The sequence below is a fragment of the Motacilla alba genome, chromosome 3, assembly GCF_015832195.1.
Source record: "Motacilla alba alba isolate MOTALB_02 chromosome 3, Motacilla_alba_V1.0_pri, whole genome shotgun sequence".
Classification (NCBI taxonomy): Eukaryota; Metazoa; Chordata; class Aves; order Passeriformes; family Motacillidae; genus Motacilla; species Motacilla alba.
The window spans coordinates 72,728,926-72,801,014 of record NC_052018.1 but is presented as its reverse complement, the minus strand read 5'-3'; the positions used below and the strand labels follow the sequence as shown (position 1 = coordinate 72,801,014).

The 72,089-nt window shown below is 43.3% G+C and overlaps 1 long non-coding RNA gene across 1 annotated transcript; it reads left to right on the top strand.

The window, feature by feature from the left end:
* The first annotated feature begins 42,550 nt into the window (after positions 1-42,550).
* On the top strand, positions 42,551-59,277 carry LOC119699253. The gene is made up of 3 exons (XR_005256375.1): positions 42,551-43,002; positions 57,864-57,957; positions 59,005-59,277. It is a non-coding gene; the product is annotated as an uncharacterized LOC119699253 (long non-coding RNA).
* The last annotated feature ends 12,812 nt before the right edge of the window (positions 59,278-72,089 follow it).

The window sequence follows — 72,089 nt, the reverse complement described above, 5'->3', positions numbered from 1 at the left end:
TTCTGGAATCTCAGACTATTCCACAAACACCTACACTCTACTTCTATACCCATTCCAGTGGAGCAAGTGATGCTTACAATTCATCATGCTTCTAAGAGCTTTCCTAGATCATGGCCACATAATTTGACTCTTTGCAGAAATTATTTCTACAGGTATATGTTGGCACTGTTCCGGGCAGGAAGATATTTTCTGCAGAAATATGCATCAGAGAATGTGCTCTTTATCACACCCACTGAGTTGCCTGAGAGAATGGAAGGAAAGCAAGCAGCACCCTCCAAGGGGAAGGAAGGCCTGGTCAATCTGCCAACTCCTTGTTACCAAGCTGTGACTAGCTGGTGCAATCCTGCCCAACCATAATATTTCAGAACTGAGTCGTCCAACAACATCAGCTACACTTGTAATTGACATCTCAAATAACCACATATATTTATTATTTGCCAGCACATGCTTTATTGGTGCTCATTACAAGCCATTAATGAGGTGTCTGTTTTAATGGTAGTTGTGGAGCTAATAAGCAGGAGGCGGAAGAAGCCTGCCCTTTGCCAATACATCCATTTCTTTGCTGGCTTTTGTGCTGCCATATATCCCACCCACAAATGACAAATGCAGGACTGTGGGGTCTGCCCCAAACACACCTGCTGTTGTCTCATTTTTGCAGGGTGTGGGGAAACAGGAGGCTGCGTGTGGCTGAGGAGGAGGTAAAGAGGTGAAAGCTTTAACCCATAGAGAGGACCAAGAACAGTGAGAGGAGTGATGCTCACCCAGCAGGTCCCCCAGCCTGTGCAGGCACACTGTGCCCCCCCAGGAATGCGTGTGGCACGTCATCCCACACTGGCAGCCGTGGAGTTGTGTGGGGTTCAGCCAGCTGCTGGCAGCATGGCCGCCCCACACAGGCGGCACTCAGCTGTTTCGCATTTTGCAGCATTTTAGGAGAAACATGTGTCTCCCCCGTGGGCCCCGTCCCACACAGGCACAATCACAGGGGGTGTGGGACCCAGCTGCCTGGTGAGGGGCTGCTGCTGAGGAGCCCCTGTCCCCACGTCACCCTGTCTGGGCTGCCCACATATCGGGGGGGGGCCTCACTCATTGGTGTGATGCTTTTCCAGCTCAAACCGTCGGCTTGAAGCAAATCAAGAGAAATTCTTGGCCTTTAAACTCTCAGGTGAACCCAGATGCACAGGTTGCAGAGGCTGAGCCCGTGCTGTAAGTGCAGCCCTGCACACACCCTTGCCACCTGTGCCAGCAGTGCAGCTCCTCTTTCTGCCCATGGGGCAGGGTATGTGAGGTACCCTCTGGGTCTCAGCTCCCATCCCTCAACGATGCTTCCTTCACTGCCTTCCTGCCCAGGTTTGCCTCCCCAGGACAGGAGGAGACAGCAGTGCCAGTACTGCACAAGGGACGGTGCAGGATGGGACCACGCGTGGCGCAGGCTCTGCCACGCTCACTCAAGGAGACACAGCAACAGATGCAAGGCAGGCACGAAGAGTGGAGGCTCCCACTATTTTGGCCTTGGGCATTTTCAGAGCCTGGCGGTCTTGGGAGTCACCCAGCGTTTGGCCAGATCCCCAGTGGCTTTGCACATTCCTTTTCTTTCCATGAATGAATGGTCTAATCTGGCTGGAGGGCATTGCAAGACCCAATAGCCAGTTTGCTGCACCTGCTCATCAGGGATTGAAACACCTGCCGTGGCCGGGGCTTAGCATTTAAGTGCTGCTATTTGAAGACAAATCTAGTCTTTTGTCTCTGCCTGAGCCTTCTTGCAGCTCCCCCTCCCCTTAACAGAAAACAAAGAAAAAAAACTGGGAAAAAAAAAAAAAAGGCTGTGATGGGGGTTATTTTGGACAAGGCCTATTTTTCCTTCAATTTCCTCAAGAAGCCACCCTTGCTTACCACATTAGGTGCATTGCTGGGAAGTGTTATTCACACAGGGAGAGAGCACTTTTATTTTGCTCACAGCTGTTTAGAGGGCCTGTGCTGATGTTAGAATGTGGGAGCCTTGGGTGGTTTCACTCTGAAGCACTGCTGTATCGTCCTGGTACTGGCAATTAATGCTATGCAATAAACTGATGATAGTGAGAACAGATGTTCTTCCAGACAGCCTCCTACCTACCTTAAACCTTCTTTTCTTGTTTTGAGTTCCTTTCTTGTGATAACAAACAAATAATGTTGAATCAGTAGCTAATGTGATATTTACTTAATGGGGAATTAGAAGGCAGTTGTATGGTTTCTGCCAGCAAATTAGGAAGTAAGGAAATAGATTCTATCCAAGCAATATGATTTCTCTCTTCCTTTTAGTGAATTTACATATTTGGGTGATTGAGACACTTGGACTGTGGATGGAAGCCTTGGTCTTGCAAGATTTGTTAATGAAGAGGCTAGAAAGATGTAAAATACACTAGATGGATTGGACAGAAACCAACTGATACATCTCCAAAGTTAACAGAGAGCAGAAAATATCTTTCTAGTGACTCTCAACTGATGTCTTCTTGAACCAAGTTCACTAACACTTTTATCAGTGATCTGGAAGAAAAATAAAAGCCATGTTATATACAAAGATTGTCAGAGAGCAAAGTTTGCAAGGGAGAGCACGCTTCAGGGCAGGGAGCTGGACAGAGCTACTGTCTTGAGTGAAAAACAAGGAAATGTCTATCTCCAGTGCAGCAGCAAGGGCTGCTGCCCTGCCCAAGCACCTTCCCTGGGAAAGGAAATCTGGCGATGCAACAGCCTCAGTCTGCCAGAGGACAACAAAACCTAGAGCAAGGAATTGAAATTATGCAGATGCAAGCTAAAGGGTAGATTTGCAACAGAGGTCAATGAACCACTGAAATTACTTAGTGAGAGTTGTGAGGGATTCTCTATTACCCTAGACTTTCAAAGTACGTGCTTTTCTCATCTCTTCTCCAACCTCCCCACCCCCCCCCCCGAAAAAAAAAGAACAAAAAGAAAGAAAGAAAAAAAAAAGAGATCATTTACTTGATTCGGAGGACCTTTAGTTACTGTGTTACAGGGAAGATCAGGAAGGATGATCACAGTGGTGTTGGCTTTATAATCTGTGAATATATTTGATCAGAAAACAATTTTAAGAGAAGAGAAGCTCCTAAAAATCTTGAGCTCATTTCATTTTGATTTATCATAAAATAATTATTGGATACCTAAAAAATATGGAGAGAAAGCCAATTCATTCCTTTTAGGGATATTTCTTGGGCAATCATATCATGTTAAATAAATGAAGAGAAAAATTAGGTCCAATATAAGAAGAGGCTCATTAATAAACGGGTTATTAACTTGCAAAATTCCCTACATTGTGGGCAAAACAAGCAAATAGACAGTTAACTTTTTGGGAATAGATCATAATAAAAGAAGAGCAGAAGATCCTGTGTTCATCTGCACATTTAGCTGAACTTGCCTTAGGGCACAGATCAATTGCTAGAAGGTTTAAAAGAAATTTTTCCCGAAGGTATCTTAGGAAGAGAGATGTGTGCTCCATTAATTCCTTGAGAAGCAGGAGAAGCCCACTTTAGGTCACTGGAAGCTTAGCCTAAGTCTGCTTTTTGAAAGACATCAAGAGTTTTGTTAAGAATTTCAATCAGCTAAATCCTCATACAGTTTTATATAGTGGTGCCCTTGATTTCTTTGTGATCCTGGTGTTTTTGCAGCTAAAGGACAAGGGACTGCCCACGGGGAGCAAGGTTTGGTTTGGCACTTTCTGTTGTTGTCTTTGCCCGGAGCATCTAGTGGGAGGCCGCTGCTGGAGGTACGATGTCAGCTGTGATGTGATCTGGCACAGGTTTGACTGCTATGAATTCCCTTGGCTGTTGCCTCTCAGAGGCTATACCAGAAAAAAAACAAAAAACCATAAAACAAAGTAAAGATCAGACAACTCTACTTACATGTTCTTAGCAGTACAGAGAGAATATCTTAATTATCTTTCGCCTGTGAGATTAATCATACAGGACTGTTGTCCTTTCCAATTGCCTGTGAATTTAAAATAGTGCTGTCTCTTAGAAAATATTTCAAAGGAAAAGAAATTTTGCATAAATCTACCTAGATGGGCCTGTATCTTTGTCCTCCACATGGCATCACTCCTTCTTTTCCAGCAATGTGGCAGTAGAATGGGTTGGGTTCTAGTCACGCAGTTCACAAAGCCACCCACAGTGCCAAAAGGACACAAGCATGAATTTCCAGTGTGGCCCAGGTGTGAATTCAAGTTAGAATGTATTTTTCATAGTGTGAGTTTCAGGCTAATTTCTCAATTAACAGCTAAAAGCCAGCAAGAAATAGTGCCAGTAACTTTGAAGAAGATTATGTCCTTGTAACATATCACAGGGAGCTACTGGTTCCAGTGAGGTGGGTGGAAGTAAAGCCACTGCAGGTGTGTTCCCAGTGAGGCCAGAATCAGACAGGTGGAGATAAATAGAGGACAGAGGGCTCCCCTGTCTTTGGGAGTGAAAAGGGTTCTGTGCTGGGGAGGGCAGAGCTGCAGCTGAAAGAAAGATGTGCCTGCTTTTATCTGTGACATTATCTTCATTCAATCAGCAGAACAAGGTTCTTGGCTCCAGTAATAAGGAAAGAAGTCTGTGTGCTTGAGGACTATACTGCATAGTGAAGATTTAGGGAGGGCAGAGGCTGTAGAACCAGAGTTTGCAAGCTTGCCAAGGAACAGAAGGGAGTTATTTGCAGGGATCTTAAAAAAAAAAAAAAAAAAAAAAACCAGAAAAAAAGGGGTGAATCTTAAAAGTAGAGTTTGTTTGGGTTTTGGAAGATGTTTTGGGGGTTTGCAGCATGAGCTGTCTTGACAGAGATAGTTCTGAGCCCACCAAATTAACTGCTATTTCTCCCCTGAAATAGAAAAGTGCATAAGATAAAAGAAACCGTGGAAAAGAGGGTGTGCTTTGAAAATGGGAAAAGAGAGAACAGCAAGGGATATACTTCCTGAAACTTTCAAATAATATGTTCTCCCTTCTCCACAGCCAGTGAAGGTGAGACTGTTTAGCTTTTTAGTTCTTAGTGTTTCCCACTGCTTAGGGGTGAGAGCTATTGGCAAGATGAAATGAGTTGAGTGTGCTGTAATGCAGTCTATTTCTCTGGGTGCTCCAGGAGAGAGACCCATACAAACACCACCCAGTATAAAGCTTTTCTGTGCTGTCCATTGAAGCAATCCCTTTCCCATCCATTCTTCCTTGCTGGAAGTCTCACTGTGGTGGCTTTTTTTCCTATCTTAAGAAGCAATTTGTAATTAGCTTTCCTCTACCACGCTCCCTCTCTGCCAAAACAAACTTGTCAATAAAAGCCTGATGTTTAGATGCAAAAAAGATGTACATTTAATTAAATGCAAAGTTGTTTTGTGAGAATGGAACATGTGAAGAAGCCACTAAAGAGCATCACACAGAGTGCAGAGCTGGAAGCAAATGTTTGAAGAAAAGGAACAGTGTGGATATTATGATTTCAAGCCACAAACTTTGTAGCAGTGAAGCAAATTGTAAAGCAAGCAATTTCTGGATAGTTAAAAAAAAATAGCTGCTAGTTGCATCAAATTAAGCCCTGAGAAAAATCTTCATAAAACTTGAGAGCGCTGAGCTTGAGACGTATGTACAGTGAAGCAAACCCGGTGTGTGAGGTCCTGTGGGACTCCATGTGTGATGTGTGTTATGAGAAGGCTCAATTTCCAAGTCTTCATTAGCTTTGCTAAACAAACAGGCATTCTTGTTAAACATTTCTCCCAAGATGACAACTATTGACAATACATCTTCCTGAAGCATACGACAGTTATCAAACAAATAGTTGACACTTTGCAAAGTTTCCATTATTCTCTGGTTGCTGAAGAAGCTGGAGGGCAGAGCAGGACACTTGGCATTGGGAGCACTTTAGCAGTTAATGTTTTGTACAAAATTTGTTACGTACAGAAGCTGCACTCAAATGTCTAAAGTGCTGATTCTGTGGAAACATCAGTTTGGGGCTGCTGTTAAAATCTGGGGAGATACATGCTCTCTGGGAAAGCCATGCACATCAGCAGCAATTCAGTACCATAAAAGCTAATGTTAGGAGTCACGTTCATTTGAGCTTGCTGGGTCTTTCATGCACCTTTCATCTCATGGTTCTAAAGGCAGACAATGTGGACTGGGGATGGGGGGGAAACAAGATTGCTCATTTCTGTACCATCTTCAAATGTGCAAACAGAGGCTCCATCTGGATCTCTATACAGAGGAGGATGCTGTTGTGAAACTTGCACATAGTCTGAGCCTAGCTCTGACATGGTGTTTCATTAACCTGAAATCAGCACAGCATGTGCACAACCGTGAGGACAATAAAGCTGATTTTCTTACTTTGAGAGAATCATATAAAACATCTCAAAATTAAAGAAGCTTAAAATCCTCCTCAAAAATGCGATAAAACATAAAACAGTAAACAACAAAACCAAATTGTTAAGAGACGCTATTTGCAAAAAAAAAACCCAAAACCAAACTCCAAACCAACTAACAGGCACTATATTCAGGTGGAGCGACTTAGCAAAACCATAGTCAACAATGTTGCTGTGTGAGAATACATGTCCTTAATGTTGGGGAAAACTTGTTTTCCAAGGAAGGCAGAATGAGAAGAGAAACCCTGGAACAATTTCTCTTTAGTCATATCAGCTAAAAATTCTATTTATGGAGCAGAGAAACATGCTAAATCATTTAATTAACTTACAATCTTTTATACTCGATTGTCTAAGCTGATATAAAGCCATGGGAAGTCTTCCTTTTTTCCTTCCTTTTAGGCTGAAAATCACAGCTGAATATAAACAGCCTTCAATTTGCTTCTTGCTAAACACAAGCAATTACAGTAAGATAGACAAATAACAGTGTATGCATGAAAGTAGTTTAATTTAAAACACGATGGTATACATAGTCTATGGAATATGGCTGTCTCAGCATAATTTTCCATGACAATAAAAAACCTGAAAATGTTGTTGGTGCATTGTTATTTTTCATGGGTACTGTTGAAATGTTGGCTAGAAGGACCTCCAGAACCCCTGGAAGTCCCCTGAGGCTGTGGGTTTTCCTGACCCTGTGTTTAAATATTAGTGGGTGGGATTTTGGTCTCACAAACTACTCTGCTCCAACGATGTATGCAATGACTGCACCAAACAAGTCTATTATACCTTTTTAGTTATTATGTTTTTCTCTCTGCATTGCTTTTATCTCCTTTGTTGCCTCATAATGCAGTTAATCTTGTCACAGTGCCAGAGGTGATGAGGAATGGCTGATCTTACTCATTAACACACCAATCCCTTTATATACAGGGATGTTCTCCTTGTAGCACTTTTTACTCTCCCTCTTCCCTGAGAAGGCAAACCTATTTCTGTCAATCATTCCTTGAAGCCTTTTGTAGTGCCTCAATTTGTAATTTTGGCCTGCCTTCTTGTATCAGAGCCAGGCTCACTGCCCCAGTTGAGACCTCAGAAGCATTTGAAATAAACATTTTCAATTGCTGTCACAGGACAAAAGTGTTGTCCAGTCAAGGTTGTGGTTTTTCATTTTTTGCAGAAAAATTGTGAAAGGTGACATAGTGCTGCTTGCTCAGTTTGAGGCATGCTGTGATTACCAGGTGTTTTCAGCTATTGCTTACCCAGTCTGCACATTTGAATCGTTTTCTTCCCTGTTTCCAACAGACGACATGACAAGACTGTCATGGCAGGAGCTGACACGTGGCTCATATGACCTGAAGTGAGCTGGCTCTCACCTCCTCTTAACCTGTGCACTTTGCATCTTGGTGTACAATGACACCAGCAGCAATGACACGGTGCAGCAGCACTGGTGTCACAGGGAAATCAGAGCTGCCATGCAGGGAGGGCTGTGTGGGCTGCCTGGCCTGTGCTGTTGCTTCCAGCTCTTGCTTACACTCAGAAGAGCAGGAGCCATAAGATGCAGAAAGCCTCAGGTGCTCTGTAGCACTAGAGCAGGGTGTTGGCCCCCCTGCTTCCCCCTGCCCCCAGATTCTGTCCAGAAGCCCAAAGGCTGTGTGGGCACTGTGTGCAGCAGGTACTCAGCTGTACTGGCCCTGGAATGCTTGGCTTTCTCCTCGTTGTGTTGCTTTGTGCTGTTTGCCTCCATTCCGAGATGCTGCTAAGGACATCACCACTCTGTTTCCACTGTGGTGGCTGCATCGACGCGTGCAGGAAAGCCACATTTCTCTCTCATTCTGCACCACAGACATGACACAATGTGTTAAAAGGCAGATATAACCACAAGAGAAAATTTTTCCTGTGGTCCAGAGATTAAACCACAGCTGCCAGTGGTTTTGCTGCAAGTACAGCAATTGCCAGAGATTACACCACAATACTGGGCTTGTACCCCAGCCTCCACACTCAAGTTTTCTAGGAATATATTTCCAAGATTCCTTTAATGAGGCTCCCTCCCCAGTTCTGGACACCCTTGTGCCATGTCTGTCACTACTGCAGAAGTTTCAGAGCCAGCACTGTCCCAGCCAGTCAGTCCTGATGCAGCAATGGCTCAGTGTTTCAGGGCTGGGAGAAAACTCTGGCTGCAGTTTCAGCCTGGCCAGGAACCCCAGAGGCACCTTGTCAAGTGCAGCATCAGACATGATTGCTGCTGAGGAACAACCACTACCCTGTACACAGAGGCAAGGAGGTATAGGCTGGCTTGGGTTGGAAGGGACCCTGAAGACCACCTAGTTCCAAATCCCTTGCCATGGGCAGGGACACCTTCCGGGACACCAGGTTGCTCAAGACCTAATCCAGCCTGGTTTTGAACACTTCCAGGGGTGGGGTAACCACAGCTTCTCTGGGCAACTTGTTCCCATGCCACACCTTCCTCATAGTAAAGAATTTCTTCCTAATACATAATTGAAACTCCTTCTCCTTCAATTTAAAGCCACTCCCTCTTGTCCTATCTCTTCATGACCCTGGAAAAACTCCCTCTCCTCCTTTCTTGTAGACTTCCTTCAGGCACTGGAAGACTGCTGTAAGGTCTCCTGGGAGGCTTCACTTTGTTAGGTTGAAAAATCCCAATTCTCTCAGCCTGTCTTTATAAGAGATGTGCTCCAGCCCTCTGATCATCTTTGTGGACCTCCTCTGGACTTGCTCCAGCAGTTCCATGTCCTTCCTATGTTGGGGAACCCAGAGCTGGCCACAGTACTTGAGGTGAATATGAAAAACGGAGTAGAGGGGTGGAATCATCTCTTTCAACCTGCTGGTCACACCTCTTTTGATGCAGTCCATGACAGGGCTGGCTCTGCATTCTGCAGCTTCTCTTGACTCTTGCCATCATGCAATCCCCAGGACTGAATGTCCTCTTGCGGCCAGAGCAAATCAGGTTGGGCTCTTGCAGCATGTGTTTTAGTTTAGTTTTGCACAGAAAAAATCCAGTTTGGGATCTTTTGAACTGTTCTTTGGTGCAAGCTGAAGCACAGTATGTGAGGACTAGGAAGAAATTCAAAATTGCACTGCAGAATGGAAACACAAATGTGAACACCTTAGATTGGCTCTTTTGCATATTTGCTTTGCATGGGAGAAGCTGAGGCTCAGACAGAAGATGGGAAACCTGACTCATTACAGTTACCTTGGAGTGTTAGGAGTGTGCTTCAACACTGCCTGTTAGCAAATGCTCTTTAAAGAGCATGAACAGTAGCCAAAGAAACACAAAGTGAGGTGGAGTACTGGAGAAGGCCAGTGGAAAACCAAGCATCCTATCTGTGGGATAAGGGAGACATAGAAACTCCAATCTCACTGCCATTTTCAGTGAGAAACTAACTACAGGTAAAATCACATGTCCCAAAAAGTTTGTGATTTTTCACAACTGCTGATGTTTTTCTGAAACTTTCAAGATTCATTTAAATGAATCTTAAAATACATAATCTTGCTTGGAGTGTCGACATTAATCACCGGTTTTAGGTTCACCCAAGCACCAGTTTTGGATTCCTCACTTCCTTCAGGAGACTTGTCAGAAGCTTGTGCTCTCTTAAGGAGTTATTTATTTCCAGAAATAATGCAAGCATTTTATATACTTATCTTCAGGGGTCAGAATTAATGTGGACCTTGAAAACCTGTCTGTAATTAAAAGCTTCTAGCTCAGTTCCTTGGGAAATGTCAATGGCAAGTCTAAGATGTGGTGTTTATCCTCTCACAGATTGACTTGCACTCAAGCAGCTAGACAAACACTGCTTTCAAGTGGCTAAGTATTTGCAGCTATAATCAAATTATATTAAAAGAGACAGCATTTTACTGGCTACCAAGATAAAGCAGGTTAGATTTGGTGTATGTCATTTGCTACCAAAGATGCTGCTTCTGATCTTACTGCAATAGAAACAGAGAAAACAGAGAAAAAGTATTTTGCTCTCTGCACAATGATACATTAAATTATATTTCTTATTTCAAAGGCTGATTTCCAGCAATTTCAGACAGGCTACTTTCTCCATCCCTCCATTCCCTTTTCATTTCTTCCTAAACCAGCACAAGACATACTGCTTAACTCAAAGGGAACCACAGCATCACTACCAAACCAGAGCCCCCACAAGCAGGCCTGATGGCATCCAGGGCAGGATGCACAGAGCAGAAACAGGGTTTCATTTGCCAGTTGCTGAGGCAGTATCCAAGTCCCTCCCTGTCCTCTATGAGCCAAGTCTGCAGCCCTGAGAAGGTAGGAGATGCTGATGCTTGACAGCTTACGGTCTTTGACACCCAAAGCTTTTTTTGTAACCAATCTGCCATCTATTAGCACAAAGGGGGAAATAAAAAAGAAGGGATCTGCTCCTGCTGTTCTCTCAGGAAAGCACAGCAGATGAATAGGTGCCAGGTAGCATGAAGGGATGTCTCTATACTCACAAATTTATCCTGGGAAGCTCATCCTCAGGTCTCCACAGCACCCACCTGTTAGATAAACATCTGCTGTGTACCAGGTGTGCACCCTGCAAAAATCCCTGCCTGCTGCTGTGGGGGCTGTTGCCCCTCATTCTTCCTGAATGTCACTGATTCCACCACCTGAGAAACCACAAAATCTAAGTACAAAGCAGGGTGGCACTGTGCCGCGGGCTGGACCAACAGAGAACAAAAAGGCCACCTCTGTCCCCAGAAAACTAAAACTCCAACAGGGATTATCACAAAAGGGACAGACACAGAGGGGCCAAAGGTGGGCCCTGTCCCTCGCTCTGTCTCCCCCTCCTCTGCCCCCACCAAAACTTGCTGAATAATGTTCTAGTGAGAGTTTAGGGACCAGGGAGGGAATAGTTCCTCAGGGTCTTCAGCATCTCTCTGTATGGCAACTTTTATAAAGGAATGTTTTAATGCTAAAAAGCAGACAAAGAAGCCAAAAATATGTCTTGTTTTCAGCGTTTCATAATTGAAATCCTAAACATTATAAGCATGAGGTTTGCCAAACACAGGTCTCAGCTTGAGTAGATTTTTTCCTATTATACAAAGAAAAATGTCTGGAATCTGGTAATTTTGCATTGAGCTAATTTAAAAACAATATATTTGAAAATTTGTTTCAAATTCTTTTGTGCCATTTAAACTTATTAAATATAGGGGTGTTTTAAACATAAAATTAAGTAAAAATCAGCAGGAGATTTAGTCTGATGGCTGTGCATGTATAAAGAAAATGCTCTGTCTGTTTAAAGGAAAAACACAGGCACTGGGACATTCAGTTTTTAAGAAACCCAGTTTAATTATATTTTCCCTAATTAAGGATTTCATTATAGGGGATCACATGATTTAATTATATCAATACCCCAAAGACCTGATTGTGAACATAAAATGTGGATTAAAAGGATGCCTCATCACTTAATTACCTGCTAGATTGGAACAGATCCATGTTGTAGGTCAAAAGGGACATAAAATGCAGGCTTCTGCCTCCTTCTTTGTTGTGTGTGAAGAGCTCTGTGTATGGGGAGGGTAGGAGGGGAGAGCACTCACATCTATATTGGGAGTGATAATTATCTGTGAGCAGTTTTCCAAGCATATATTGAGGTAGATAGATAGATAGATAGATAGATAGATAGATAGATTTAAAATTATTGATATCTTTTAAATTTTCAGTAAGTCTATAATGGAGGTGAGCTGCATATTTCAGCTTACACCCTAACAGAAGCCTGTGTACATTGCACACTGTAGACTCAGCCTGTTGCAAACCCCCTACAACATAGCTCCCCACAGCTTTCTAAGGGCATTGAAAGGTTGCAGGATATTCACATAAGTTAAGGTTTTCTCCTCCAACTTGCCACAAAAAGGAGATTTCCCTGCAGTCCTGCCCCGACAGGTATCCTGTTTTTTCCCAGTACCCTCAGGGCCAGCAGACTCTGGTAGGTACAAATGGGGCAGCAGATCCATGGTTACATTGCTGCTTCAAACACTGCAGTGTCCCAAAAGCCAGCTTTGCCTGTATCCAATCCCCACTCTGATGAGGAGAATGACTCTTGAAAGAAATACTTCAAGGTCACCAGGAGGGCTGGTCTGGAAACGGACGGCAGTGTGCTCCTTTTCCTAGGAAAGGTATCTTAAGGCACATGGGAGCAGGCGATCCCTTAAGCAAGGGGACAGCCTTCAAATTGTCCCTTTGCTCCCTGGGGGCAGCCTGGTGGCTGAAGCACATTCTCAGATGACGTCCTGCAGGTGCTGCTGCAGTGGTGGTTTTACTGCCTGGTACAAGATAAGAAGCCAAATCCTGTGCCCAGTTTGGGTAGCAAGGCTAGGTAAGAAAAAGGTCTCTTGAAACTACTGCTAACAGCTGATGCTGATACATCCTAAGTCCTTTCTACGGCTTTTCCAAAGGCACCAGGGAGGATACAGACCTGGATGATCCAGCTGTTCCGGGCTATTCCAAACCAAGCAACTCTGACACCTCTTGACAGGAATGACAGAGATCTGCACCCCACAGCAAGGCCAGCAGCCTGGATACTGCTGGATACTGCCAGCTCCATAGATAGTGCCAGCCTGTCCTGCCACTGCTGGGCACAGCCACCCTGACCTGCCTGCCTCTGGGCAGATCCTGGAGGAGGCTTTGTGCATACATTGTGGCAATGTGCCTGGGCCCTGAGAAGCACATCCGACTGTTAAATTATCATCTGCAAGTGGTACAGTGCTAAGGGATGAAGATCCATTTCTTTTACTTTGATTTGATCTCATTTTCCTAGGCAGGGAAATGCCCCAGTGACAGTATCACTGCAGATGGCATCACAAAGCCCTGGCTGGCACCAACTGAGTTGGCACAGTCAGATTATCATGTTCGAGTTTGTGTCTGTCTTTTCTTTTTACCCTGCTTTGCTGTGCTAATAGCATTTCTATTACCATACAGGCTTCAGACAGCTCCTTCAAAAGGACAGAGACCAACAAAAAAAGTAAATTTCATTATCACTGGCAAAAAGGATGAGTTACAGAAAAAGCTAAATGATGCTAGTCTATCTTTATAATTCTTCCTTTTTTTCTCCCTCCCTCTCTCTCTTTCTCATCTTAAAGGGCTTAAAGGGAGACTGGAATTGAAGTTGCAGGGTCTCCAGGGCAGTATTGCAGAGCAGTGCTGCTTAATGGGGCAGCTGGTGGAGAGAGCTGAGCACATGTTTCCTTTGCAGTTTTCATCTTCATACTTCACAGGGCCCAGGGACTGATTGATGGAATTCTTTTTTTTTTTTTTTTTTTAACATAGCTTTCTTGAGGCCTAGAGGCTGCCACACTGAACATATGTCCACATATTCCCTTGGGCAGTATTTAAATGTGTGCATCCATGTGACTGTATTTGTTTAGTGTGTGCTCCCACTGATCTAATGGGACCTTTCCCATGACCCATTGCTTCCCTAAGTTTGCCACTTGCTGCTGTCAGGCGAGAGAGGCTTTAGCTTGGATGGCTGTAGCTGTAAATGAATGGGACTTTTTTTTCCCTTTTCAGTCCTTTCGACTGAACCCTCTTGCTGATGGATCATCTAATGCAGTTTAGTTGAGAACCCTTCCTTGTGCTGTTAAAAAAAAGCCAAACCTAAACAGACCCCATCTGTTGCAATCCTATGTCTATTTATGTGAATGCAAAATTTGTCGGGCTGCTTTCTGCTTGTTAATAAGCCATCCTCTGAGTACAAAATCCATTCTTGGAAAACTCCCAGTAAGATGTGCATTGCTTGCTACACTGGATACTTCTAATGCTAAAATATCTTGGGAACAAGAAAAGCAGTGGCTGCACTCTGCACTCACTTTCCTTTGAGGAAAATGTACAATTCTGCACGGTAGTTAGTGTCCCCCAGGCAGGCAACTCAGTGAGACACAAATTGGATTAAACTATCTGTAGAGGACTTTTCCAGCATGTACAACCTGCTTGAGTAACACCCAACACTGCCTAGAGGAGGAGACTAGAAGCAGACTATTTACATTTCCCACTCTTGCAGCTCTGTGCAAAAGCCTGATTGTACCCAACCTTTGGTCTATCTCTCTTTTTCAGCAAAAAGCCTGCAAACCCCACAGAATGACACAAGTACAGGAGGTGTTCGAATGGGTTCAGGAACCGTGGCTGACTAAAAGAGTTAAAAACTATATAAATATTCCACAAGCAGCATTTGCACATATTTAAGGCAGTGCCAGGAAATACCTTAATGTATGCAAAATATAGAGAGAATTTAAATCAAAACTAGGTGAATGATATTGTCTGCAAGAGCTCTTGTTCAAGAGTGGACTTTTCCTGCACAGCACCATCCCTGCCCTAAAGAGCTTAAGGAAAACTTTGGAGGGCTGAGAGCTGCAAGGGACTGCCCTCACCTCCCCGCCAAGCTGCACATGGAATATCCCCCCTCCAGTCTTCTGGCAAATGCCCACAGTGTCACACCACACCAAATCCTGCTCAAGGTGGGGCTGAGAGCAAACCCTGCATCTCTCTGCCATGGCATGGCATGGGCATGGGCTGGGCTAGATTTTCCAGTGCTTTCCACAGGAGGCGTACCAGGAAACAAGTACAGCATAAGGGAATTTATGCTGGACTTTCAAATGTCACTTGTGAATTTAAACTCAGCTATCTCTTTTATCTTGATGTAGGTTGGGGAAAAAAACAGCTGAAGCATAGTAGGAAATATACAAAATGTAGAGTGTTTGTTAAACATTGTATTTTCTCTTAAATAAAGAATAATTTTACCAGCAATATCAGTGGGAAATGTATCATGGACTGAGAAACAGCACCAGAGAACTCAGTCATCCTAAGCCTAAACTGACTTTCCATAGAAAAATTATTTACTAAAAAAAGTGCAGCCTTCAAGTTATCTCAGGGGCTGACAAATGACTACATGCAAATGACTACATGTTATTATAGGTATGGTAAGTGCTACTGTAAGAGATGCTGTTGTGTGAACTTGTGTTCAGTTATTAATCACTGGTGGTTTTGTCACTCTCAAAAGAAAGTGTAAGATGATGGATTAGCTTATTTACCCCTTCCAAGAAAATACTTATTTTCAAGTTGATTTTTAGCCTTGCTTTCCTTAATCTCCTGAGCCATGCTTCTGCTGGAAAATACTTTGGAAATGGGTTACTAATTTAGCATCCTGGTTTTGCTAACATTTTATGGTTTGTTTTGGTATTTTTAATTTTTTGTTTCTAGGATACTGACCCCAGGAGTTTAGCTGGCACTGTTGTATGCACAGGATACGTGTCACCACCTTCCCACACTGCTGTCTTCAAGGAGTCAGGGCTGGTTAGAGATGCCAGTGGTACATGTACTTTGGAAGCTTTTACCCAGAAAACCTCAAAGGTACATTCCAAATAGAGCTATAATGTTGTCATGAGGGAGGAAGAAAAGTTTGAGCATCTATTCCCCAGCTGGATTTTCCAGTCTACAATTCAGCCAAAGAAACAAAGCAGGGCCTCCTGCTGGTTGTAAAATAAGATGAGTTGGTAGCATGAAAAAGGAAACAGACTTAAACCCTTCAGTATGTTCTGCAGTGATTTTTTTCAGTCAAAATGACACCATAAAAAAGGAAATTAATCACTAATTTCATCAACACTTCAGCCCTTGTTGTTAAATCTGGATGACTGCTTAAAGTGTTGGCTACCTAAACTTTGACATCTAAAAGTTGATTAGTTAGGTAAAACTTCCTCTACGTTGATTGTGTCAATGACAGTAACAAAGTTTCAACTCTTGCTTGCATCTTATATGAACCACTCCATTATCTGGCACCAGGTTAGCCAATTTAGGCTTTTAATGCAGAAATAATGAAGAATAATGAAGAATTTCATAATGTAATTAAATTATTTCCCAATTCATCAGAGCATCACCTGTACATCAAGATTATTTTATAAAAGTCATGGTGAATGAAGTGATTTTGGGTCACTCCTTTGATAACCCTTGAACCTATCTGGGCTTCTTACTGTAGTATCTATTGCTGAGTAGCTTTCATAATCACTTTTGAAACCAAAAACAGTTCTGGTTTAGACATTCATGTATCATCTGACTTTTTGCCAAAGTAATCCACTTTTTTTATTTATATAAGACAATGAAAAATGTTGCAATTAAGGTCCTAAATTTTTACAAGGGACCTTCTCAATTGCTTGGATTGGGAAGGAGAAAATACTTTTTCAGTAGCTACAGAAGCAGCTACCTTTTTAATTTTAAATAATATTTACTTCCTCATCTTTGCACCAAATTATTTCTGGCGCTTTTTCATTTGTAAAACAAATATCACTTTTCAAACAAAGCAACACCATATGTACTGGGTGTGGAGAGGTACAGTACAGCTGTGGGAGCTGATTCTGAGATGAAGAACTGACCCACTTGTGAGTACCTACACCCTACACCCTGAGCCCCCCACTGCTCACCAGGGACACTCACCAGGGACAGTCCAGGTCTTATGGCCCCCCTGTTAGTTTTGCCTTTCAAGTGTATTTTTTTCACTGTCCCATGGCAATCATTTATTCACTTTTCTGATCCATTAAAAAAATATCATTCCATCCTGCTTTCTTTGACTGTACCTACATGTATTTCACTAATTTTAAACTCTTGTTAACCTGAAATCTACTCTGTGGAATTGAACACAACTGGGATGTGGGAGCACAAGGATCCATCAGGCTGCAGGAGTCTACATCACTCTCTGATGGGGTGTTCATGTAATTCTGCCATATTGATTTGTGAGATGACATCTGTGCAATGCAAGGTCAGCTAGATCAGAAACAACCCTTTCTTAGGCATTTGTTTTGAGGCCAAGTGAAATTTACCTTTCCTCAAGTCCATTTCTTTTGGGTCCATTTTCAGAAACTGGGTGTCCTTGGCTGGTAGCTGCTATGACCCCATTGTTCACTGCCCACAGCCATCTCCTTCCTCTCTGCTGAACTTGCCAGTCATTTTGGTAGCCTTGGTTTTACATGCCAGGTCTATCTAAACTGTGGGGGGATTTATAAACACTGCCTTGGTCACTGTGGAGCAGGATAAGACCCAACTGCAAACTCAAATCCCAGTTTCATCAGAAAGTGACTTGCTAAGAGTTGTGAAGTGCTCAGAACCGTGAACTGAACTACAGTTTAGTTCAGATGCAACTGGTGTGATCTTCCTTCAGCTTTCTGTGAGGAAATGGTTGTTTCTGACACAGAGAAAGCCTGCTTTCCCCTCAGTAGTGGATAACTTTGCTCTGTTTTTGTAAAGTGAAACACAAATTTTAATGGGAGTGCTGATCATAATAAGGCAAGAAAAGTAAATCCTCTGTGCTGAAGGTCTCAGCTGGAGTGCTGTATCCAGGCTGGGGCACCACACTTCAAGAGGGATGTGGACAAACTGGAATCAATCCAGGAACAGCGATGAGAGAGCTTAAAAATATAATCTATGAAAGAAGGCTGAAAGCACTGAGGTTGTTTAGAATAAAGCCTAGACTAAGAGGAGATGCAATAACATAAATGCAGTTATGTAAGTGGTTGCTGCAAAGAGGGAAACAAACTTTTCTCTCTTCTCTCGAATGTGGACTGGAAAAGAAAAAGGGGCTGTGGTGGAGAACTGTAGATGCATACAAACTTGACTTTCTGGTGGAGCATTGGGCTGAATTTGTGGGAGACTGTCTGAGCAGTGGGGAAAGGGGGAAATCCATGGCTCGGGCTGTCCCTCGCCAGTGTAGTCCACACCTGTAAATGTAACATGTTTGACGGAGAGCAGAGAAGGAGCCTGAGGCTGGAAGGAATGATGACAATCAGGCCAGCTGTGGGGAGAAACAAAATGTTTGTTTGGACAATTTGCATCTGTTGCTTTTTTTAACCGGATAAGAGAGTACACTATGTAATATACACACACCAGCCTCACTTACCGACAGAGACTTAAAATATTTATATCATGGACAAACAATGCCAAGGAACTCCCCTACAAATGCAGTGATTTAATAAACACAGTACTGTAATGTAGCATTTATCTTTATTATATATAATCAGCTGTTGCTTTTACTTGGGTAGAAATAACGTCAAACTGAGTCAAGGTAAGATGGGAAGGTTGGAAGGTTCCTACTTCCCCAGTCCCAGACATATGCACCTTTTTGGCTTTTGCAAGTACAGATGGGCTTTAAGACTGTGTGAGGCACAGCAAAGAACTTCCTACTGTGGCCCCACAAAGGACTGCGCATCTCACAGACCTCTTGAGGTCTCACATAGAAGATAGCTCCTCTTCTCTGTCTCCATCAATCTCATGGAATGCATATTCTCCGTAACACCATTGAATAAATGCCTATGTATATATCTAGGCAAAAGATGTGCATTGCTTCCCAAGCAAAGGTCAGCAAGATATCTATCTGACAACACAGATTACATTCTTCATAAAGATTTTTATACTGGGCAACAGGTACCAGATCCTAAAACCCAACCCAATGCTCAGGGTTCACTGCCATGCTCAATACAACATTAAAAAAAAAGTGAAGGTGATATGCTGTGACTTTTATTCACAGTTCCTAATCACATAATAATCCTAATCCCATGCTAATAGGATGTAAATCATTGATGGAATGGTTGGCTGAGTGAACTGTCTATCACAAGTGCTTTTTCTCCCTGAACAATATGCTATTAATACATGTACACAAGAAAAAACCCAAATGTAAGTGTTGGTGATATGGCCATTTTTCAAGGGTATTTACATTCTTCTTGATGGAGGCATTTTTTCACATGCTCATGAATGTGATCCAGTCTTAAACTTTATCTTTTTTCTGTAGTAATATTTCTGTGTTCTTCCACCTTCATGTAAAATATGCCCCAAAGAGCATATAATCAAGAAACCACAGTTTTAAGTGAAGCTTTGCTTCTGAAGAAAGAACTTCACAAATTGCTCAAAGGTCAGAGTAGGAGTTGGCCCATACTTTGCAGACTTGTGAAAACACGATGCCAGCAGGCTCTGAGAGCAGTATGAGCAGTGGTTGTGCACTTTGGAGATGCAAATGGATGTAAACACAAAAACATTACACATATGGAAAACTTTTTCCTTGGGCAAAGTAATGTCAGAGCTGGGGTCATTAGCAGATGTTGTTCCTGTGACTTTATCCAAGCTCACAGTCACCACAGTGAGGCTTCATCACCAAATCCCTGTCACCTCCATACCCAGCTAAGCCCCATATTAATACACACAAATTAGACTGCCCTGCGTGATCTTTAGTTCTTTAAAAGACAGGGTTGGGTTTTTCACTTCCCTTCTCAGTGAACGTTCACCTAGACAGCAACTATTTTCATGTCAAAGCAAGGATGCAGCTGCCAAAATGGACATCATCAGAGATGGCATCTGCTAAATAAGACTGAATGCTTCACAAGCATAGGCGCCAGTGTAATTTCATCACAAATTTTCTTAATTGAAAGCAGAATAGCCTCCTCCTGAGGAGTCAATTACTTGCTCTTACCTGATCTGTTGGGAAAGTACCTGGCTGTGGTGTCTCCCAGTGTTGGGACAATGAGACCTCTAGAGAGAAGGAAGGGATATTTTGGGCAGTACATAGGTTATCTGAATTTACAAACCATGCAGAAATAAGTGAGCTTCTTGAGGAGAGCACTAACAAGCACTGTCAAGGTTCCCAGACAAAGATCATAAGTTTCCACCAGTCTCTGCTGAGTTCCCATAAGAGTGTCTGTATGTCACCTGGGTCTGGAAGACATATGACCAAGAGGTGTGAAATATGTTCTAAGTAACACCTTTGGAGAAGTGTTGGAGTGGCTTTTCCAGGCTGGGCTGACAGCACAGGCCTAATGTGCTTTTTGGAACATAGCACGGGAGTGGTCCCTCAGATGTCAGGCGGGGGGGAGCATAGACCTAGGCTTCCTTACAGAGTAGATAAGAACATGCAGGCTTAGGGATGAGAGAACACTGCATGTGGCACCCCGGGGTGGGGGGACTGCAGAGTAACCTGCACCCTCTGCAGACATAGGTTTCCACTGTTCAGGACACATCCTCAATGCTCCTCAGTGAAGCTTCTGGCAGAAATGTCAAAGTGTTATCAGGGAGCTTAAGGAAAATAGCATTCTGTCAAAACTACAGTGCCAAGCCTTCTGCAAAGCCCAGGTGCTGTTCAGCAATGGAGGAGCTACAAGACAGCCTGTTTAAGGGTTTATTTTATTCTTTCCCAATGTCCTGGATACCTGAAAAATCCCTCCTTACTCCTGGCTTTTCTTGGAGGAGCCTTGGAATATCCCATATGGCAACAGGGAAGCCAACAAGGGGTGCCTTTCTCTGCAGAGTCTGAGAAAGAGACCAGAGCTGGAAACCTCACCCACAGCAAAGCAAGGGCACTGAACTAGAGGAAACGCATCCTGGCTCACCAGAGGGATGGCTAGGGATCATTTCCATAATCTTTATCCTTGGTCACAGGCAGGACAGAGGGAGTTGACAGGGCAACCGTGGGGAAGGTTCTTGCCGGAACAGGGCATTTGACCCCCACTGACAGCTATCAGTAAATATCTGGTTCCTCAGATACTGTGTGGTGAAAAGAGGCACAGCTTCTGCTTAACAGGGCAGTAACTCCATAGAAGGGGCTTCTTGAAGGCCAGGACACTGTGCAAGTGCTCTTGGGTGTTGGGTAGCTCCCGAAGACTAATGAATTAGTCATCTTCTCTTCTGTTTTGTGCCTACAGGCATTAAAGTCATAGTGCTGCAGTGGGATTGTAGCTCCTTAAATCTGTGTTGTGATCATAGGTGACAATGAAGGTGTAAGAATGGAGAGGAGAGTACTGTCAAGGAACTGCATGATAGAGGACGGGGATGTGGAGGCAGCCAGGAGTGCATCAGGAGCAGAGACAGCTGTCCAAAAGCTTGGAGCCCCCAAGGCAGATTCACACAGTGGCAGAGCACAAGCAGGCAATTACACTCCCCCAGAAAAACCTTCTGCTCTTTGGTGTTTTTACTAGAAGTCCATTGTCATGTCTCAGCAAATCGTGGGCTGTGCCTCATCAAGGCAAAAATGTGTTTCTTCCTCCTTTCTTATTTTGATGTATTTCACTTCCATATAATGTCCAGAGGGATAATTTAGCGTGTTCAAATGCCTTATTGAGGAAGGACTGCATTGTTCTTCCAGCTTTTGCATCGCATCGGAATGTGCCTCTTCCTGAGCGCTCCCGCGCGTGGCCAGCCCATGATAAAGCTGAGGCTGCTTTTCTCTCATTGTTTCTCCTTGCCTTTGCCTTTCTCTTCCCAGCTTCATTTGTCCGAATACTAATTTGTGTTTATAACAAGAAGTGGTTCCCGCACCTCCCCTTTGTTGCTTAATTGAAGGGAAACTGAGCAACAGGTGGATCTCAGGAAATATCATTAGTCTCTTTCAATTGTTTTTTGGCACTTCTTTGAAAGAAAAGTTCAGCTCAATGCAACTGGCTGTTCGCTGTTTCCAGGCTAATTAGGGCAGGGCCCAAATGAGGAACATATTTGAACAAGCCTAATTTAAAGAAGGTGAGCTGCACATCCAGCTTGGTATTATTTACAGGCTTAGAGTTGCACAAGTTAAGGACTTTGATGAAGCTGTGTCTTATAACCAAACCTCTAAAGGAAAATAAATCCCTTGAGTATTGCATAGCATAGAAGTACCATTGGTGCACAGAAACACAGCCAGCCACAACCCAGTGTGTTCATGTTTATGTAAGGGCTTCCTTTTAACCTATTATTTTGTTCATAGAGAATAGAAACAGTGTATTAGGACAAAAGTATTGTTGTATGTTTGATTTTGAGAGGTGCTTGTCAGTGGAGCCTGTAACCAGAAAAGAAAAGCTAACCAGGGAGACTTCTTCCTCACCTCCTTGGCTCACAAATCGAAAAAGTCACAGACAAGGGGGAAGGATGCTAAAGAAAACAAGCAGCATGATCCTTCAGCCTGTGGTTTTAGCCCAGCAATTCCCAGTAGGACAAAAGAGGCAAGATCTCACAGTGTGCTCCTTCTATCCCTTTGTAGACAGAGCTCCGATTTCTGCTATTTTTAAAACCAGAACCCTGGGGGAATATTTCACCATTGAAAATCAGCCAAATGCATTAACAAAGTGCTCCACCTGTTACAAGAATGCAGGCAAAGGGCTGGATGATGGCAGCTCTCACTTGATGGTCAGCAATCAGGATATTCCTCACATGTAATATGCCATGATTTTTGACCAGCTGAAAATCTTGCCATCTGCTTTGTATTTCGAGGCTTGAACAATTAGGCAAGTCAGAGGAAAAGAAGAGAGATGGTAACATATTCTTTAATTTCAAGGGTAACTAAAGGAGATGGTAGGCACACAGAACCTAAGAATGCAAAAAGTAATTTAAATGTAACTGGCTTAGTGATACTGAGCTCTCACCATTGTCTGAAATGTAGCTGCTTCATGTTTCTTTCCACTGAGAAGCTGGGAAGCTCAGCATAGGAATCTTTTGACATGTAATGTGTCATGGGCTGTTTGGAGCAGGAGTAATCAGCGGGTGTTGACAGCAGTAGGGCAAGAAGTGGTACAGCAAACACACACACACTCTCAACTACAAAAGCTGGGAAAGCCAAGGACAGTGAAATCATGATTAAACAAGCATTTCTCCCCCTGACACGGGAACAGGGATGCAAGTAGAAAAGCCCTGGCTTTTCAAGCAATGCCTCTATGGATTTATAACTGTAAATACCCCCTTTTATAAAGGATGTATTTAGGAAGCAAACCGGTTCCCTTTTCGTGAATGATCTATTTTACAGGGCTTAAAAATATGTCAAGGTTTGCTGCAGTAAATCCTCCTCATGCTGTAACTGAGTAATGTAAGCAACTTGGGTTGCCTTTTAAACAATTCCCAGTGTGTGGCATGGCCAGTGCAGTTTGAAATGCCTCTGTCTATCTAAACAGAAACAGATGTTTGAACAGCAGAGCTGCGCAGAAGTAATTCTTCAAACAGTAGATTAAAACATCTGTCAGGACCATTGGATGGGACCAGACAAGCAGCAGCAGTGTCAGCTGGGACTGCCAGTCACTTCTACCTTCCCCTGGAGGTGGAAGGCAAAGGATGGTGGAATTCTGTCTGGTCTTTGCATGTGACACCCTCTTATTTTGCCATGTTTCTCAAGCGATTCAAAAGATTCCAGGCCCAGCTGTGCAGAAAAGCTCACAACCTCTCTCAGCATTGCCTACTGTAACAGAGTTCTAGGTTTTCACTTTTCCCGTTAATGTCTTTTTCTGCCACTGCTGGCAGTCGGTATGAAAGCTGTGAAGTGCTGGTGACATGCCAGGTTACAGCATTTTACAGTTATTTCCATCTGTCCTTCATGTTTCAGCATTTGACCACTTTAGTGCCATTGCAAGCAAATTCCTCAGGCCTCATTGGGTCAAATAGATGACAGCCGACTAATCTCCTGCAACTTGCCTGCAGGAGCCGTGCCACAGGCAGTGTATTCATTTCCAGCTGAGCAAGAGGCCAAACCAAACCCTTGGATTAACACCTCTTTTGCACTCACCCCCACCCAAAAATCAGAGCCAAAAAAGTGATACAGAGTCAAGAAACTGTTCCAAAGTTTTTGGTGAATCAAGTCAAAGCTCTGAATCCTAACAGCCCCTGAAGGATACCATTTTTACAGTCTGGATCTGTAATCTTAGTCTTGAATCCACCCTCTGTTTCCAGCCTGGATTTTTTCTTACTTCTTGTTTTAGCATCCAGAGGAATAAGGACAGGGGACACCTCTACCCTCTAGACTGCTCATTTTGGGGTGGAGCTGCTATGGCTGCACTCCCAGCACCTTCCTCTTTCAAGCACACTCCTGCTGTGCACACCTGAATCGAGGCTGGGACCAGGTCTGCCACCCCAGCTCCTGGAGTGTTCACTGGGATGTCCCTCACCACCATGAGGTGCTAGTGCTGGGACAGGCAGCACGGGGTCCCCTGTGAAACTGGTGGAGCTCTCCCTTTCCCACCCACAAGTTGGTCTCCCATCTCATTTGTCCCCAGCAGCCATTAATTGTGGGCTATAGCGGCAGCAGATTACCTCACGACAGCCTGGCAGATGTGCTCTTGCTGAATAAATAAACTCATTTATACGGCTGTAATGACTGTTGCTTCTGTGCTCTCATCATGAAAACTCCAGCCTATCTACAGCAGTTTATAAACAAAGCTGCTTTGCCTTTATGGAAAAGCAATTTGTGGCTGAGGAGCCTCAGCAGTGACTCGTGCCAAAGAGAGCTGAGGCCATTTCTCAGGGAACAGGTGTCCGCATCATTAAAGCCACCACCCCCCCTGGCATTAATTGCCATCCCTGTTGGCACACTGAGAAAAGAAATTGGGGTTTGTCTGGGCCATGAAGATCAGCTTCCCGACTCCCTCCTTCAAGGTGGCTGCTCTGCCTGCGGCATCGCTGAGGCAGAGAGAAAGCTCAAGTGCTATGTGGTGGATGGACTCACTCTCTGGTGGTGGGGGCAGGGAGCACGGGGAAACTGGCACAGACTGGTGAAACAAAGCATTCATGGGGAGAGAGAAGGAAACTGTTTATTAGACAGAGCAAGTTCATTAACTTCCCCCTTCCCCTCTCTATTTAGTTTAACTCTCTCCTTGCTTCGTCTCTTCTCCTGTGTTTCTTCCCTTTCTTCCTTCCATGCTACATTATTATTACAGAAAGTAAAAGAAGCTTCACCCTGTAGTTTCTTAGGCTGCTTGCAGCTTTAGAGCAATAAACTGCAACTAAAAAACACACTGTGCCCCAAAACACAGCAAAGCACAGGCATGCACCCAGCAAAAATAGAGGGCTGCTGAGCAAAGTTCTCACTTAGGCGGGATTGTCTCTCATCCACCTGAATCACTGGAGGTGACCCTATCTGTTCCACTTGTCCCCCCACCTGGGTACTCTCCTCCACCTCTGTGGCCCAAGTAGCCATGTGAGCCATTAGCACAGAGAGAAGAGGGAGACTTGAATGAATGGCACATCTTCCCTGCAGACAGCCATGGTTAGCACCCCACACGTGGTGCCCGGGCAGGGGAGTCACGCCACAGAACCGCCGTGTGGTTGCAGTGACTTCACCCTGCTAATTATGGCGAGGCAGGAACATGCTGGCAGCATTTAGGGGTTTAGATTATAGCCACACTACAAAGCAAACATGCTGTGAGAGATGTTTTAGTCTATAACTGAAGACAGGATGACTGTCTTAGTTAAATGCACCGGTAGTCTTGAGTTAGGGGATTTTGGGCATGGATGGGAGCTGGGTTAAAGTAAACCAGGGTTTGTCCCGAAATATGCATCTCCAAGAGGATGCATTGCTCTCTAAGCAAGATTATTTTAAAATCCTCATTAAGCCACAAAAACAAATGTTTTCACAAGCAATCAGGACATTGCTGCTCCAGCAAACTTAGCCATGAGCACAAGGGCTGGGGAACATGACTGTGAAGACGAGGGAGCAGCAAGAAACATTTCCAGGGCTGGAGCTAAGACAGCCATCCTCAGCAGCTGCTGGCCATCCGTCTGCCTTATACTGCCCATGTCCCCACAGTCCCTGTGGGTCATCAGCAGGGCACTGGTGTTTGTCAGCCCAGCTCTGTGCAGTGGCTGCTCAGAGGAGGAGCAGCTCTGCTCACACACACCACTGTGGGGCTGCGGCTTGCTGCCTCTTCCCTGCTCTCGCCTGCAGCCATGGCTGGCACCTGCCATGCCTATCGTGGGCATTTGTGCAGCTGCCTAAAGCATGAGGGATAATTGCCTCCCTCTCTCCATGGATTATCTTTAGTGCCAGGCAGCAGTGACAGGGTGAACACTGCCATGGGCTTGCAGCAAGATGAACAGAACCAACATACACCCACCTGGGCAAGGCTCCCCCTAAGCCTCATTTCCAGCTCTTTGACACTGCTGAGGGGGACAGAGAAAAAGACAGTTAGGTACTGGAACAGTTTTTAGGGACAAACCCAGCAAGTGGCATTTTGCCTTCCATTAACTCTGCTGGTTTTACTCTCTGCAGAGTTAATTACAAATCAGTTTAATTGTTCTCTCGCTTGATAACTTTCTAATCTCTCAGAGACTTGCTGCACAGCAGGCTGTAAGGTTATATTTTATCACTTCTCTTTCCATTAACCCCACTGTGTCAGTCTGTGGTCCGCTTCCTCCCTCTCTCCCCAGAACATTAACCATTAAATTGATTAAAACCAACTTGGGCAATGGCTCTGTTGAGAATCTTCCCTCTGCTCCCTGCCAGCCAGAATGGCTGTCACACTGTCGGGTCACGAGCGGCGACTTCTCTGCCGCCCCTACATTCCCTCCCCATTACACCACCAAGCAAGGCAGAAGAATCGTGCAGTGATGCATGACTGTGCAGAGAAGTGAGGGAGAGGAACAAAAAAAATCACTCTGAGGAATGTGAATTAAAAAAACAAATTAAAAAAAGGAAACAAACCCTGGCAACCTGCAAGTCAATTATAAAAACACCCCAAGTCTGCCAGGAATTCAGTCTTGGATGCCTTCTTACAGTCAGCCCTGACCAGCTTCTTCCCATCACCTCTCCCTTTCTGATCAGACCACTCAGTGTAGTATTAACAGAAGCTGATCTTTTGCTGCTATTACATCTCTGGATGCTGGATGCAACACGGGTGGGAGAGAAAGTGGTTTGATCATTTTTTTATCTTTCCTGGGTTGCAACATGTAACAGCATGCAGGTCACACAGTCAGGATATAGAGGATCTGGAAGCCCTGCAAATGCTCCCAGGTATAGTTTGTCCTACCTCTGACAGCAAATGCTATTGGCTTGATGTAAGAAAGATTAATGTTTCTTTACAAAAGCAAATAATGCCAAGTTCTCCCACAATGCCCTCAAACAGGATAAATCCTGAAACACCTGAGAAATCAGGTACACTAAAAGTACAATGTTTCAGAAATTTTCTGGTTCAACTGTTTGAACAGAGTTTTTTTCTGGCTTATGCTTTTGTCTCTGATATGATGTGTTCTATATTCACTAGATATGGTTTGTTTTCTTTGTTTCACTGAGTATATCCATCTCTTTCTGCAGTCAGGGACATCCTAGAGTTAGAAATCTTATCACAAAAATACTCCAAAGAACTCATGGTTTCTATGTGTAATCTAACACTTGTCTGACATCGAGCTCAGAAGAAATCTTGCCATGCAGTGTCATTTCTATCTCAAGGAGAGATAAGGAGACAAGGAGAGTTGGTTTTAAGCCCATCAAGGCATTTCCAGGCAAGAGTAAAATCCAGAAACCCCTTGACCAGATAGATCATCTTGTAGGAGACCCAACCACCCTCAACCTTCCTCTGACCAACCAGCCTAAACCAGGCTGGCTGAACAGCTCCAGAATGGGGAATGCTGCACTGTCACCTGACCCGAGCTGCTCTGTCAGATGAGATCAATGGCTCCATTTATTAGCATTCAATAACATTAGTTAATACCAGACGTGAATTTGATTGTCTTTCACCCTCAGTAATTCACAGAAGAAGACTGCTATATGCTGCAGACAAGGCACGGGAAGGCGGACCCTGCTACATGGCATGTGGAAGGTGAGTGTGGGCAGTGCAAAGCAGTGAACCATAAAACCCTTGTCCACAAAGTCATTGGTATGGCCATAAAATCACTTAATGGCACACAGGCATCAGGAAACACAAGTACAACAGAAGCTGTGTGTCCAATGCAATAATCTGAAAACTTTTCACCCTGGAGAGCTCTCTAAAATTTCTTACTAAATGATCAGAAGAAATCCTTCAGACTGCCTTGTCAGTAAGTATGAAAACATTTTGCTGGCTGGCAATTGCTTATGTATGTAGGCTGCAGTAGCTTGCCAATGCCTTTTTCTTTAAAAGCTAGTATGTTATTTTAATCCATGCTTTTCAGTCAAGACAGTAATTTACACGGGCACTTGACCCTAGAATATGCCAAATCAGAACTGTCACATGCTTTCGGGAAATCTGGAAACAGATCCCAACCCCATAAGTCATCACAATAATTGTAAGGGATAAAAACCAGACCACCAGTGACTTAATCACTCCTGAAATTTGTAACTATGTTTGGATCTGAACTCTCACTGAGATTTTCAGCAGTGTTAGATGACTTGCTTTCCAAAGATGCATTTCTCAGCATTTCTGTAAATCAGGCCTGAAGTCAGACAACTAATCAGACAGCTAATTTAACACACAGACCCAATTCACCCCAAACCACCCATACTTTTTGAAAATATAAATTTCTACTTCATTATCAAAGCATCAAAGAAGCATTTGCCAACCTCCTCAGAAACAGAACTTTTCATAATAGCAAACATTTCTTTCTTACATATTAATTGTATTTTTAGAGTGAAACTTTCATTTCTTTGGTATTTCAAAGCTTTGGAGAAAATGCCTATGTAGTTAGTAAATCATGTGGGCATTCAAAAATCTGTGGAAGTCACTGAATTAACTTGAAAATCTTTTCTTCTGTCAAAAAATAGTGCAGTGAGATTGGTTTTCTATCAGCTTGCACTGAACTTCCATATCACATCAAGCAGTGTATACATTATATCCTAGACCACACCTGTGTTTTCATACCAGGGGACAGTGTCCCAGCCTCATTGCAGCACCAAGCCCACTCAATGACTCTTTCCTGGTTGAGATTTGGGCACTAGCTGTCCTCCTCTGACAGGTTTTTTTTGGCCACTGCATCCCTTGCACAGCTGGAGACGGCCAAGACACCGGGACATACTGTGCTGCATATTGAGCAGTGGATCTGAATGGGACAATATAGGTTAGTCCATTGTAAATTACTCATGTTACATTGTCTAGTCAATCTGATGGATTTATATTTCAGAGGCTTGTTCACAAAGAGGTTTGGGGGATTTTTTTGACACACTGAATTTTTGATTGGTCTCTGGCAACAGCTTCAGTGGCTATGAAAATGAAAACATCAACTTGAAGTTCTTGTGTCTGTTCCAGACCAGACCATGCTGTATGCCAATATCAGCAAAGTAATCCTGGGAGCAGTGTGAGCCATATTCTGTCTCTCTGAACTCAGCATCACTTCACCTTGTAAACCACAACTTCTAAGAAAAAATGAACCATGCTGCTGCGCTGTGTCCCTCTGCTCCCGACTGGGGGAGCAGGATCGACGGCGGCTAGCTCCGACACAGCCAGCACCGGGGGCCACCCTCTGGATGCACTGCGGTGTCCAGAGGGTGCCTAGCTGGAATATTTAGAGGCAGCGGTGGCAAAGTGAAGAAAAGAGGGTCTCTGTCCTGGGGCAAAAGTCCGGGTTTATTAAACTCCACGAGAACCAGCCAGACGAAGACCCCAGGGGAGGAAGTGCTTACACGGGTTTATAAAGGGGGAGGAGAACAGGGGCGGAGCTGGATCAAGCTCCAATCGGGAAACAGGAGGGTGGGGGGATACAAAGGAGTGACTGCTGGGGTAACAAATACATTTGAGCTGGGGGCGGGACCTCGGCTCCTAATCCAATCACTCGATAGGAACTGTAGAAGATTAGGGAACAAGGGGAGGGGCCGCTGAGTGATGGATAGGGGGTCTGGGGAGGGGTTACAGTAATGAATTAGCACAAATTAGGATAATTGGGGTGGAGATAAGGGGATTGGCATGAAGTGATGGGAGGGGGGAACCAGGGCAGAACCATATAACAGGGGTGAACAGAACATACCAACTTTAAATAAAATACAATAAAAATGACATACCACAACACCATGCCATGTCCAAAGTGATATTTAGAGTATCAGTTACCGTTCATGCACAATTAAAGTGTAGTAACACATTTATCTGCTAAAAGCTATATCTCTTTATTTCATGTTTAAAACTGCAGTTTCCATCCTAGCTTAGAGACCGATCTTTGTATCTCTGCTCTGACTGTAAAGGATTGTGTTATTCTTAAAATAATCTTGTTGCTATTTAAAGAATGGTTATGTGTGAAAAATCAAAACCCAGAGGAACTTCTGCAGTGAAGGACATGGAAGTGACGTGAAGAGTGCTTGGAAAGGGAAGGTAAGGATGCAGACAATTACAGGTACCAGGGAAGCTGACCATCAACAACAATTTCCTCGTGCAGTTTGGACTAAGAGATGATTACAGTTGTTCTGCATCCCAGAAGAGTACATTAATCATCTGCATGTGGCAGCACACAGCTGAAACTGCTGTCTGACATCCTGAACTGTTAAAATGAAAACTGTTAAATTCCTCAGCTGTTAAAATTTTCTGCATTGCCTATGTGCCATCCTGTGATTAAATAAAAGAGATTTCATTGCATGGCATTAGCAGCCATGGCAGCCCCTTCAGCCTTGGCAGCAATACTTAAGGGAAAGAATCTGAAAAAAATGTCCCTGAAAATGTACCTTCATGGAATTGTTTTCTGAGAAAATATATTTTGGGCTGACTGGCCAATTCAAATGTCAAGGAGTAAATATTTCTCATGGTTTATATCGAGAGAGAAGTATTTTTGTACTTTAACTATTTTTCTTTTTTTTTTCTGTCTACCTCTATTAAAAGATAATGGTAAAAGTCCAGAATAAATCCATGGATATCTACTGAGCTACGCTGATTTAAAACTTAAGTAGCAGAAATGGCATGGTACTGAGTAGCACAGCCCTGAGGTGGTGAGATCTCCCAGCCCCATCAGCTACCAGAGACAAAATCTTCATTCACACCAGCACTGTTGGTGTAAACAAGGCATTTCCATGCCTCTCATGTCTTTGAAGGGCAAACTCAGGCATGGCTCCCACTTTCACTACCAATCTCATGGCAAGACCTGAGAGAAACACTTGAGTTAATGCAAAGCTGTTCTTCAACTCTCTCCTTGGCTAGTTGCAGGGTGTTTAACTCTGCTCCCACAGCTTTGCTGTGCCATGTCCTCGTGTGTCCATCCAGAGGCATTTCTGTTTAAGTGACTGCCAAAATGATCCTCATCTACATTTCTTAGCCCATAAAAAATTTTGAGGGCAGAGGCTTTACATTAGCAACAGAGGAGAACAAGCTCAATTGGTACCTCTTCATTTTCCCAGATTGTCACTGTGGAGGGAGAGGACAAGACAGAAAAATATTGCCTTCCCTTGTCATTTGTCATGTTAAGTTTTACTTGTCTCTGAGGATTATGAACTGAGGGTTGCCTCCTCTCTTTGTGCTTCACATGTGCCTGCTTTTACACAGGTCAGGTTGTGAGTTCATTCCTTTGTAAGTATTCTGTGACGCACAAAAGCCAAAAGGGGAAAGAAAAAATCCCCACCCACTCTGAGACAGTCTATTGAACTTTGTTTTCCAATTACCTAACAAATTGCTGACTAAGGACAGGATAGGGCGGTGGAAATATAAGACCTAAAGGCACTGTACATTCCTCATCTGTAATGACCAGAAAAAGCGGGTGTTTGTTGGTGGTTTTAGCCAATTTGCAATTTATCTTGGTTTTAGCCCAAGCAGGCTTGAAACCAAGACAAACATTCTTTGATGTAATCTAATTGTGACTAAGACCGTTTGCATAAAGGTTTCACAGCTAGGATAGGAAGAGGAAAAAGACCTTGAAAGCATTCCAGTGGAAAAGTCATGTGCACCAGGCTTTCAGCTGCACCAATGGCGCCCAACAGCCCATTGTTTTAGTTGCGGCTTAAATTAATACCTGACAGCAAATGAATTAAGGCCCTGCTGAAGTCATGTATTCATTTATTCTTGTTTTGTTTCCAATCATGTTTGCACAATGATAGCTTCAGGTGAAGAAGTAATGGGGAAAATGCTCTTCCCCTGTTCCTATTCCCACTCTTCCAAAAATATATTTAATTATCTAACTTAAATTCTCTCCAAATGCATTCGCCTGACCAGGCTAGCTTCACAAATTAATGAAACTTCAGATTGTTGGTAAGGCTGGAAAGAGTTGGGAGAGGCCTGGTACAGGTCCTGAAGTTCTGCAATGCATTAGAAGCAGTGCCTAGTTTTTCTCACTACACAAATCTGTGGGTCTCACTCTCCTGAGGTTATCCCAAAAGCAGGATCAATGACCCCAGCTCGATTTACCAGCAAGCTGTGCATTTTAAAGATAATAGAGGTTCTTCTTCACCAGTTGCCCTTGGCCCAGTGTGTGGAGAGACTAGGTTCTAAGTTCAGTGGGGAAAATCAAACCTAAGAGATATTCTGCTCGGGAGAATACTGAAGACAGAGCAAAGTCATTACTCAGGCATAAGCAGGAAATACACAGGAGATGGAAGCAGTCAGACCACTTGGAATGAATATCGAGAGGTTGTCAGGGTAAGCAGAAATGTTCTTTCTCACACCGTGTTAATACCAACAGTCCTTGCCTATTACCAACAACCTTTGGCTGTTATTACCAACAGTTCTTGGTTGGCTTCACAGCAATCTGACTATCAGTGTTTGACACATACACATAAATACATTATTTTCTGGGCCTCTGCAGAGGAAAAGCTGAGACAGTTGGGCCTGTTCAGCCTCGAGAAGAGACGACTGAGAGGGAACCTCATAAATGTGAACAAATATCTAAAGGGTGGGTGTGAAGAGGATTCATCCAGGCTCATCTTGGTGGTGCCAAGTAATAGGACAAGAGGCAATGGGCAGAAACTGATACACAGGAAATTCCACCTGAATATGAGGAAGAAACTCTTCACTGTCCAGGCGACTGACCACTGGAACAGATTGTCCTGAAAGGTTGTGGAGTCTCCCTCACTGGAGACGTGGAAGAACCATCAAAGCAGGATGATCCTGCTTGAGCAGGGAGGTGGGACCAGATGACCCCCTGTGGTCTTTTTCAACCTGACCCATCCTGTGATTCTGTGAAAGGCAGTTTTGTGCATCTCTGTGATTCATAGCCTACTTCTAGAGGTGTCCATGTATGAGACAGGAAGGTCAGGTTTAATTTTGATTCTTCTTTCCCATAAAACCTGTCATCTCTTAATTACAGCAGCATAATTTAAAAAAAATGTTAGAGCAAAGGATTTTCTTTTTTGTGTCACAGGATTGAGGACATGGTAGCATATTACAATTGTGCTTGTTGCTGTAACATATTTGCTGTTAGCAATCCATTATGGTTTATTTCCCAGTGTCTACACACAGACACCTTCAAATTTTCACTAGGGACTGTGGCTAGTATGGTTCAATAAGCACTTTCTCAATTAAGCGTTGTAATTCAGCTTTCAAATTGGCCTGAAAATTTGCCAATCCAGGCATAAAATATGCTCTTCTGAGCTTTATGTTTAATGATAATGAAAAAAAATCCAGTGGTATTTTATACTCCTGTCAAAATACTTTTTCCTCCAAGTCTGTTTGAGGCATCATTTGCAAGACAGCAGCTATAATTTCCCTAGGAAAGCATCTATATGCACCTATTACTACATAATGCTTGAAAAAAATCAAATTAAGACCAAAATATTACAAGTTTAAAACACATTCACGCTATTTTGAGGTGGACAGCTCTGTAATGAACAGGTAGTATTCTGTCTACAGGACAGAAATATGTCTTAACTATGCTGCTAAATTTTACATTTCACTCTGCAGCAAGACATTTGAGTCTTGATGGTGCCTCCTTTTTTTTAAATTGTATTTCTTCCATGTCCTAGGTAACAACCTGCTTTTGAATTTCATTCAGAAATTCATTCTCTTTGCCTTCCTTATGGAGGCCTACAGACAGATGAATTATTTCCCTGGCAGTGGCTTGTTAACCAGATGGTAACGCAAGGAGGATGTGTAACAGGATATCGAGATCTCCTCATTCTCAGTTCTTAAGTCATTGTGAGATAAGCCCATAACAGGCTCAGTGATTAGTTCAGGAGAATTCCTCTGGGGACCAGGAGATCGATCGTATATACACGGGGTCCTCCCGGTCAATCAAAGTGATGACTGAGAGACAGTATCTTAACAGCACTGAACATTACAGCCCCAAAGAAATGCAACACTAATTAAATGCAAGGGATTTTCTATGTGTTACTGTTGTCGTAACATTCTCAGCAAATTCTGAAAAGCTGCTAGTTTTTGGAATAATGCCTTTATAGATTAATGCTGCTGATTAATAAGAGCTGTTATTTATGGTGAAAATCGCACAACTGCTGGGTCTAAAGGCTTCTTTGGGGCTGAAAGCTTTCTGTACAGAAAGTTGTTGTTGGGAAACAAGGGACTGGTGTGTTACTGTAAAGGATAGGTTGTAAAAGGGATGCTTAAAAGGGGCCCAATATGGTTTGGATGGCAGCCAAGGTCTTGCATAACAGGATGCCTCATAAAAGAAAGGCTTAGAGGGGTATGGTTAAAAGACAGACGTTTCTTTTGAGCAGAGATGTGCCAACGGGAGGATCACTGACAAATCTTTGTTCACTACGATGTGTGCATATAATTAAAAAATGTTGGGGTTTGCAGCCGTTCCCAGATGATGTTGACTGGTTTAGAGATTCACTATTTGGAAAAATTAAAAATAGACAAGGACACAACAAATGCAGCTCAGCCAGGGGTATCTTTTGTGGGTAAACAGGTCAGATTTTAATGCCCCTCAAGGAGCAGAAGCAGGAATGTCCCCAAACCTTGTGACCAGGTGTTCAGCATTTGCAGCTAGACATGACTGCAAATCTGGGTCAGCTGTTTTGCAAAGGCACGTGGCAGCATGATCCCCAACCTGGGTATCAGACAGGAGTTCAGGGGCAGCCATTTGCATCTAACAGGCAAGCCAGGAAGCTGCTAAGTTGGTAACAGAGGCTTCATTGAAAAATAGAGAAAATTATCTTTGCAATGACAGCAGGGGGAAACTTTTAACTCCAACCTAATTGCCTGGCAAGTATTTGCATTTTCCTGCAGATTTAGAGTCCACTAGTAGTGCCTTAGTGCAAGCCCTGTCAAGACACCATGTATGATGTCTTTTCTAGAGGAAATATTTGTTGCTGTCCTCTTGTTCTCCAGAAACCACCCAACACACCCGTGACACTAGTCCTAGCACCAGGACTCAGGAGCTGAGGGAAGGCTGCATCAGAGGAAAAATTAACACAATCTCTTTATTATTTCTTCCCACAACCATTATAATACTTTATCTTGAATCTACTGCTGGATTTAGTGGAATATATCCAGGCTTAGGGCAAGTTGTCCTGCCCATGGCAGGGGATTTAGAATGAGATGTTCTTAGAGGTCCTTTCCAACCCAAGCCAGTATATAGCACTGTGATTCTGTGTACAGAGCAAATGGTCTTTAGCACCAGCCAGCTGTGTCTGACAGTGCATTTGATGAAGTGCCTCTGGGATTCCTGACCTGGCTGAAACTGCCTTCAGCCTCAGTCTGGGATGTCTAATGACTTGTATCTTCCATGCCAGAGGAGTCTGCTGAACAAAGCAGACAATGGCATTGACATTTTCCATTGCATTTCTGGCTTAATACAGGTGGTGGGACAAATGACTGGGTAATGTGCCTTGCAGGTGGACAATTTGTTTCTTTCACTGGCCAGGTCAGAGCTCAAGGGAAACTCCATTGAAGGACCTGGGGAAGAGCAACATCTGCAGCAGATATACCCATGGTCAGCTCCTGTTTGCTGAGTTATTACAGAGAAGCAGGTAGGTTATTAAATTCTCATGTTCTCGTTTTGGTTCTGAGAGCAGCAAAGGTTCCTCTGTGCTGCAGGAAGCAGTGGCAACCCTTTGTGAATCAATACTTGATAAGTAACAAAACAGCATTGCTATATGCTGAGAATAGCATGAACCCAGTTCTTTAAAGAGTTTTCCTACTTAATACCAGCTTTTTTATTTAACTATGGGAATGTTTACAACTAAGCAATTATACCACAGAATGCAAAACATACTTTTTCTATGAATATTCTTCCAAAATCGTGTGCTCCCATGCTGTAGATTCTGGGATGATGTTTTTAACTGAAGAGCAAACCTGGTGTTAAAGTGCTTGATGAAAATACAATGTGTGATGGGGAAAGGGTTTATTGGGCACTGCAGTAGGAAGGAGAAAGCACAATATCTGAGTAGTCAGACCTGATAGAAAGACTGGAAGACAAACAGACACCAATAAACATTTTCAGACCTAGCAACGAGTCCTTTCCAGTTAGACATCTGAACACCAATCTAAATGAGGCCTGGATCCACACACTGTAATTCCACACCTTATGTAAAGTAATTGCACACTGCAATTACCCCACCTTTAATATATTGGGGCCTGAAGCTAATCTTACTGATGTGTCATTTCATTGCATGCAATAGGTTCAAATTCCAGATTAAAAGAAAACAAAACAAAACAAAAAACCAATCCAACAAAACAAAAAGTAAAAGTGGAACTTGTAAAGAGTATCAAGAGAAGAAGGAGATCCACTCAGGAGTTTATGTCAGTGGAATTAGAGACCAAATGTTATCACACAATATATCTGCCAATGTTTTGATGTAGGCATGCTATTGTATACCAGCAGTTTCATTCCACCAGGGAGATTAAAAGTAAAATAAACTCAGAACTTGCCCCAACACAAAATGTAACTAAAATTCTGGCATCACCATATGCTAGGTTTTTGCTTTTTCATGTATATATTTGTGTATCGTTTGGAAAGTAACCATAGCATATTCTAGCAGGAGTCAGACAGGTCAATCTCTGTGAATTCAAGATAAAGCTGCATGCCTTGGAAAAAAAAGTCAGGTCTGGAGACCAGGCTTGAGATAAACAGCCATCTGAAAGATAATAGATTTGCCTGACATTGTTGTATCCAGTAAATCATAACAAAACTTCAGAATACTGGAGAAAGGCCAGGAATCGGTGACTTACATTATTGTTTTATTGTCACATTTTGGAAAGGTAAAACTAATAGCCCTGTTTACTTTAACTAATATTAACTAATTCTTAACTCATGGCTGCCCAAAAGTATCCTGCTTGAGTTCACAATCTACTCACTTTCCAGCTGTGCTAAGAAAACAACCTTCCAGCTATGTCAAAGGAGAAGGGAATGGGAAAGAAGGAAACAGCATTTGGGAGGGCAACATGCACCTGCTTGGGCTGCATTTCAATCTCACTCTCTTCTTTGTCCTTTTCTTGTAATGGAGTGATTCTTGTAGAAGCTTTTTGCCATGTTAAAAACAAATATAAATTATGCTGGAAAGAAAACAAAAAAAGGCAACTGTTTCCATAGCTGTATTTCAGACCCTTTTCAATGACATAAAGCTGTGTTTCCCAGAGGCTTTTTCCCAGGAAGTGCCTGGTGAGCATGCAGAATCGGCAGTGGTTAATGTGAAGCAGTGAGTGCCTGTGCAGGAGTGAAGCACAAGCTGTGACACACGGTTCTTCTTTCTGGGGCAGAGGCAGACAGAGCCTACCTGTGGCTTCTGCTTTGCTTATTTGGTTTCTCTGAAGATATTGAGCAGCCTGGAGAGCAGGCAGCTGACAGCATTTGGTGCATACACAGATGACATGGAAAACAGAGCCTAGAACAAAGCAGGTTCCCCATGTAGAAGGCATTTTCCTGGTTTCTTGCTGTCAAACCACTCTCAATTTAGCCACCTTTGAGAAGTAACCCCATAAAAAGGGGACCAAAGCAACTTACTAGGGTGTGCGGATGTTCTGCCAAGGCCAGACACGATTGTTCACACAACACTGCCTCAGATGCTAGTGAGGTGGCACCTCCCTAGTGGGAACTCTGCATCTCTGGCCAAGCTGCCTCGTGGTTAAATACACCTTCCCCACAGCAAACATCACAGAAGAAAACTCTTCTCTTGAATTCATTGCATAATGGGAATAGGAAGAGTGACTAATTCTTGAGTGCTGATATTAGTGTATATCTAAACTCCTAACTAGCAAACCCTAAATAGCTCTAGTAGGTTTGTGTCTAAACTTCTAATGAGCAGACTGTAAATATTTACTTAGAGTTTCTTCTTTTTCAGGGGTAGACAAAACTCTCTGCTAACCACATAGTCATTAACCACACTTTTGTTCTGATATCTTGTTTTAAAACTTTTTTTATCAAGGAGATACTGGAAGGGTTGGAAGGAAGCTGCTGTGTTAGTTCACAGGGTCAAATTCAGAGGTGAGCTGTGAGTTAACTCTCTGAAGCTCAGACCTCACAGAGTTGTTAACAGCTGCTCTCCCCATGCAGAATGAGATTGCCTGTACAGTACCTCTGTAAAGAAGCAGGACTGAACCCTGCACACCATCCTCTCTGGTGGGATATGGACCAGCATGGACAGAGACCCAGATAGAACAGGGTTCTGAGAAAAACAAGCTATTCTGCCCATTTCATCAGCAAACTCACACCAAACCATACCTTTTAGAAAGTTCCCATTTGATTCCCATTTTGCTGGAATTCTCTCTCTCATTTTGAGCCCTCTGTGTTTCTACTTTTCACATGAAGCAAGAGCACCAAAATTCCAGGGGAGAAGGCTATTCTCACAAAATTCCAAACCTAAGAGCAGTATTTTGGAAATCTTACTGGGTAATATTCTTGTGAAATTCCTGGCTGGCAAAATTAGAGAAGCTCACAAGTTATGCTAATTCAATGAAATAAATGTGTTTCTGTCAGCATCATCCTTTTGAACCAAAAACAGAAGGTAGTGTGTGTTGGATTTTAAGGGTCTTTTCAATTCTAAATGATTCTACTATTTTAAGTGTTTCTCCTCATAAAAATTTAGAGTGATATTACTTGGCTTTGTAATGGGCAATGACTCAGTTCTCAGAGTTTCTCACTTTAGAAACTTGACCCTTTTTGACGCAACTCCTTTCCCTGCAGCACTTCACTGAGGGCAGACTTGACCTCTAAGAGCAGCAGAAATCTCTGACCACAACTGTGGTGAACTTACTTGTCTATCTGCAACCTTTTGACAGCCCCAGACTTCACACTCAAAGTACTTGCTTTGCCCACAACAATTACAATCAAGTGCGGACATGAATGCTGTCCAGCTTAGGGGATCACAGGACCCAGAGCCTGAACACAGCACTTCAGAGTCACTTCTGTACTCTCCTTGAACATCCCTGTAAGAAAGATCAGGACAAGCTTTTCAGCAGACTGTTGCAATGGAGCATGGGGTAGTGGTTTCAAACTAAAGGAGGGCAGATTTAGGTTAGATACAAGGAAGAAATTTTTGGCAATGTGGATGGCGAAACACTGGAACAGGTAGCCCAGAGAGGTGGTGGATACCCCATCCCTGGAGTTAATCAGTAAAACCAATGACTCAAAGGGAGCTAAAACTATTTACAGAGTGCTCACAACTGGTTTTACTGCAGTTTCCCTGAAACTTTTGGGTTAGTGGTTACTCAGACACACACACTGTTATTTGCATTGCTAATGGCAGTCAAAACTGATGATTTAGTCTATCTGTCTGTGTAAAAAAAACGAGCCCTGTGTAGCCCAGGAGTACTCCTTGAGCAGGTTTTCACTGAAGTGAATGATTTTCTAGCTCCTAAATGAGAAATCAAGCCTTTATCAAGCAGGGTAGGTGGTGTATTGAAATCCTTCTTTACAACTTTGGATAAATAGGGAAGCTGGGCTACACAGACAGTTAGTCCAAGAAGTTAATCTTTCAGAGATTTCATGTAGTTGAAAGATTTTCACTCTTCACCCTAAAATGTTCCTCTTGTAGTTTTGTCAGGAGTCAAACATGCATCACTTTTGAGAGACCCAGCCCTTTCAATTTCCAAATGAAGTGTTAACTCGCAATAGGTAGTTATTTACAAGATGATTGTGTGTGCTCTCTACAGCTCTGTTTCATGAGCTGAAAGTGAGATTTCCGCCTTCTTTGACTTGGCAGTGAAGGACAGAGGGCAAGTGGCTCTCAGGACAGTGAGTCTCAGGCTTGGCCTCTTTCTAGAGGTGTGCTGGTGTCAGGAGTAGCCTGTGATGATGGGAGGTCAGACACTGTCCTGGCCCTTCCTTTGCACCCCAAAGTCCTCAGGCCTCTGGCTACCATTGAGATTCTGGGCTGAGAAAAGAAACTTTCTTTTTTCAGGCAAAATGCAGAAGATTTTTCTAAAATTCTCGCTGTGTTTCCTGCTCCTTATGGTGCATATGTGTGTGCACACCTATGCACTTGCATGTGCTCATGTGTACAGCCACCTGCACAAGTTTCGTGCTTTTTTATAGACTATGGTTGATGATATTCACATGCTGAAGTTATTGATATCATCTGACCTGATGAAGCAATCTGGCCCTTGGCACATTTCTGCCCCAGTACAAGTAAGAATGGCTATTTTTTGACATGTTATTAGTAGATTAAAGTAAAACTGGAAAAGGAGGACATTCTAAGCAAATATTCAGTGTTTGGCATCCAGGCATTTCAGATGTCATCTTACAGATGGAGAATGAAGTGTGTAACCTGATGCAAATCAAAATTGTACAAATGAAACTTCCAGATTTATTGCAAGGAATCCTTCACAACACACTGATGAGATCTCAGAGTTTATTACTGAAAGGTTCATAGCAGTAATGATACAGCTAAAGTGAGGCTGTGACACAGCATTGGCCCAAAAGGACCCTCTAAACATTTCACTGAAAATGTAACTTTTTGGTAAACACCACACGCAAAAAAATAGATGCTACTGAGGCTCGCTGTTGTCTTTTTAAACAGTGAATTATCTTCCATGTGCTTGGCTGACCACAAGATAAACTCTTTCACTTCTATTCTCCAAATCTGTACTTCATGCAGATGATTTAAAATGAAAGTTTTCCTGTGAAGTGTTTAGAGTGATTCAGACCAATCTCCATTACTGTGAAGGAAAATTAGGAAATAAAGACAGAAATTTATTCCATTTAGAAAATTAACTACTTTAATATGCTGATGCAATAACATTTTGTTGGTAAGAAATACCAGGCACATAAGTACAGTAAGGAAAGCAACTCTGTAGCTTCTGCTTTCCTTTTCATTATGCTTTGTGATGTGGGATATGTGGTTGGGATTCACAACATCAGTGGGATGAGTTAAATGGTGTTTAGGTGGTCTCAGTCATGGTCATTGAGAAATGAGACCCAGGTATAGTCTAATGTCAAGGCCAGCATTCCTCACTGGGCCACATTTTGAACCACAGCCTGTTACAAAATCTCTGATTGCTCCAGAAGACCCGTGCTCATTGGAAAAGTGGCACATCAGAGTCAAGATCTTCCTTGCAGAACTGGGAGAAGAGTTTTAGTTCAAGGGATTTGCCTTCAAAGAAGGGAGTTACTGAAAGAAACAGTTCTAGTGAGGTTTAAAAGATGCACCTGTTTAACAGCAGGGCAGACCTTGGTGATCTTAATCAAAACTGGAGAGGCAATTGAAGACAGCTTGGCCTCATTTACTACTTCCATGCAAATATTGTCATTAAATGAACTAAAAGACTAACATAAAGCAACAGCAGGAGGGAAAGAGGCTCTTTTCAGACGAAGCTTAGAAAAAGATGACAAGTCAGCATGATCATGCAAAGGATACAAGGTGTGGCCCAGTGCTAAGTTTCACTACCAGCTGCATGGTTGCAAGAGGAGACATGGTGGAACAAGCTGAGCAGCAAGGCAAGGATGTTTCTGCAGCCCCCAACGTCAGACCATAAGAGCAACCATGCCAGATATGGTCAGAGGTCTATTTTCACAGCCTCTGCTAATCCACACCCTAGAGATTTACAGATGCAGATATATATTTTTGTGCTCAAACTCCAGGTATGAATATATTCCTACACAAAGGGGTCTTTCAAAAATATCTGACAAACTTAGGATGGATTTGGCCAGTCCTGTGTCCTAAACGGACAGATTGTGCTCTAACCCTCACTGCCTCCTCAGCTCCAAATGGGAGACAAAAGGTCTGCACACACTCTGCACCTTCTCATTTCCAGAGATGGTGAGGGTCCATTGAGTGGGGTATGACAACAATTCACTCCGCTGCACACACTAATTTTTCTTGTTGATGTAAGTCATTTTTGACACAGTTTTGGGTGTGAAAGTGATGCCCATTCTGGGCATTCCTGTTGGTGCCTGGGCGATGCTGGATTTGAGAATCAATTAGTCATCAAATCTGGTTTACAGTTATATTCAGTGACTAATTGTGTTTGCTTTGGTCATCCTTCCTCTCCATTAATGTGTTCCTGATAATTAAGGACCCTGAGAAGATCTCTTTGAGGATATTATATAGAGGCAGGTGGGAAGGAAGGTACTATGCAGAAGTGAAGGTAGAGGGAATTAAGGGAGTTTGTAGCATGGCTAATTTTTACCATTTGTTTAATCTGTTACTAAGGGTTATTTGTCAAACTGTGGCTGCTGTTCCTGCCCCTCCTTCCCTTGTTCACAGTAATGAACAGCCTGGGAAAAATTATCCCCTTTCCAAAGGATCAGCAAAGAGGAAGAGTTGATGATAATGGTCCTGAGAAGTGAGGCAATTGTGCATGGATGACTTCCCAGGACACAAAGGCTGTCTGCACACTCTGCACCCAGGAAATGAGGTTAATCAACACCTGCTCACAAGGACAGTGAAAAGATCTTCCTCATGATGATGGTGAGATCAGGATCTTTGCTTCTTGTTTCCTGAGGAAAGTGGCAGGGCAATACTGAGCAATATGTTGGGTCATGGCTCCACAAGACTTCATCAGGAATTGGTGGGAGAGTTGCTCCTCCAAGGAATGAAGACTTGTATTACTTCATACAAAACTGGCATGTCACTCAGCCAAGGGACAGAAGAAAAGGCAAACAAAGTGGCAGCATCTCATACAGCATTCTCAAGGTGGAATCTTCAAGTGATGGGCAGCATGCTTTAAGGGACATCTTTGTGAGAAAATTAATGAACTGTCCAGCTAGAAGTTTGATGGTTAAGTAAATGGTAGTGTATGAGATATTTGAAACTTTGCAGTCTGTCTGGCAGTTTTAGAAAAAGCTAGAAAATAGCTTTGTATATTTAGTTTGATCCACACATTTTAAATCTAATTATTTTATCAGTACAAGCAGGTGGGTCCATCATTTTGGAAAGAATGGAGGGACATTGTTACAGCTGAATAAGGAATGTGTCACATTAAATATGAATAGTCAAACTCTGTTTTTAAGAAGGTGTTTGATTTTTGCCTGGTACATTTTCACTTGACAGGCTAGAAGTTGTTGATGTCTTCTTTACATGTAAGAAAAGAGTATTTGGTGATTAAAGAGCCGTGACAGTGACAAAGTCAAGTCAGGAAATAGAACAAACACTTCAGCAATATTATGGAATCTGTTAAAGGGGAGTACTCTTCAAAGATGGAAAGTTAAGTTAGTATGCCAGTCAAAGGATCAGTGGTCCTGCAGACACTTGTAAGGCTTGCAGTCAGGTGTTCAGTTTAATAATCAACACTAGTTTAACTAAAGATTAGTTATTTAGGTGTTGGAATGATCATTTCTTTCCCAGAGTGTCTGGCTTTGTATGCTTGGGAGATCTCACCGTTTTTTCATATATGAAAAGTGGGGGTTTTTTTTCTTTAAACATCTTTTAAATATAGAAAACAGGAACGTATTAACTGGTAAAAACAAATGGCTGCCTCCTGATGTCAATCTTGGACATCACTCCTCCAGCATCTCAAGAGGGACATGAATGAGGGTTCACTCTGTATCATTCACCAAATTCTCAGCTTTCTGAATTTCCAGGAAAGCTACCTGAGTGAGTTGTGCTATGCCACCTCTTTGCTTTGCTTTCCACTACTGGACCTGCAGTCTTTGTTGATGTTAAATAGGCTGCAAAGAGACAGGAGAAAGAGATTATTCACTCCAATACCCTCCTGACATGGAAGTGATCTCAGGCCTTTCTGCTTAGCCATAGCAACAAGCTGAATCTCCTTATTCCCTTTCAGGAACTAGTTAAACTATGTCCTAAAAATACTTCACTATTGTGCTTGCATTTCTTCTTTTGGAAAGGTCTTTCCTCATTGTTTCGATCATTGGCAACCTGCTTCTGCTTTTGCTAATTTTATTCATGGCCACTTAGCATTTGTTTGTTCATGTGCCAAGTTACTTTTTAGCTTAAATATCTTTTTTCACCTGCCTCAGGTTTACTGCTCCTTGATGTATTTGCACTCAGCAGTCACATCCCCTCTCAGCCATTGTTTTGCCAAGTAAAAATAGATGGTTTCTTCAATTCTCTTGAAAAATGAAATTTTTTTGTATTTTTTTTTTATAAGGACACTAAGTTGTAGAGCAACAGTCATGGACAATTGCAGCCACAGCTAATGACAGAATCTCCCCGTGCTAAAAAAAAAGTAGGTATAACACAATTTGGCTCATGGCCAAGGCCAATATTTTGAAACACAGACACTAAAATCTTTATCTCTGGTGAGGCATGTCAGTAAATGCCCTCTTACACCAATGTGATGAGAACTTCATTTGTCCGTTGACTTCAATGTCTAAATAAATTTCTGTTTAACTAATGTCATGAAATGCTAAGCACCAGCACCAGTGTTTCTCTAATTATTGGTGTGTTCTATTCTGTTTCATTATGTCCACACACTCTGTTCAGAAGCCTCCTCATCTCACTGGAGTTATGGGTCCTGACACCTCTCTGGGGCAAGGAAATGTTATTTCTCTCTCCATATATACTAACTGAAATCAAAGAAGCCTTAGACCACCCTGCAATAAAACAGGGAAGGGCAGAGAGGCATTAAGAAGAGTAAAAAAAAAAAAAAAAAAAAGCAAATTAATAACAAAATTTTACAGAGGCAGGCGCAAATCTGCTAATTATTGTTACACTATCAGGCAATATGCCAGGGGCCAAGGTTCAATCCTGGTAGGTAATCCTAAAAAGACAGCCATTAGTACATGACACAGTCACGCCTTCTCCCATGGGCCAACTTAAGTAATACATATGTAATGTGATGATATATCCAGTGGGATGGAGACCCAAAGAGAAAAGAGAGGCTCAGAGCATCACAATGTCTGGGGAGACATTCAGATTTTATTTCAGACATTAACAACACTTCAAGGGACTGGCTTGTGATGAAAGAGAAAATTTAACCCTGCCTTGCACAGTGGGTTATTGCAGAACTGGTGGAAAAAAATATCCCACTTTCATAGTTTTAGACATTAGTGACAAAACATCTTTCTGCTTGCTGCCTGAAGGGTCTAAACTACATTTTACCCTTAAAGCCTGATTGGGCTGAATGATTGTTCTAGTTCTGCTTTAACTTTTGCCCAAATGACATGTATATGTGTGAATACAGCTCTACCCTCTCCTGCTCTCACAGCTACAAACACAGCCCAGGCATCCAGCACCACATTCTCATTTAAACCCTGACTCCAGTCACTTGTGCAAGGAGACCAAAGAGCTGGGGCAGATCAGTTGCCTTTTAGCCAGCTCTTAAGAAGTCAGAGAATTCGTAAAGACTTGTCTGTGTCTGGTTAGGTAACCAAGAGACCTTATGACAGTCTAAAGCGGTTTTATCTCCAGTACCAGGAGAGTTTTTTTTGGAGAAGAAAAGATAAAAAAAAAGTTTTCTGTAGGCATCTCTAGATAAAACACAAGTTGTTAATAGATTCAACCTAAATGGAAACAGGGAAAAAAAAATCTAATTCTTTCATGTATATTTATACCTATATCTACACCTGAACATTTATAATGCCACCAAAATAGACAGATAGAAAATGCTGAAGTGTTTACAGAGAACTTCCTGATTGGATTTTATACTCTGCCATGCTTACTTGATCCAAAATCCAGCAACTGACTAAAGCATGAGTAACTTAAAACATATATGTGATCTCTTTGGTATTCTTTGTTTGCTCTTCAGTTACTAAAGTGCTTAAAGTTCACTTTAAATTCAGAGGTGAATGGCCCAGCATGTTTTCAATCACAAGCATGGGACTCAGTTTCTGTGTAATATCATCAACTTTGCTGCCTATTGCTGCATGGTCAGCTTAAAAATTAAACCTCAGGCTACATTTCCCAATGAAGATGGGTTTAATTTTGCTAATATCAGATAACAACATAAACTTTAAACTGAGGACAGGTTCATTACATATTTCAGGAGTTTATTAACCCAGTTTGATCTAGGGTGAAAGTCTACAACAAACAAAACTTTATCCTTGTGGTAAAATTCTGCCCTGTTTGCTGTAAGAAATTAAAATTTCATTTTAGGAGGAGAAATTATATTCAAGTAATAGTTTTTAGAAGCCTTTATGAAAGGCTTTTAAATACTCCTGCATTTATAAACTTTTCTAAGTTGGATCTCCTATAATTTTATAAAGGTGCTTTCACTTCAGGGGTAGTTATATGTGAAGGAATTTAAACTTCACTTACCTGATAGAAGTTTAAGCCACAATAAGAGGCCTTTGCATGAGACAGGAGGATGTCCACAACAGTCCAAAAGTGCACAGTAAAAAGTGCACAGTATGTTTGAGGGTGCTCTGTCACAGAGTTTTGTGTTTTGAGGCCAGAAATTTTGCCAACTTCAGTTGTTCTGGTGTCTTATATGAATTCTAGACTAAGGAACCTGAATACAAATGCTCACCCAAATATTTCAATCTAGTCTTTCAGAGAACGTCTTTGCTTTTTACAGGGCAGTGGAAAGAATTAAAGGAGGATAAATATTTAAGAAATTAATTATAAGAAAGGAATTAGGTGTCCATAAGGTGTCTGTGGCACTCCAGACTTACAGGGATTTTGGGAAAATTTGTTTAGAAATATATCTGCTGCTAGTTTATCAGCCTAAACTCTTTCCCCATGTCCTACTTTTTGGAGACTCACGAGCGTTAACTTGTGTGGAAGAGGAGACACAGCTGCACATGGTTTTCAATCAGATTTTAATGTTTCATGTGCCGCTCTGAAGTTTACTTTTAAATGTATTTTGTCCCCATTTCTTTGCCCTCTGACCCACAGAGAGGCCTGGCTCATGAACCCTTGCTCCCTACAGGGCATTTCCCAGCAGAAGAAACAGAGTCGCAGGTCCTACAGGCCTGGCATTGCTCTGTTCAAATAAAACAAAAATCCAGCCATGAGATACAGAGGAAGCAGGTCAAGCTTTTAATCTTAACAGAGAGGAGAAGGCTGAGCAGAGCATCTACAAGTCATTAAATCTTCAATTTTCTGCCTTTCCTTGAGGCTCCCCTCATTTCCCTTGGGACTGTCAGGGAAATCAGACTCACCTCAAATGCTTCATACACTCAGAGCAGGAAAACTGCAGCAGAAAAGGCAGCAAAATCCTGGAATAAATCCTCCTCTCAGATAGCCAGGCAAAACTTGCTGAGAGTTGTAAGTCCTACAGCAAGCTGGCTTCTTGCAATGAAGAAGAGCAAGGCAAAGCTACCTGCTGTGCCAGTGACACAGCTGTGGTGGCCCAGGGTGCCAACACCTCCTGCAACAAGGCACTGCTTTTCCTTGGGACATCTGCCCATCACCTATGTGGTGCTGGCAGCTCCCAAAGACATTTCCTAGCAAACTTCAAGCCCCTTGAGCACTGCAGGGCAGCCACAGCAGGAGGCAGCTCCTCACCACTAAACTCCCCATCCACTGATGTTTGTTTGCAGCCTGCACTAGAACCTCTCCCACCACTGCTTTGGCTTGTTGAGCATGACAAACAAGAAGGCAGTCACGCATAAAGAGTAACCCACCTGCAACCTGGCCTCTGAGACTGCTGTTCTGCCCTGCCTGGTCAGACCAAGCATCTTTTCACTCCCAGCCAGCCTCTGCTGCTGCTCCTCAGCAGTCCTGTGCGGTCCAGTTCAGATAGGAGGAAAAGGACGTGAGACACCAGAGAAGGGGGGAGTGGGAAGACTGAAAGAAGCCCAAATGATAAAATAAGCTGGAAACCAGGCTGCTGGCATTGCAGGGATGGTGAGGGTGAACATGCTGAAACAAAACACTAACTCCTTCTGCTGTATCTGCCCTAACTGGGAATGTGCTGTAGCTGATCCTAATCAGAGAGGGTCCACAATAAGTCTCCTTACTTGATACTTGGTTAGACATATGCAAGTGGCTTACCATGGGCAGACAGATTCAAAAGCTAAAAGCTATCACACACATATCACAGAATTATGGAGTTGGAAGAGAGGCACAATGATCATTGATGAAGCTGGATAAAGCTCTGCTGTTTCTTAAGAGTGTCACATAATGAGAAGTATCACTGTGTTTTCTCAGTGTCTGCTTGGGCCACCTTTGCTTTTTTTTCTACCTGCCATGCTGTGATATCTGAGACTCCTTGTAAATATAACTGCCCTGCTGACAGAGGCTCTGCTCTTCCAGACAGGGATCAGGCACGCTCTTGCCTGCCTTTTCACACCCCGCAGGAGAAAAGCTGCAGTTTCCTCACACTGTGAAACTGAGCCATGCAAACCAGTTATTCTAAACTGAGTCCCAGACCAGAATTTTTCCATCAATTTCAACTTTTTTTTCCCCTGCAGTTAATGTTGGAGCAGCATACCAAGCGTCTGCCATTGAAACCAAGCCCCCTGGGTCTGGAGACTGTACATAGTGAGGGGAGACTGCTCTGCTATTGTGCAACAGATATGCCTGAAAGAAAGATTTTTTTTTTTGCCATTAATCTCAGTATTTCATTTTTTGACATCAGGGTTTCACCTCCTGGTCTCTTTATATTCTCTTGGATCACATCTTCTTTTTGCTGCTTCTTGACTGGCACCGTCTTTGCTTCTGCTTTTTGTGTTTATTTCAACTTGGCTTGTGATCCTATTTTATTTCCCTAGCTTCTGTAAAATGACTTCAATTACACCTTGAGGCGCAGCCCTTTGGTGTCCACCTTACTTCCCTATCAGGGTTTCTCATTCTGTATTGAACTCAACATTTCTGGCTGTTCCTTTGCCTGTCACTTGAGCCATGCACAGCCAGAATGACAGGCACTGACTGCTCTCCACCGTAATGCTCCCCTTGCCTGTCTCACTGATGTTAACTTCCCTGCCACTTCCTTTTGCATCTCCACTGTCAGATGTTATTCCTCCCTTTTCATCACCCTGCCTTGCTACTGGAAACTGTTGGGTATTTTCTTCCTTTCCAACTCTTTATTTGCTTTCCTTCCTGTGCTTACTGTGATGTCCCTTGCTCAGAAATCCATTAACTCTTGCTTTGCTCTTCACCAATTTTTTCCTATCTGCATTGGAAGTACTTCACACAGATTGTCTCTACCAGCATCAACTTTTCCTCAGACATCACTCTCCATGTGAACCTCCCAGACTCTCACTGGCACCATGGGGTTAGATTGAGTCTCTTCTGTCTTTCTCCTTGAAGCTCCATGTAGCTTCCATGCAGGCAACTTCCTTGGTTTTGCTTCAACTTATTCCTCGTCCTTTTTGAATATCTCAGGACTTCCCATGGGTGTCCTCGTGTACAGTGCACTCTTCTACACTTGATATCTTAAAAAAGCTTCAAGATTCGTGCATTCAAATTTCTTTTTGGTCTTACAGCTTGGAAGCTTACCTTCAAAAAGAAGGTGTCTCTGCTTCAGGAAACGCATCCTTAGGGAACATGAACCTTTTAGAAAAATACATTATATGGTATGACTTTCACTGTAAATGCCAAACATTCAAACTACAGCATTGCTGTATTGAAGGTCCCCACTGTTTTCGTTAGGTCTTAGACACTGGGTAAACACATGGTTCAATCTCCATTGTATCCCTGCTTTGTGCTGCTAATAATTCATAAAAGAAAGATAGCTGTGCCTCCCATCCCTTCACTCCAGATGCTAGCCCAGTCATATCCATTGCTCTCCCAGGGAGAGGGGCCCCATTCTCCTACACCTAACAATTGCTGTTTATTACTGGCAAATACCATTCAGCTAAACCAGGAGCCTGAGGAAAAGCAATTTTAGGTTCACTTCCTAGATAAGAAAGAAAATTCCTTCCTGTTACTGATTCCATAAAAGAGAAGGAGGTAACCTGCAGAGTCTGATAAAGTCAGCCCTGTATTTCAGCTCTGGCTGTGGGCTATGTTAGCTCAGAAGACAGGCAGCTCACGAAAGTTTAATGCAAGAGACACAGAAGAAAGAAAATTATTTGGCTTTCCACTCCCCTGAGGGGAACTGTCTTTGTTTTCCAGAACTGAAACTGCAGTGATACCCTTGACGATACCCCTGCAGTAGCTGTAATTTGTAACTTGCTGGTTAAGTCAATTGGGAGCAAAAGCATTTAAGATTTCAGATTCTCCTGGCCAGTTCTTAGATCTTTTTTTGTCCCTCACCAGCGTTTCTACAACCACATGTGTTTGCTCAGGGAAGGAGGCAAAGACCCTGTTTGCCTCCACAAGGTGCTCCTCCAGGGACAGGCACACAAACCAGGGTGGCTCCTGGCTCTTGGACTGCCCAGCTGTGCTGGGATGCACAGGTTGAAGGTTTGGATGTATGTGCCATCTGACAGTGTAAATAAATTCAACATTAACTCATTTACATGCAAGGACATGGACATAAATGCTACCCTCTAAGAATCATCCTGGAACCCTACGGGTCTCACATCATAAATCTTTTGGGAAAGCATGTACTCTGCTTCCTTGCTGACACTGATGCTTGTATCATTGTTTGTTTTACTTTGCTTTGAGCTTAATAATTGGCAAATCCTGGAGAGGCAGCTGGGCCAACTTGCTGTGCGCCCAGGCAGCGAGGGGGATGCTGCTGAACAGAGATACATTTCTGTCAGGGTGATGGCTTGCTTGAGAGGCGGTGACAAGTGGTACAAGAGTGGGAAATGTGTTTTCCAGATACCCAGATTTAACCACTTTCCCTCCTTTCTTTATCATGTTTTCCTTCCATCTGGCTCATAGGTGGAGCCGTGTACATCAATACACATAATACAGCAAGCGTGTTCATTTACCAGCCTTTGCACAGGCAAACCTTCAGACCATTTGTTTTAATTTTTTCTTTTCTTTGTTCAACAAGATGAAGGGAAAATGTTCCCATGTATGGATTTTGCAGGAAATGGGAAGTGGGTGACAGTGACCGGGGCTGTGACCTGGCAGACCTCTCTGTCTAATGTAACGCAATCTCATGGTGCTTGGGAGAAAAAAGGGAAGAGAAGTCTAGCCCTGGGACTGCAAATCACAGGCTGTGATGACAAGAGGGGGCCTAATAAAACTCAGCACCCTTCACTTTTAAATGAAATGAGTGGGGAGGGGGAGTGGGAAGAGGATAATTTATTGCCTAGAGATATCCTGGGGTATTGCATTCCTAGAAATGCCTTTCACTGCCCCACAGCATTTCAGTGATGGAAAATGTGAATACACCTTTGAGCAGTTAAGGTCTTTATTTGAGTTAATTAGAATGAATTAATTAGAACAGCTGTAACAACAGGATTTAAGCAGTGGAGGATGGAGAAAAGAAAACCTTGCATTGTTCACGATGTCACGTCATCCTCCAACAGACACCTTCCTGAAGGACATCAGTACTGCCAGAAAATAAAGGCTGGAATGTCCAAGTGACTGGGATGGGATAAATGACACAGGTACATGATGCTGAGAAAACATGGCATGGCTCTACCTCTCCTCTGACCACTGATTTCTGACTTTGTGTTGAGGATGCTACAGGAGCAAGTGAATTTTGAAGGTCTTATTTTGCAATGATGGTGATGAAGATAAATTTGCTTTCATACATTTTATGGGGCAAGGATGGAGACTTGCTAAACAAACTTATTGGACAGGAATGGGTGCACAATTTAACAACAGCTTGGCATGCAGGACATTCTAGGACTCAGGGGTCTCCTGCATCCCTTTTTGGAGCAATGGCTCTGCCACTTCTGTTTTTATTGTTTCATTTCATTAGGTTTGGGGGGGGGGGGGGGGGGGGGTGGGGTGGGGTGAAACAAAAACAAACCCACAGGAATAGACAAACTTTGGGAACTTCAGAAATTCTGCTGATTCAAGCACTTGCGGTACCAAGATACTGACACTTCTTTGTAACTGCAAAAACAGGTTGCAAGCAACAAAAACATGAGTCCCCACACAGGACTGCAAAGTTCTTTCTAGTTGAGCTGGAAATGCACATCTTTTCCAAAGGATTTTGATAGCTCTACTTCTGGACCTAGAATATTTTTAATTAAATTAAATAGAAGAGAAGACAGAAAGGAAAATTAATTTAGAGGCTTTTTTGTTTGTTTGATCTTAGTGGATGGTTAAGCTCAATTTTTATTGAAACTTTAGGCAGAGGCTCTTGTTTGTTTAATCTATCTTTCTGATTATTATTATATTTCTGGTAGGATGAACACCAAAGAATAAATTAAAGACAATGAAATAAACAGAGCTAAGTGTGGCTGTGCCCTAGAGCCGTCCCATCTCAATATACGAGCATGTGTTTCATCTCTCCAAAGCAGTGATTTCAGGACTCAGCTGGCACCAATAAAGAGGTATCACACTGGGAGAGAGAGCTGTCACTCCCCTGGGCTGCTGTCTGCCTCCAGCCCCCTGCGCAGGGCTGAGGCAGAAGCTGCATCTCTGTGGAGCACTCACCTCCTGGACACATTCAGGGTATGCCCACTCCCCTCATCCTGTTTTGTTGAAGCTGCAGAGCTCTTTGCATGTCTCAGGCACAGAAGCTGTGCAGTTTCAGGGCTGTGCTTGGTACAGCAGGCAGAGCAGCTGTTGAAAGCACAACTGGTTTCTGAATCCCCTGTTACAATCTGCCCTCAGCAGAGCTGCCACCACTGCAGCTTCCCCTCCCGCTTGGTCACAGCTCTTATTAGCCTTTTTGCTCCCCTTAGCAATCTTCCACGAGCCATCGTGGTAGGAAATACCTATCTATATATACATCTACCACTCACAGGAAGTGGGAAAGTTGCTCTTCCCCTCCTCCATCCTATTGTGACAAGGACTTCGTCAGGTTGCTTCTGCTTTCTACACTTGGGAAAGCCCAGGTGTCTCAAATAGGGAGGGAATAAAGAGATTCATATTCTCAGAGGATGAGCACCCAGGTGCAGTGGACCAAACATTACTGAATTATTCAAATATGCTTAAATCTGTAAGATTGCACCAGAAATCACAGCAGCCAACCTCATGATCTTGTGCATCTTGCTTGAAGTCGGGACTTAAAAAATACCTAGAGAACAGCCTCTCACACAAGCTTATTTGGGTTCCACTACTGTCTGAAATCCAGGTTAGTAGCCACTGTGTGGTTGAACACTGAAAATACTGAAGTAGAAGTCCCTGCCAGGTTGGGTTGGTCAGCCCAGCTGACCTGGGCTTAGTGCTGACCAGCTGGGCTGGTGCTGTTGGTGAGCAGGGCAGTATTTCTGAAAGAGAAGCTTCTATTGTAATCTATATTGGTGTGAAACGTCTTTGAAAACTAGCAGGATTCTTCCTGTAGGGGATACTATTACATTTTTAGTGTTGAAAGTGCACTTTGGTGTTATTATTAAATTTTTTTAAGCATTTAATCCTGTGCCTTGCACAGGTGAGTGTATTCCCTTCTCCTCCTGGATATTCATGCACTACTGTGGGAATTCAAGAGCTGTTCAGAAATTCTGGGCACCTGCAAATCTGTTCAAGAGGTATATCCAAATGCTGCCAGGGTGGAGTTAACATCTGGTTAAACATTAACATGGGGCTTGGTTCCATCATTTTACAATATGTAATCTGTGGCAAGTAAATGATAAACTGTTCTGGGTGCAGCCCTGGTTGCCAAGTACTTCTATACACATTGTTACTCCCCAAATAACTCCCCAGAGGACAAGCAAATAACTGTCATTTGGGAGCTGGTAGGCAGAAAAAGATGCTGCATATTGATTTCTTACTCTCCTAAAAGAGGCACAAAGGTAACAATCGCATTGGAAAATATATTACCCAGTTTAGAGTTTTCTATATATATTTTAAGACAACAGCACAAGGTGCTGAACCAGAAACAGGAGAAAGCTACCTGCCACTGTAGGGCAGAGCTTAAAAGGCACTGCTTCTTACTTCATGAATCATACTGATCTTTCACCTTCTTCTTCTCTTCTCTGCTTGCTCCTCAACCAATACAACATGTTAAAAGATTGATCACAGAGACTAGAGCTGCCCACAGCTTGGGCTGGCAGACCCAAAGTGCCAAGCTCCCAACACAGCCACCCCTCTCTCCTGCCCACATTGCAGCCAGGCCCTCCAGGTGCAGCTGGCACTGCGCTTGAGGGGAACCCACGTGTCTTTGGGCACTGGCCCATCAAATGTGCTCTGGTGGGATGCACTGTGGTAACTCTGACACCTTATATCCTTGCTGAGACCCTGACGTGGTGGAGGCAGGGAGCAAAGAGAGCCTGCCTTCTGTTTGTGCTCATGAGATAATAATTGTGATGAGATTCAGGAAAAGGTTAAATATTCATGCAATAAAAAGGCACTTTCCAGTTATGCTGACTGGGACAGATACTGCAACATCCATTAATCTTCCATGTTCCAGGCTGGAAGCTCATCATGGGCTGAAGTCACTGTCTGCCCCCTCTTCCCCTAAGTAGGATTGTGCAATCATCATCCGTGTTCATCATCCGAGGTGAGAGGGGAGGGCGTCACCTTCCTCTGAAGCATCCGGCACCAGCTCCAGTCACTGGCAGGATGCTGCCCGAGGGGGACATGGCCGTGCTCCAGGATGGCAAGAGTTACTCACCCTCCTCCGAGTTACAACAGCTGATGCAGCCAGATGTCACCTCTGGCCAGGTTTACCAATACATATCACCTTCCCCAGCCCTCGAGGAGTCAAATCTTCAGGTGATTTCTTCCCAGTGTGGTGCCCTGCTTCTTACAGGCATTGGAGTGAAGCCGTTGCTATCACATCCCAAGAGTTTGTGATCCTCAGTATTCAGAGACTTCATGACACAAGTACTGACAGACAGGCAAGAGGATGTGGCTGCAAAGCTGCATAAAATAATACACACTTCAGCACTGCTGACAGGTGCTTGCTTTCTGACCTAAATTTGAAATTACGTCATCCTTCTTTAATATGAAGATGTCTTACGCACTTCATTATCAGGGCTCTTCCTTTTTCTCCCATTTGTGTGTGTGTGTGCGTGCACATTTCTCTTGTCCTCTCTCACTCCTCTTTCTCCCTCCACCTCACATCAGTGTATACTGCAGACTTCCTCTCTCACTTTTATAAGCTGCCAGAAATGAAGTGACCTGGTTACACATCCAAAGCTGCCTCAGCAATGTTTTTCCTCCCTTTCTGCAGCAGTCCTGGGCAAGCACACTCTCCTCTGTCTGGCAGTGCATTTGAAGCAGGGGGGTTATGTCTGCACCACACTTCACCACAACTCACAGAGCTGACATCTGCAGCCGCTGACTTGTGACAATTTCATTAGGAAGACTGTAGTCACTGACTGGAGGCAGAAGCCATGGAAAAAGGAGATTATATTATTGTTGTTGTTATTGTTGTTATTAATATTATTATTACTGTAATCAGTGTGAGCTGCTGACAGAATATGCCTCTCCGGAAATAACTCATTAATTCTGAGAGCTGCCAATGGGAGGAGCAGCCCAGAGTCCTGATCCAGCAGTGCTTACGCAGCAGGATGCCCGTGTTATCAGTGAGGAAATCCACAGCTTGACTCTACGTGTGCAAGTGTCCTCACTAATTCCTGAAGGCAGCAAAAAGAGAAAGTCCTACCCATCCTCATTCAGTGCTCTTAGGAGTGTTTGCTACAGTAAGATGTTCCTGTTTGTTTCTGCTGTTCTAAATAGTGAGGGAGTCAATTTGCCTTCTCTGACAATCAAACTGACACTCCAGCAGTCCATCACAAAACTATATTTTCTTTATTTTATCTCTTTTTTTTCTCTATATTTGTCTCTTTTATATACCAATATCTTGGATGTAAAACCTCTAATAAACTATACTCCTGGATCCTTGTGGTTGCAAATGAAACCCAAGACTTTAATGTAACAGTTTACATTCTACGACATTTCTTCACACCAGACTATTATCATGGATGTTAGAAAACTAAAAGCTTACCATCCAGTCTATTCCTTTGGCTGGAGTACATTTATATTTCCATACTAGTCTAGGTCCATCTGGAAGTTAGTAAGAATATAATTTGGTAGAACTGTCTGATAAAGTAAAAATGCAATGATTGTTCTTTCTGGATTTGTACTAAATTTTTCCACTGTTCAACTTTATTTCCATGACTTCCTATATTTTTTCAGATTTACAGATTTATAGCACGGAGCTAGGCAAGGAGATAGCCAACTTGAGAATGCAGAAATAAAATAGAGAAAGCTTTATCATTACCCTATTTTTATGAAGTTCCTTGTTCCGTGTCAAAAGAAAGGCAGTTCAAAACATGCTTGCTGGTTTATGAGATGCTTGCAGACTCACTTTCAGCCACTACAAAGGGTAAAATAGCTCCTAAGTGCTACCAAATCTAGCAGGCTTTAGGGACTGCATCCCAGCTGGGAGTCATCAGCACTGTACCACCAGTGGACACAAAGGAACTTCATATGGCCTCAGGATTCTGCTCTTCACTGAAGAGGCATATGAAGCTCAATAGAGATGGCAAAGTATAAAGCAACCTCTCTTCCTCAGGCAAAAGAAATGCTAATGAAAATTATCTGCTTGTGACAAAGAACTAGTTAAGAAAGGATTTTCGTCTGGAAGTACATTAAATACTCCACTCTCAAGTGCAGGAATATGAGCAGACACATGTGTATGAAATCAAGTCTAGAAGTTTTATGTTAAAGACATGGAAGACTTCAAATATTCAAGATAGAACCCAAACCTGAATGTGGTAAAATGGGAAAGTTTAACTTAATAGGCTTTGCAGGCAATTTCTTGGCAGGGGGTGCTGGAATGCCATGGTCTTCCCTGAATGCTGGTGTGGCTTTTTTGGGCTTTTGGGCTCACCTCTATCTGTCCATGCACCCACAGAGATGCCCTCACACCTGGGCAGAATATTCCATGCCAGTCCCAGGCTCTGCTGAGATAACACCTCACATTCCCTCTCCCAAGTGTGAGGTCTGAACCAAAAATTGCCATAAAAATCACAAAACCATAGATTTGTTAAGGTTGAAAAAAGAACTCTAGGATTATTGAGTCCAACTATTAAATAAACCTGACTGGTAAAAGCACCTGGTGAGCTATTAAATTTTCAGATTATTTTCACCCCAGAACCCAACACCTCTATGTTCCATACTACAGTGTGGCTAAACATTTGCATTTTTGTTTTTAAATTTGCTTGTCTCCCATCTTTAGTGTGATTTTGTTCCTTTCTGCCCATAGTTTCAGCTTTCTGAATTCTTGTCGTGAATTCCCTGGTGCCGTCAGGATTTTTTATACCGTCCAGTTAGGCATCATCTGTACATTTGGTAACATGCAATTAATTAATTCCATGGGTCATTAATACATGCTTTGAATAAAGATCAGAAGTACACTCAAACTAAAGTCTCTCACTGATTTTTGTGTATTCCAGACCTAACCTCAAAGCTTGCCCTCACACCCATCTCTCCAATTACACTGTCCTGACAGATACCTCCCCACAGCTGGCTATACGGGGACTGTACCATTCATGGATGTTTTCCTTAATCCCAGCTGGTAATATGTAGTCACTCATTTCTGTCTGAGCAAAGCCTGTCTGGACTGCTCTTTATGTGAAATGTTGCATGATGAGACAGTGGCATCAAAGGACATAGTAAATCCAAATAATTTCGTACCCTGTATTTGTCTGCTGTGACTTGTTCTTTTGACTACGTGTTTACAGAATGACTTTGAAAAATCTAAGAGCTTTCTCTTTCCCTGGCAGGAGCAAAGCCCACCTGCTGTTCTGCCTCTACCAGCTTTGAAGCTGAAAGCAGGAGAAGGAGCAGGGAGACCATCAAGGCGAGGCACCAGGGCTGGTAAGTGCCCCTCTTGGGCTGTGGGGCTGGTCACAGCACACAGCAGCCACCCCATCCATGACCTCCCACCCCTCCTGCCAGCCCAGAACCCCTTACCTTGTCCCACAAAATTGTTTTGTCCCAGCTTATTTACAATCTTTGAGGACAGAGGCTTTGTCCTGCGGTCTGTAATAAAGCTGGGTTTATTGTTCATCTCGACTCTGAATTACAATTTTCTCTGAACCCTTGGCAGCCATACTCAATTCCCTGGAGGTCTTTGCACATCATATTGGAAGTATACAACCCAGCATAATTTTTCTTTCAACCAAGATAGATGCAATCTACTAACTTCAGTGTGTGCTATAGTCCTCAGTAAATACCACCAAGCCATTATTTCCAGCAGTATTGCACATCTAGCTAATCCACATTGATACTGATTTTTCAGTGTAAAGATTATCTTGCGCAGTAAGCATAGTAAATATTGTTGTTGCCTTTGATGATTAAATCCACATGTTGTTCAACTCAGCTCTTCCTTTCTGAGGTTGGATTTTCCATGGCCAGATTTCCCATTTCTTGGCATTTACATCCTACCACTGATCAAGCTCAGTGGGAATGGAAGGTGCTAGCTGACCCGCAGAGCAAAATCCTCACTTAAGGTTGCAAGTTGTTTCTCATAATTGAAATTACTACAGCTGTCCTTTCTAAGTTTCTCAGTTCACTATGCTCTGTGATTTCTTTGACTTGAACATGCAAAGTATATGATTCCTCAAACCAGACTGTACTAAAAAATGGACAAGATGTATATTTTTATTCACATTAGACCCTTTAATTTACATAGACTATTTCAGGATAAGGAATAAGGAGACTGATGAGCAAATAGAATTTTTGAGATTATGAAGACCATCATTTAGGGACTTGAATTTCTCCCAGCAGGGTTCTTTCAGATTGGATGTAGGAACAGTGCCATGGCACTACAGAGAACTTACCTTTGCTGTGACACATACTGGTTTCCTTTGGAAGACAAGAAGAGCAGACTGCAGAATGTGACTTGCTTTTATTCTCCTGCAGGCTGGGGCTGAAGTCAGGAACAGAAGAGGATGTGGGATCCTGGGTCTGTCTGGCAGCAGGATTTTTGGGGAACGAAGAGGACTAGGTCAGTGTTGACAAGTCCTTGTAGACTTTTATGAATCTTGTTAACTTTTAAGTTTTTAGAAGTCTTTTAAAAGTTTCTTTATTTCTTCTTTCTATAATGCTCTTTAAAAAGTTGAAGATGACTGGTCTATATGCTCTTTTTTTTCCTCCTGTTTTTATTATCAGAAAAACCTTTGCCCAGTTTTTTTGATATCTCAGCTATCTTTTTCAGGTGCTCCTAAATCAGAAGTGGCTCTCAGTTTAATACAGAAAATACTTCCAAAGTTTTAGAATAAAGCACAGCAGCCTTGGCCAAATAGAAAGTCAAAGTAATTTACCAAAGTATTATCTCATCCATCCCTTCACCAGTTCAAGCTTGTAGTTGTGTTTACTGCATGGAAGTTGATTTTTCTGTGTTAGTGCATACAAAAGATGCCTAAATGCGCCACCTTTCTTGACACTATTTGCCAGTAATTAATCCTTCTATGGAATAATTTATCTGGTCTCCCTTTTAAAATTAATATGGTCCTTATTAAGCTTTATCCACTAAATTTGGACTAGGTCCCCTGTTCTCTTTATCACAACTTTCTGAATAAGAAATGGCCATCAACTACTTCCAAAAGCTTTTAGGCTGCCCCACATTGATTCCCAAGAAAATTCTAAAAAATTAAAATCCCCCACAACAGCAATGTCTGGTACTATGGATAGTTTTGTCAGTTCCTAAGTTCATCTACATGATTTTCCTTGCTTGGCAGCAACATCAGCCTTCTCCTGTGATCCTTCCTTTTCACCAAACTTTGGTCAAATGTTTCACCATCAGCTGCTGGTAAGATTCTTCCCTCCCCAAGCTGAGCACACAGCTCCATAGACAATGCTACGAGTGAAGCCTGGTTTCACAGGGCCACAGAGTGATTTAGGTGAGAAGAGACTTTTGGAGGTCTCTATGTAACACCCAGGGCCAAGCAGGACTTGGAGACTAGACCAAGCCCACATGGCCTGTTCTAGCTGAGGTTTGAAGTCCTCTGTGGATGGAGAATGCACAGAATCTATGCTTGCCTATTCCCACCATGAAAATATTTTCCTACAGATCTATTTCTCACAGGTGTTTAAAACTGGTGAATAGGAATATATGAGCTAGCTTTTCCTGGTGTCTGAAAAAAAAAAAAAGGATGAGGCCTTCCTCCCCCTCCCTCACATGGCTTCTCTGAAGTCCGCTGGGGACTGAGCTCATGCTATGGCTTTTCTTGCTATCAAATCCATTATGGGCTTTTTATACTGGGTCTCCCTTGGACTGCACACAGTTGTCCTGAAGTGCAGATAAAATTTATCATCACAGTCACCTTTGTTCTCTTCCTCTCTCCACAAAGTTTTATACCAGTACAGCAGCAGCTTCACAGACTTCCAAGGGATATGCACACATCTGTACACACACACAAACACGTTCACAAACACCTATGTGCAAAGAAATATCTGCAGAAAACAACCGGGTTCTTATTTTCAATGCAATACAATTTCTGGCTAAAAATCACAAACAATACACAATTTTTAAGCACACTCATGTGCTTATTTATTAGCTGGTTTTGTTCATTATGTTTGTTTTATTATGCCTCATTATTTTTTACTTGGAGACAGGATGATCCCTGGCAGGCAGAAGATTGCTGGTGACATATGCGGACAGACCCACTTGCAGCAGCACAGTCCTGTCACCAGGAGAGCTCACTTCAGTCAGAGCAGTGCAGTGTGGAGAGGGTTTGATGCCTGAAGGCACAGGCAGGAGCCAGTGACAATCATAAGCCCAGGAGGAGCCCAGCAGGAGACACCCCTTGGGGCACTGCCTGGCCCCTGCTGAGACCAGCAGCAGCACCATTTTTCTGCAGCTCCTAGCTTGACCCTAAAAGTGAGGATAGCAAAACAACATCTTTGCCCTCACTTTGCTCACCTGTACAGGGAAAACACCTGGGTGGAGGGGTCTGCCCTTCTCACCAAACCCAAAATAACATGAAGGCGGAGCATTTCTGAGGAAAGGAGAATTATTTTTCTGCTCAGCAGAGCAAAAGCAGGGCACAAATAGCTCTCTGCAAGCAGAGACAGGCGCTGTATTCATTGGATAATCTACTGCAAATTATTTGCCCAGCTCTATTAATTAATGCTGCAAAGCACTTGGAGGGTTAAATGCCCTTGAGCCATGGTTCACCTAAGCTTTGCCCCTGAACTGACATCAATGAAAAATCCTTAATGGTGGTGGTAGCAGCAGCAGCAGAAGCACTGAATTTTCAAACCCTCCTGAGGCAAGAAAACATGATTTTTCCCTTCATTTTATGGTCTGTTGAATCTTCTGGTTTTCTTGTTATATAGCAGGAATAATGTTCATGGCCTTGGAGTATTCTTGTGGTTTTCCAAATGCCTCAGATTTAATTTGGCATCTTCCACATGCACAAAAATTTACTGCCTCATATACTCTTTCACTGTGAATGCTGTCCCTTCCCCAGTTCCGTGGAGGGGTCCTGGAGATGAACAATGATCCTGTGGAGCTGTTTCTCAGCTGGTGAGAAGCCCTGCCTGGTGCCTCTCAGACAGTGATCACACAAGAAGGCAGCTCCTGATGGGGAGGAGAGGTCAGCCCAGACCTTTAGCATTGGCCCGAGCCCCAAACACTCATCTCAGAAAATAAATAAGTAAACATAATAAGATGCACACACAGGCCCTTTGTTACCAAGTCCAAACCCCAACAAGCAAGAATAAGCTTTGTGAGCAGGGCGGTCTCCACAGTGAAAGGCGCCCAAGGGCAGGCGGTGGGGATGGGAATTTTCTCGCTGGTGGTGCCTACTCTCTGTCTGGGGCTCAGCAGCATGGCCTGGGGTCAGGTCTTCGTGTCTGAACCTCTCTAAGGGCTGGTGTTTGGTTTACCAGTTCTCCAGAAAGAACGTGCTTCTATTGCAAAGAAAAGAAATGCACCCAGGCCTCTTCAGATGTGGGGGCTCCTGCCTGCGACCCTCATGGACCAAGATTCAGATCCAGATGTGAGGGCTCCTGTCCATTACTCTAATGAATCAAGATTCAGACTCCTGAGTTCAATTTTCCTCCTTAGAAATTATATATGGTCAGAGAAACACATGAACTGCAGCTTCAGGCTACTCTGAAGCCAAAAAGAAAGACAGGGCAGAGCTCTGTCAGTCCTTTCTCCTTGCATAGCTGCTGCAAAAGGACTGCAGGTCATCTTACTGCCATTGCTATTTCTTGCACAGAAGTATATGAAGGCTGTGGCTGTTTGGCTACCCTACATCATGCCAGTGCTTCCAACTTGGAGTAAAAATACTTGAAACAAACAACGTGAAAAGAACCTCTGTGAGACCAAAGAGGACCTGTCCAGTGCACTGCCATGGGATGGCAGCAAATCTGCTGCCCTGAAAACCCAGGCCGTGTTCACAGGAACACCTTGAAGGTCCATACTCCTAATGGAGCCCATGACATTCTTCTGTGCATGAAGCCCATGTTTCAGAGCCCTTTTGGATGCTCAAAAATCCATAGGGCTCTCCATAGCATCATACAACTCTTCATGTAAGGCCATTGCCCAGGTTGCATTGACACACTCCAGAGAAGATCTGGTCTGCAGCATCTTCAAGGCAGTGAAATTATGGCCCTGAGCTAAATGGTAGGCTGAGTCAAAGACTAAATCTATAGGCAGACAATGTAAAGCTGCCAGCAGCTTTCTGCCATAGACCACGATAGTGTATGCGATAGTGTATGATAGGTCACTGACATAGCTATATCAGATCAGATAAATACCTAAAAATCTCCTTTTTGTGTATATTTTTAGCTTTTTGTTTTTCTTACTAAACATCTGAAATTAAGGGAGATCCACAACCCAGCTAGTGCTTTGCATTAGACCTATCCCATTTGGGCAGATTGCAAAGAGGAATAAACCAGATGATTCAATTTCCAGATTGGAATCAGGTCAGATAACTATCACCTCCCTTCCTTTGCCTGACCTCCATTAACTCCCAGCTCCACCGTCAGCTCCTGCAGTGACAAGCAGTGTCCTTCACATGTTGCTGAGACATGTGAAACGGCAGGGAAAGGCTTCCTGCCATGGCCTCAATTCCCATTTCCAGGTGCAGTACCCAGTGAGGATGTAGGAAGGCACACCGCGCCTCGCCTTTCCTAAGCTCCCCACCCAAGGTCGCTGCTGCCAAGCCCTGCGCTCTCATCGGATGCGTGGAGGGAAAACTGGCCTCTCCCTGACCTTCAGCCACGTGGAAAGTAACTGGGGCAGTCTAGAGCTGTACCTGGAGGTGCAACTGCGCATCCAACAAGGAAGCAAAGCCCTGCATTGGTGCTGACCAGGCTGGGACCAAAGAGGCCGATCAGGCTTGTCGGGAATGAACAGAGAAGTACCAAATTTTGTGTGTGGTGGCTGTGGGTGCAGTCACCCTGGATTCACTGGGAAACCGAGGGCACACAGAGGCTGTGGGAGGGATGAGGGATGCTTGCAGAGACCATCCATCTCAGTTAATCAGGCCATCTACTGCTACTCATGTTCACATCTCAGCTGGCTCCCTGAGGAGCACAGGGTGCACCTGGGTGGCAGCCACGTTAATCAAGATGTTCTGTCTTGGAGCCAAATCACCTGTGTGGAGGTAGGGAAAAGACAACAGTAGCTGTGGAGAGTGCTAAAGGGGAGGGGAGAGGAGAGGAGAGGAGAGGAGAGGAGAGGAGAGGAGAGGAGAGGAGAGGAGAGGAGAGGAGAGGAGAGGAGAGGAGAGGAGAGGAGAGGAGAGGAGAGGAGAGGAGAGGAGAGGAGAGGAGAGGAGAGGAGAGATGGATGGATGGATAAGAAAAAAGTGAGAAAGTAAGAAAGAAAAATACATGTGAATTTTTTGTGACAAAAAAGCAGCTCTCACTGATGCATGTCACTTACACATGTAGAGTATGCAGCATCTACTAGGCCAATAAATATTAAGTATGTTATAGCTGACAACATGGATGAGAAAACAGGAATATTTTTCTCTCTGGAGAAATCTGGACTAAGTTCCCATGGTGGTGGAAAAGAGCATTGGGATTTTCTTTCTCTGTGCAGAGTCTATGCTTTACAGAAGGCTCATTTGATCCTTTTCCTGCCTCAAGGATGCCAAGTTCATCCTGGCACCAGGGGCTGCTCCGAGCCTGGGCCCAGGTCTAAGCCAGGAGGTGCAGGGATTCGTGCCATGGGTGTGTCCACATTTGCTCCCTGCTGTGACTCAGGGCATTTAGCAGAAGCAGCTGTTGCCTGATGGCTCATGTTACCGCTGTGTATCACTGCAGAGAGTGATTTCCCTGTGCCCTACTCTCCACACAAATGTCCACAGCAGACGCCCATTCTGGGCATGGACCTCTCCAGCATGCACAGGCTGCCAGTGTGTCCTCACAGACCTCTGATAGGGGTGTCACTGAGGACACAGCAGAATCAGCATCTCAGAAGCTGATGTAACCACACAGCTTCATGGACCTTCATTTCTGTTGCAGGAAAAGTGCCTCTCCCCCTAACCACCTCTTATGGAGGTTCATCTTCCAGTCTCTTTATTTTGCAGCCCTCTGTGTTTTCCCAACGCTTCTGCCTTTTTCCTTTGCTCTGCCAAGCCAGCATGGCCAGCGTTGACTGCCATGCAGAGGTGAAAGGTGGCTGGTGTACAGGGGCTTGGCCTGAGCTCTCTTGGTCTCAGCAGCAGCAGTGCCAGAGCTGCAGCCCCACTCCAACCCAGCAATGTTCTCACCTGGGCACCCTGAGCCCTCAGAGCCTGGCCAGCAACTCTAGCCCAACCAGGAGAGAAGGAGAGCCATCTGAATCTCCTCAAGTTGCTCTCATTTGCACACAAGGCTGGCGAGTATGTGTGTGTTCATTCTAGGAGGGGATCGATTAATTAGGTGATGATGGGAGCAAGAAAGCTCTCATGGCTCTGGGTCTGCCCCCTACCAGATTTTACTGGCATTTTCTGAATGCTTCTTTTAGCTCAGTGGGCACAGCTTATATGCAAACAAAATCAGTTAAGCTTAGTCATTGTTTGCTGTGATGGGAGCCTGGGATTGTTGGGGTTTTTTGGTTTTGCTTTTGTTTTCTTAAAAGTATTGTTTCTATTTGTCATTAAGGCTCACTTTCTAATCTATCTTTGCAGGAGTTTATTCTTTTTTGACATTTGCCAGTTGCATGTAGCCAGAGCTCTCTTCTCTGGCCTGAAAAGGCATCTAAGGCCAACTGGGGTTTTTTGTATGTTCTTTTTGTTTTTCTTTTCAGAGAAGACAACCAGAAAAGATGGGGGGGGGGGGGGGGAAGGGAAGAAGGGGGGGATTGCTTGTAAAGAAAGACAAACATGTAATTAGCAAAAATAAATACATCATTATTTGATGGTTTTCATGCATGTCACTGTTTCGACTGCTCATGAATTGGTTCATCCAGATTGTAAAATATTCATATTTATATGTTACTCTGAAAGAGATGTGATGCCCTGGAGAGGCTAATTCTTGGTTTGCAGATTGTTTACAAGCTGTCAATTGCAATTTGAATATATTTGCAATTCATAGGGTTGATAAATAACGTAAGTCACATGGCATGGTTTCTGCTTTTGAGCTGCAGTACATCCCTGAGTAAGTAACACTAAGGTAGGCGAGCATTTGTCTCCCCATCTGCCTCTCAAATCACACATTTAATGGAGCAAGCAAACATAATACCCCAGAGTACCTCTGGGATCTCATAATAGTATTCTCTCCTGGCTGACTCCCTGGAAAGCTCTGCTCCCATGGCATTGTGTGTGGCCACCTTTCGCTCTACCCTGTCTCAGTTACAACTCACACATGATCAGGACGAGTATTCCGTGTTTGCTCTCTCAGGAGCCCAGCACTCTGTGGGACAGCCAGCCAGAAAGGGGTGAAAGGAAAACTATGCCACAGTGACTGCCAGCTTTGTGTGGAACAGGGGACTGAGAACCTGGCAGTTCTGCTTTGTTATTCCAGACTTGTGGGGGTGACTCTCTTCTTTGAGGGATGAATAATCCAATTGTCAACACAATACTATTTTCAAATTACATTTTATAATAAAAATACCAAATACAGCGTTCTGTCTCCTATCTTTCCCTCTGTATTTGAAGTGAACTTTTTTAAGGGCTTCATAAATGACGAGAAAAATTTTGAATATTCCTAGGTGGTGAGATTATTATTATTTCAAGTAGTAAGACTGCTTTTCATTTGTTTCTCCTTGATACCAATTTTGTTTGTTGGAATCTATCCCTTTACTCCCAAAGACTTACACTAGAAAGTCTTTTCACTTTATCTCCTGGTGTAAACAAAAACCTGTCTCTTGTTTTTCTCCTAAAATCATGGTACTAAATTGCATTGTGTGTGTGTTGCATGTATGTAAATATGCATGGCCACTCTGAATATCATAAATCAATATTTTCAATTAGATATATTGCTCTGCCTTTGCAATTGCTTGTGGCAATTCTCTGTCCTTACATTTGGAACCTTTTCCTAATTCTGAATACAAATCTCTTTTCTTTAATGTACCCTCATCATTTCTTATCCTCTGTACCGTAAAACACACATTATTTCCTCTGTGGCAGCCTTTTGTATATTTGTGTCTTCTCAACTTTTACATATTTGAGTCTTCTGAGTCTCACATCATTTTGACTGATCTTTCCTGCTAGACGAATTTTACTCAAATACTCTCCTCGCAGTTTTTCTGGATTGTTTTCAGATGGTTGACATCTTTCTCGAAGTCCAGTCTACAAGACTCAACTCTGTATTAATCAGGACTGTGTACTGTCTTTTGCTGTAGAGATGTTTTTCTTTCAGCTTGTATTTGTACAGAAAGTTCCTGTCAAATAACAATTACTTGCCTTTGTCATTACTAAACTGCAACTATTTTTCTTCAGATGATTTAGCCAATTTCTTATGTCTAGTTTTAGGAGGAACTGATTGGTTTTTAGGGTACCTGTATGGATCACACAGTTTTTTGTTGCTGTCATGAATCTTCTCTGGCTGGACTCTCTGGTCTCTATGTCGTTCTGGGCATCAATCAGGTTAAAACAAGCTGGGAGGGATCATGATCTTGGGGTACCCTGAGGACACCCACTCTGTGTCAAAAGAGTGGGATGGCACACAGCAAAAACAGCTGAAGCTGAGGCTCTCTGAGTCTTGAGGGACAGGGTGGGAGACTAAAAGAAAACAAACTACTCAAATCCCAAAGCCAGCAATCTGTCTAAAACTGGAGTTATTCCTGCCATAGGGAGAATTACTTACTACAATTTGTGGTTCCAAAGCACTTATTTCAATTGCAAGTGTTCTGTGCGGACACACAACATTTTCAAGAAAAGTAACCAGTTTGATACAGTATCTCCATGTAGACCATGCCCAAGTCTTTCCCACTCATTTTATGAAGCTCTTTGAACTGTGTCATCCCACTATTGGTGTTTGCCATGTGCACAGAGTCAATTGTTACCCTGAGGAATGGGACAGATGATGACATGCTTAGATAGTAATGCTTTAAATTAAGATTCCTGAATATGCCTCTGATGTATAGAGGTTAATTAAGAAGCTATTGTGAGCTGAATTAATACCATTTGCTTATTGAAAACATAAGTCATGAGAATTAACAACAAAGTCATAAATATGTTTCCCTAAGGGCCAGATCCCTCAGCTCTTACTTATTTGAGCAGTCCTAACTCATGTGAGTAAGCCCCTTGAATTAATTGAGTCTACATGTATGAATTAATTTATCTATATGACTAAGAAGTTGCATTGTTGGGTCCCACACAAGCATTAATCTGAAATGAATATGTTTTTAATGATAAATTGGTATTTAGATGGACTATAATGATTGTTTACATCCAAGCCTTGTCTTAATAAGACTGGTTTAGCTTGCCAAGTAAATAAATCCAGCTTTTTCTTAATAATCAAGTGACAGAGATCCAACAATTACCAATTAAAAGCAGAATTCTGACGTAGACAAAAAGCAAGTGTGAGGCTTCATTAGGCCCATTAGCAATGAATACATTTTTACAGATAGTTGAATGAAAAGCTGGCACATCTTGACCACCAAATTCAGTGTCATGATCCCTGAGCCATTTCTGAGTGATTTTGCTCCAGAACCAAAAGCAGGGTGAGAGGGAAGGATGCTTAGTAGGGAGGGCAACAACCCAGTCCATCCTGCTGTTGCAACCCAAGATGGTCATGCTCTGTGGTATTGCACTCTAGCATGTAAAAATACCGTATCCCACCCTGCTACATCAGGGATCTCCTCCTCATTAGCACACCTTAATATTGTAGGCAAGCTAAGAGTCATTGAACTCCCACTTGCTAAGCCAAGAGCTGAAATCTTTCTCTGGTACTGTGAACAGGAAGAGATTGCTCCACTGTGGTGGGTTTATCCCGAGTCTGCTGGCCAGCACTGAATAATCCAATGGTGGTGGTACAGGAGGGAACAGAGGACTCCATCTTCTGAAAGATCATCTTGGACTAACCTGCTTCCACTTGTTCCACTGATAAAAAGCCTCTGAGGGAGCACTTCAGTGTTCACAGAGAGTAAATGGTGCAAACAGAGATGCTGTTTCCTTCCCTGTGGTCATACGTGAGATGCAACCACCATCCACAGTGAGTGACCAGGGCTGAGCGACTCCTGAGCAGAGTAGTTCTGTCATCAACTGATCCTTAAAAGTCCCATGAAACTTCCCTTTCTATCTTTCTGGGACCAAGCACAGCATCAGCTTCCTTTATCCCTCCAGCTGCACTTGAGTATTGTGTCAGTGGAGACTTTTTGGTAAGAAAATAATAGAGAGACTTTCCTCTTTCAGGCTTTAGCTCAGTCAGTTTGGGGGAGAGGGAGGGAAAAAAAACCCCAACCCTATTGGATGTCAACAGAAACAGTTCAAATGGGTGTCAACAGCCAGAACATTTTCCTTTCTTTTTCTCCTCCCTGACTATGTGCATTTTCCCAAAGTTCATCTTGAAATCCTGTAATGCTGCAGCTGTTTCTCCCCTTTTCAATGCTAACAAGTGCCTGAGGATTCAGAGGGAAAGGTCTCCTCCAAACTAGAAGGAAGCACCACAAAGCATTTCCAGAGGCGCTCTCTCCCCTTCAAGACTTCCAGCCCAGGGTCAGATTTCTTGGAAGAAGTTGTAGAAATTCATGATAAGGTATTGTTAAAAGACCAAAATAATCTAAAGCTAATTTACCTCAAACCTTTAGCAAATTAACCACTGGAAATCAATATCAACACACACTTTGACATTTGATTTTCTGCACTGGGAAAAGAAATAGAATTTATTGCTGCCCATTTTGATTTTCTGACATCCTTTAAATCCCTTAAATCCATGTCACCCACCTAGGGGATACAAACTGAATAAGAAAAAGCTAAACAATTCCTACTTGATTTAAAAGCATCTGTGATGAAAGGGAGGGTTGTGATTTGGTGGAGACTGCTTACTGCCAAACTTTTGCAGCATCTGTTTACTAATCCCCAAAACTTATTTGCCTTGCAAGCACTTTCTTTTCCCACCCCACATCAGGGATATGTAACAAAAATAACAAATAATTGCAGCAAATTAAATAACAGGAACAAAAGCTTCCTACCTTTCCTGGTAAGCTCTAGTATGTTCTAGGATTTTGTATTTATATCAAAGAACCTAACTTTTTTTTTTTTTTTTTAATAATTGTCAGCTGTGACCCATGAAATCTGGACCTATGCAGAATGTGAGAATGTGTCCTGCCTGGTCCCTCTGTACAGCTCCAGAGCCATTTTGGTGGCCCCCAGAACTGTCATCTCCTTGTGGGAGCTGGTGAGGTAGAAGTTAATGACAGCAGTTCACGTGTTGGATCATCAGGTCACGCTGCCTTCGCTCCCGCTTCAAGCCCCTCCAGAGCAAGTAAACAGAGCGGGCTGTAGACTGGAAATGTGTCCTCTGCTACTTCCGCAACACAAACAGTGTGGGAATGGAAAAACAGTCTGTTTATCCTCAGAGTGTTAGCAGATGGCAGCTCCTTCCTGCTCCTGCCCTCTGCTTCGAGCCAAACTCCCCGGTGCATCCCCCGAGGCCGCTGCTGGAGATGGACATTGTCCAAAGCCACCAGGAGGATGTGCACCAGACAAAGGTCTGCATCCCACAGCCGCCTCTCAGGGGCTCGTGCACTGGCTGTGAGGGAACGGGCACACGGGGGTTACCTGTAGATGCACCCACTCTAGGTAGGATATTGCACAGATGCGCCTTGCTGCTACAAAACAGGACACTCTGGACTTTCCTTAGATTTCATTTCTGTCCTGTCCCAGGTGGCACCAAACGCCCTCCTGCCCGCCCAGAGCCCCAGAAGCTGTTTCTGAGAGGAGAGAGACAAGAGAAGAGGTGGACATGACCTTCCCTACACCCCTCTGCTGCATCTCTGGAGCCCACAGGTTCATGGCCTCTTCCCAACACAGCTAAGCAAGCTGCAAACTCCTCTGGGGACACTTGCTGCCTCTCTCTTGTCTGGGACTACTGCCAGCCTCAGATCTCTCAGCTAGGCTGTTTGTGGGAACACTTTTCCACTTGGTGCCTTCAGTGATTTGTTACACTTCAAATTTTCCACCCTATATATGTAAGGCTTAGATACACAGTCAAGCCATGAGAATTTCTGATTTTACCTGTGGACTCCCAGTGTCTTGTGTTGTAAAGGTGGGGATGGAGGAGTGCACAAGTTAGGGCCCTCTAATAAGGTAAAGAGAGAACAACAAAAGAGAAGATTGCTGCCCTGCTGAGAGCTTTGACACCTTAATATTCAATGGGATCACTGTCTTCTTCTTGTTCTCTGACAGAGACCTGAGCAGGAGTTCAGGGAAGGCATGGCTGGATGAGAACTGCAGTCTGCACTTGCAAAGTGCCGTGCTGTGCTCTGACCTCAAAATGGGCATCATGCCACCTCACTCCAGACATCCATTCTTCCTCCAAGACTAGTCACTCTTTTTACTGTCAAAGGTTGGAAACATGCTTTTGTACAGAGTTACTCATCTAACATACCTTAGATACTCCTCTAGAAAGAGGTGAGTTGCTGCAAACCTCTTGCAGAGTCCTAGCTAGAAAGTAGATGCCTGGCTGAAACTAATGCCAAGCCCACCTATGTGGTTTACCTAATCCTGACAAGCCATAACAGAATTTGGAGGCTGCATCTTACTCAACAGGAAGTGATGGCTCCTGAAAACCATGTATGTTTCTTCAGAAACATACAGCTTATTTGCTTTTCAGTGTCAAAGTCACAGTTACTCACTCAGACTACAGCAGTGTGTCACTCCTCAGTAATGCATTTCCTCTTAGACACTTGGAGGGCATCCTGCCCTGCTCCTGGCTCCCTACAGCACACCTGACTGTGCCACAACCAGTCTGTGACTGTTCTCTGTCTCAACACCCTGTCAAAGGAGAGCAGCATAAAATGCCTCACAGGCATATTTTAGATGTGTAATGTTGATATGCTTAATAAAACATATCAGCACATTTAAAAAGTTATTTCTAAAATTTAGGCCCATGAGTCAAAAAATACCAGGGAGTGGAAAATGTTCCACATGCCAAACAAGAGCCAGCATACATATGAAAGCCAGTGAAGGAAGTGGGCAGCAGCCAGTGACACAGCAGGAGCTGGTTTTCCCGTCCTCTCTTGTATTCCAATGCTTGTAAAATTCTAAACTCCAGTGGGAGACACAGAGGAGAAAATGCATGTCAGTATACAATGGAAGGGAGTGTGTGGGGTGCATGCATGATTTTTACAGCATTTAGGTTCATTCTGAACTTTTCATGGAGCTTTGCCACCAGTCTGACTTGCACAATTTATGGTAGAGCTGAAACTCTCTTCAAGGTCTCTCAGATCATAAGACAACTCCTGGAGTGTTTCTGAGAATTTAAAAAGAGCAAAACCTGCCCTCCCTCCATCTGGTATACACACATCCTCTTGCCAATCAACTTTCTAACTGCACAGGACACAGTCTGGCTGTCTTGTCCACACTTATGGTCTCTGGCATCACTTACTAAGCAGA